Source organism: Mycena indigotica (assembly GCF_014461135.1).
Source record: "Mycena indigotica strain 171206Taipei chromosome Unknown Mind.scaff0008, whole genome shotgun sequence".
Lineage (NCBI taxonomy): Eukaryota > Fungi > Basidiomycota > Agaricomycetes > Agaricales > Mycenaceae > Mycena > Mycena indigotica.
In genome coordinates this window covers 1,523,234-1,591,428 of record NW_023503007.1, presented here as the reverse complement: position 1 = coordinate 1,591,428, position 68,195 = coordinate 1,523,234, and the positions used below count along the sequence as shown (strand labels likewise).

The window sequence follows — 68,195 nt, the reverse complement described above, 5'->3', positions numbered from 1 at the left end:
AGTGTCTCTAGTTACAACCCGCATAATCGATATTCCATGTTGCCAATCCAGAGATATGTGGGACCAGACGTAGAAACCAACCCCGAACAACAAACCCCGCAACCCCCTGTTTCCGCCCGCAAGAAAAACCCACATAAAACCATACGAGACACCCCGAGGCCCGCTTGGAAGAGTTGGCCCGCGGCCAGCGCCGAGAGGCTTGTCGCGCAGATTTGAGATCAGCCCGAGAAGGCTCGTTTGAAACTACAACAGTGGATACACCCGGCCCGACGGGCCGAGAACGGGCCCGAACTAGAAGAGTTCATACGAACGGGGTACGCCCCCGACGTAGCCGAAGCTTTGCGACAACTACAAGATGCTCCCCCCTTTCGGAAAAGTGAAGGCACCACGGCTACGCCGGTAGCCGTCACCCTTCAAGGGGTCAACGACCTCCGCAGGTACTCGGTTGACGCCCTCCTCGATAGTGGAGCCACCTCCGAGTTCATGCACAAGCGGTTCGCGGAGGACTCGCATTGCGCAACTGGAACTCGAAGCCCTACCGCACCCAGTCCCAGTGTACAACGCCGACGGGACGATCAACGCCGACGGGGCAATCACCCACGTTACCCGCTTACGGGTCACCATTCAGGATCACTCCGAACTTCTGACGTTTGCCATCACGGACACCGGGAACAGCGACGTGATCATCGGGCATCACTGGCTCAAGAAGCACAATCCCGTGATCGATTGGCGTGAAGGGGTGATCGCCTTCACCCGATGCCCGCCCGAGTGCAAGCGGGCCCGATTGCTGGAACAATGGGACGAAGAGGACAACGAACCCCTGGGCAAAGGGGATCGCCTCTTCATCACTCGGATATACGACGAAGGATCAAACGCGCCCGCCCACATCCGGGCCATGCAAAGCGTGGCCACCAAGCTGGCCGCCGCCGCCTACGCTGCCGAGAGGCCCCGAACCACCGAGGAGAGCGTGCCCGCGCACTACCTCGAGGAGTACAAGGAGGTCTTCGAAAAACAGGATTTCGACAAACTCCCGGAACGGAGGAGAAATGGGACCATGCCATCGAACTACACCCGGACGCCGAACCTGTCAAAGGACGCTGCATTCCCCTATCAGGAGAAGAACAGAAAGAGCTCGACGCATTCATCAAGAAACACTTGGCAACCGGGCGGATTCGGCCCTCGAAATCCCCATACGCATCCCCGTTCTTCTTCGTCAAGAAGAAGGACGGGAAATTACGGCCCGTACAGGACTACCGGAAGCTGAACGAGATCACCATCAAAAACCGATACCCGATACCACTCATATCGGACATCATGCACAAGTTACGTAACGCCCGGTGGTTCACCAAACTCGACGTACGCTGGGGGTACAACAACATACGCATAAAAGAAGGCGACGAAGAGAAGGCCGCGTTCGTTACCAACCGGGGCCTATTCGAACCACTCATGATGTTTTTCGGCCTCACCAATTCTCCGGCCACGTTTCAATCCATGATGAACGAATTGTTTTCCAACCTGATCTCCCAGGGTCGCGTGATCGTGTACCTGGACGACATCCTCATATACTCTAGCGACCTCTCCGAACATCGCGCAACGGTGAAAGAGGTCCTACAGATCCTGAAGGACAACCAGCTGTACCTGAAACCGGACAAGTGCGACTTCGAGCGGAACGAAGACGAATACCTCGGTGTGATCGTCGGGAACGGGCAACTCCGCATGGACCCGATCAAGGTCGCTGGCGTGCGCGAATGGCCCCGGCCTCGTAATTTGCGAGAGGTTCAAAGCTTCCTGGGTTTCCTCAACTTCTACCGACGATTCATCAAGGACTTCGGCGCATACGCCAAACCACTGACTTGGCTGACCCGAAAGGACAGCCCATGGAAATAGGGACCGGAAGAGGAGGAGGCCTTCCAGACGTTGATAGACCGGGTCACCGACGAACCAGTACTACACTTCCCTACGGATCACGGAGCATGGCGGGTCGAAGCGGACTCCTCCGACTTCGCCACCGGGGCCGTCCTTTCACAAGAGCAGGAGGGGAAATGGGTACCCATTGCGTTTCTCTCTCGGGCCATGAACGACACCGAGCGCAACTACAACATCCACGATAAAGAAATGCTCGCCATTATGCGGGCCCTTACTGAATGGCGACATTATCTCCAAAACGGGGGAGAAAAGCCGTTCGAGATCTGGACCGACCACAAGAACTTGGAGTACTTCATGACTGCTAAGAAGCTGAACCAGCGACAGGCACGATGGTCACTCGAACTAAGCGAGTATCACTTTTCGCTGTTACATAAACCGGGGAAAACGAACGGGCGGGCCGACGCGTTATCCCGAAGAAACGGGTACGACAACGGGAAGGAGGATAACCAGGACATTGTACTTCTACCGGTGGGGCTATTTAAGGAACACGCGATCCGCGCAATGCTCACGTTGGAGCATACCGAAGGCGACGGATTGATGGATGCGATCCGACGGGCCGAACCGGCCACGGAGGAGAAAGTCCTCAAACTCTGGGAAGAGGGGGAACCGGAAGGCTGGGAACAGCACGACGGCTTCAAGACTCGGAACGGACTCGTGTATGTGCCCCCAGCTATGAGACTGAGACACCGGGTGCTACGACAACACCACGATATCCCTATTCAGCTCATATGGCTGCATCTATGCAAAAGATGTGGGTAGCATCCTAGGGGGGGTAATGCAAAAGATGAGGGCAACTGCTTGGAAATTAAATTAAATAACACTGTTTTCTTGTTTGTGGCTGCTATATCAAGGTATCAGTGATGGGATCAATGGCAGCCAGGTATGTTGATCAATGTGGAACGATTTTTGATTGCCATCAGAGCTTTTGATGACTGCATCTTGCTACATCAACCTTACTTAATCGATTATTAATTTTTTGGTCCCTGGGCTTATAGGTCCCAAATATAATATTACGAATATTCGGCCCAAAGAAAAGGTGATTTATCTTCCTATATGTATTTTTATATTAGTCATATCTCTTGATTCCAGTGAGAAATTCATGAAATACATCTGTCATAACATCTTTTGCATTACCCCCTTGGGATGGTACCCACATCTTTTGCATAGATGCAGCTATATGTACTGCCCTATTGTGGGACACCCGGGATGGCACTGAACCCTCGAGCTCACGACCCGCAACTACTGGTGGCCGTCGATTCAGACCGATTGTCAGGCCTACGTACGGGCCTGCCCATTGTGCCAACGAACAAAGATATTCCCGAGACGCCCCGCAGGGACCCTGGTCCCGAATAGCGTGCCGACTCGGGTATGGCAGCGCATATCAATCGATCTGATCGTGCAGCTACCCGAGTCATCCGGATATAACACTATTCTCGTGATTGTCGACCGACTGGGTAAAGGGATCCGCGTACTCCCTTGCACGGGAAACATCTCCGGGGAAGGAGTCGCTCGGCTATATCGCGATCACGTCTGGAAGGACTACGGCTTCCCAGAGGAAGTAACTAGTGACCAGGGCCAGCAATTCATCGGGCATTTCATGAGCGACTTGAGCAAATTGCTGGGAATCAAGGTCCGATCCTCATCTGCTTACCACCCGCAGACAGACGGGCAAACGGAGCCTGCGAATATGGAGGTTGAGCAATACCTTCGAACATTCTGCAACTTCCAGCAGAGTGACTGGTCCGACTGGCTTTCCCTAGCGGAATTCGCGTTCAACGATAAAGTTAACTCCTCAACGGGGTTCTCGCCCTTCTTCCTCACGCTGGGATTCCACCCGAGAAAGGGGTCCGAAGCCCCGCAAGAGGTCCCGACTGAAGCCGCAACGGTGTTTGCCGAACGGATGAAGGAAGCGCGGGCCGATGTGGCCGAAGCTATGAAGGAAGCCCAAGAAACGATGAAGAAGTACTACGATCGGAAGCGCTCCCCGGACCCGAATTACGCCGAAGGGGACAAAGTTTACCTCCAGGGAACGAACCTGACCAGCGATCGGCCCTCAAAGAAGCTGGATGACAAAAGATTCGGGCCGTTCGAAGTCAAGCGCAAAGTCGGTAAAACATCCTACGAACTGATACTGCCCCCAACTTGGCGCGTGAGCCCCGTGTTCCACACGGCGCTATTACGCCCCTGGAACGCCCCAGTAGCGGACCATCAGCGGGCCGCGCCGCCACCCCCGGCCGAGATGTGGGACGGCGAGCCTCACTACGAAGTCGATGCCATTTCCCTCATACGGCAAACAAGGCCGCCACCGCCTGAAGTACTTGGTTCAATGGAAAGGCTACCCTCGGGAAGAGTGGATGTGGGAATTACGGGACAAACTCGAAGGCGCAGAAGAGGCACTCGAGGACTTCTATGCTCTTAACCCATTCGCGCCCCGTGAAGAACTCGTAAATAGACGATGGAAGATCCGAAAGGAAGATCCGAAAGGAAGATCAGGCAACGCGGACCCATAAGGCGTCGAGGCGCCGCCCACAACAGGGGGGGGGGTGATGTCACGGTTCGGGTCGGGCCGCCCGGGCCACGAGGCCGCCCGGGCCCGCATACCGCCGTACTCCTCGACGCTCCCCGTTCTTCCAACCCCTTCCCTTCACCCCTGCGACCCTACGCAGCGCCCATCAGATCTGCCCTGGGACCTGGCGCCCATTCGATCTATCCCTAATATCGTAGTGTATAAAAGCCGTACTTACAAGCTGTAGTCGCTAGGCTAATATCGTCTATTCTCCAGGTGAATACCCATCTCTCGTGCTCCTCAGACCCTCTCGAAGTCGGACCCCCGACGCCCCGATACGGCCCGAGCCCGACGTTGACAATCACTATATCTGATAAATGATTATTAGGTGGTATAGGTATACCAATAACATTCTATTGTCAGGGATATAGATCCTATCATTCACATATCCCTGGTAGTGCTTCAATCACCTATGTCAGTTGTCCTGTCAGTGAGATATCACTGCATCAGTCATAGATCACTTAATGATTGGCCAGTGCTAGCAGAACTATAGATCACTTAATGAAAGTTGTTTATATAGTCAAAATATACAACTTTTATGTTGTAATAATTTATAATTGTATTATTAGAGAACAAAAAAAAATCTGATTCTGATTTGAAAGAATAAGTGTAGTTGTTAAGTGCTGAATTTGCTTATACAACAAATAAATATATTGCTAATATCCCGGACGACTATCAAATCCAGGGACCATTAACTAACACAAATATTATTTACTTGCCTTGCTTGATATCAATTTTAGTTAAAATGTTTTGTGCCCTGATAGTAGAGGAATGCTCCTGCCCAAATAGCTGTGTGTACTGCTCCAAGACTACTTTTCCAAGTAGCTGAGCCTCAGCATACTTATGTTGACCAATATATACCAAGACCAAATCTGCTTGTGATCTAATGGTATCAAGATGCTCAATCCCAAGCATTTGTATGCGGTGCTTAAGCACTGTTTCTTGGAGAACTTGAGCCTCAGTATACTTGCGTTGACGAAGATATGTGGCAGCTAAGTTTGACTGTGCTGTTAGGGTATCAAGATGCTCAGGCCCAAGTAGCCTTATACGCTGCTCTACCACTGCTTTTCCAAGAGCCTGAGCCTTAGTGTATTTATGTTGGCTGCGATATGTTGCAGCCAAACTTGCTTGCGCTCTAATGGTATCAAGATGATCAGGCCCATATACATTTGTATACTGCTTCAATACTGCTTCCCGAATTATCTGAGCCTCAGCATACTTGCGTTGATGGTGATATGTAAATGCCAAGTTTGCTTGTGCCATAATTGTATCAGGATGCTCAGGGCCTAGTGTATGCATGTACTGCTCCAGAACTGCCTCATCAAGGACTTGAGCCTCAGCATACTTGCCCTGATCACAATATGTTGTAGCTAGGCTTTCTTGGGCAGTAATAGTATTTGCATGCTCCAGCCCTAGCAGATGTGTATATTGCTTTAGAACCACTTCTTTAAGTGCTTGAGCTGCAGTATAATTGCCTTGCTCTCCATATGTATCAGCTAAGCTTTTTTGTGCTTGAATGGTAAAGGGATGTTCAGGTCCTAGCAGATGTATATACTGGTCCAAAACCAATTTTTTGAGAACCTGAGCCTCGGGATACTTGCCTTGATTGTGATATATTGTGGCTAAATTTCGTTGTTTAAGTATAGTCTGAGGATGTGCAGGCCCCAGCAACTGTGTAGACTGCTCTAAAGCCATTTCTCCAAGTCTCTGAGCCTCAGTATACTTGCCTTGATTGCAATAGATAATAGCCAAGTTTCCTCGTGCAGTGATAGTAGCAGGATGCTCAGATCCTAGCAGACGTGTATACTGTTCTAAGGCCAGCTCTGCAAGCACCTGGGCCTCAGTGTGCTTGCCTTGATTGTCATATGTGCTGGCCAGTCTTGCTCGTATAGTAATAGTGTCTAGATGCTCAGGCCCTTTTACATGTGTATTCCACTTTAACACCATTTCTTCAAGTACCTGAGCTTCAGCATATTTGCCTTGATCACCATATGTTATAGCCAAGTTTGTCCGTGCAATCATGGCATCCGGGTGCTCAGATCCCAGCAGCTGTATAGAATGCTCCAATACCCCTTCATCAAGCACAAGTGCCTCAGTATACTGGCCAAGGTTGCCTAGTGTCCCAGCTAATTCTGATTGTGCAGTGATGGTAAAATAATGGCTTGGGCCTAATATTTGTGTGAGTACATCTAAGACTTCTTTCTGGAGTCCATAAGCTTTGGAGTATTTCCCTTGGTTAGAGTATGTCTCTGCTAGCTTAAGCTGCATGCCAATTGTTTCAATATGTTTTACCCCTCTATATCTCTGATATTTACTCAAAACTGTCTCCCTCATTTTTTCTGCATGATTAAACATTCCAGCCATCATATATATTGCTCCCAGCTCAATCTGAAAGCTCACTGGTATTGTTGCCACATTATCCAATCTTTTAGAGTGAATGGCTAACAATAATTGATGCTCTAGATCTGTACAGCTCCCAGCAGCCATTCCTAATATGTTGCCAACCAACTTATGTGTGGCTTCAACATTTTCCATTGTTTCTCTAGTCCACTCATGCACCAGAGGATGCATTGAGTACTTATCTCCTTGTGCTGATATCAAGGAATAGCTTTCAATGTCATGAAAAACCTCTTCAAACTTGTACTTATCCCAATCTCCATCCTCATCAATGAAGTGGGAAAGGAAATTCTTTGCAGATTGTAGCTGCTCTTCAGTAACCTGTTCTAGCTCATCCTTATTGTCTTCCAAAAATTCAAGCTGATACTTTGCTGCCTTTTCAAAGATGTCTGGACTGATTTGATCATGATGCATTAAGCACAATACTTGCATGACTTCTTGTGCATTGCTAGGAAGGGAATCAAAACTGATTCTCCAAGCTGTATATACAGTCTCCTTATAGTCCCAGTTGGCTTGCTTTGGTTTTGTATTCCACAGTTTTCTTTTCTTTTTCCTATACATTTCTAGATAGTCTTCTGGGTTTGATTTTAGCAGCCGGGACTGTTTGACATATGCTGCTGCTTGAACAATAGCTAAGGGAAAGTAGTGCAGTTCCTGTAAATTTTCAGTTCATTGAGTGAATATTATATGTTCTATAACTTACTTCAGAAATCTTCTTAGCCACATCTTCATTATTGGTATCACTTATATGTAAGAACAGATGCAGAGCCTCAGATGAATCTAGGTCAGCAATCTTGATTGACCGTTGACCTGTGTGATTGGCTATATCAGGATTGCGTGATGTGATAAGAATATTTCCATGACTACATTGAGGAAAATGGTCTCTAATGTTAATATTCACATCATCTGCATTGTCAAAGAGCAGCAGCCATTCATCTGTATTTCCAACTAGCTAAGTCTGTACAGCATTGACTGAGCTGTCAAGCTTCTTGATTCTAGCAATCTCCATATAGCCTGTCTGGATGGTAATCTGATCTGTTGCATCAATTTTAAATTGATCTGTGAACCTATACCTACATTAAGACTTAGTTATTATTAATGTTTCTTTAACTTACCTGTCCTTTGCCACATCAATAAACTTGAGAGCAATTTCTGTTTTTCCAGTTCCTCCTAGGCCATAGAGTAGAACACTCTTCCTGTTTTCCCTACTGTTATCTCCAAACAACTCTGCAAGCTTATCTAAAATGCTTTCCCTGCCAATGAAAAAGTCACAGGGGGGAGGGCATCCACGATAAAGTGAGTTGTTTGTATCTGCAGTCAAAATCAGCTATAAGCAACATACAACACCCTCTGAGCCCTACTATATGCAGCACCATAACTAGAGAAATAATAGTCTGAAAATTTGTTGATCTATGTTAGAGGTAGCATACCTCTCAATGTTGACTGAGTTTGCCCTTATTGACAGCATGGGGCCCTGTCCAGCACCACCATTTCCTCCTCTGCCCTCTGCAGGCCCTCCATGCCCTCCTGTCCCACCTACAAAATGTGTTATGACTTTTCCTTCCCTTGAAGTGTGATGGATAGACATACCACTGATTCTCATTTGCACAAGATGTGCATTTACATTGGCAATGTCAGGGGGCAAGCTCATCGATGTTGTGGGGGGAGGCAAGAGACGACACGTAGCTTTACCCACGTTGCACAGCCATTTGGCAGTGTGGTTCTCACGTGTATCCCGCAAGTCGGACGGGTGTCGCGGCCCGCCATAGGCGGCCCGCACGTGGCCCCCGCGAAGCTTCTTTCCTTCGCCGCCACATACAAGGCGTCCGCTGGTCCCAAAACAACTCGCTCGCCTCGAGTTTAACCACTGGCCATTCCTGTTATCACTGGGTTCGACATTCACGGTACTCCCCCTTTTTTGTTGTTCCGCCCGCTGACCCTGGCGACAGACGTGCGCTTCCCGACGTCGCTCGCGGGCGACGGCACGGACGCGATGAACACGGACTGCGACTACTCCTCGGCATATGTCACGCTCCTCACCGACTCCGCCCTGGTGGGCCATGGGATGACGTTCACCATCGGTCGCGGGAACGACATCGTGTGTGCTGCGATTGGCGCGGTCGCGCAGCCTGCCTGGTGGGCAAGGAGAGCGAGGAGTTATTCAAGGATATGGGGAACACATGGGAATACATAATGGCGGACCCGCAGCTGCGCTGGTGTGTCCCATTCTGTTTTTACTTCTGGGTAAGCTGACGACAACCCTCAGGATGGGCCCAGAGGAGGGTGTGATTCATATTGCGTCGGGCGCTCGCGCTGTGGGACGTGTATGCGCGGGCAGGAGATAAGCCATTGTGGGACTTCAAGATTGTGGTGGACTTCAAGTTCACCCGAGAAGAGCTCGTTAGCGCGGCTGCGTGTGGCGGACGCCATTACCAAGGAGGAGGCGCTCGCGAGGCTCGAAGCGGGTAAAAAAAGAGACTCAGGGAGGCAATTGTTAGGGAGCAAGGGTGAGTCTATTGTGATTTTACCTCGCATATGTGACCTCCGCCGGCTGGTTAGGTTCGCCTTCCCTCAGGCTCTTCCCCGCTCACGATACTGACGCTGTTCTCAGGATACACCGACGAGAAAGTTGTGCGACTGGTGAAAGAGGCCCTCTCAGGGCTTTAACCATTGCAAGATGAAGGTCGGGGCCGACCCAGCTGACGACCTTCGCCGCGGAAAACTCATCCGCTCGCTCATCGACAACCCCACGCCGCTGCCTCCAAACCACGCGCCGTCACCGCCAGAGAGCATCGCTGGGAAGAATGCTGGGCCGACCGGCGCGGTGCTCATAATCGACGCGAACCAGATCTGGGACCTGGACCGCAACGTGCTGAGTACACCACGAGCACTTTGCCAATCTTAACAACATTGATATCACACATACAACACAGATATGATAAGTATTATAAAGACTGGTGCTCAGGGAAGATGGTCCATGTAGTTCACCCTGTCTTGTGCTTTCCGTTTCCCAAATGATAATTTCTCTGTCGCCATCCCAGGGAAAGCACCCGTCAAAGCTTCTGTCATAAATGTCATAAAACCGTCGAAGACATGCGCGAAATGAGACCCCGGTGAGTCGTCGCAGACCGCAAACGGGTCTATATAGCCTAGAATACACTCGATCATGTGGATATTGACCGCCGTGTATTGCCCGTCGTGCACTGCGCAGATCTTGAGTTCTGGCGGCGAGCACCAGTCCGGTCTCGGGGTCCGAACATCAAACGCAAAAGACGCTGGCACAAGAACACGGAGTGTGAGGCGTTTAAGCTTTGGGGTAGGGAGTCCCCCGAGGGCACTGACAATATATTCTGGCAATGTGTACTGTTCGTCGGCAGTACTAGTAGTACCTCGAACAAAAGCCAAAGTCAGGCAGGTGAGTTCTGGGAGCATAGGGAGATCTAATGACTCTATCAATGCAACACAGTCAAGTGTGAGAGTCTGTAGTCGATGCAATAGGCCCGAAAAGCCTGTACCAGCAAGGCCGACACGGAATGCAGAAAGAGGTGTTGACAGACGAGTGAGGTGCGGCAGGTCGAAGAGGAATCGATAGGATCGGGAAATTGCGGTGCTAGTAAGTCCAGCTGGAATCATCAGTTCTTCCAACAGCGAGTGCTGCCATACTAGTAGGTCGTTGGTTTGCGCAAATGTGTCGTCAGGGGATAAAATTCCAGTAATGTGGATCAAGGACAAGAGCTTAACGCTATGGGCAATCTGCAGAACGATGTCGCGCGGGAGTGCGGCCACCCGGAGAATATGGCACCTTTGCACCGATGAAGAGGATGAAAAAACATTGCTGAATGCATTGACAATGACTGGGCTGAGTTTATCCCATTGTGATCCATGGAAATCCACTGCGAGCCGTTCGACGATGCAAGGCCCGGGCCCGCGGAAGATGCAGTCGAGTAGGTTGCCCATCGCCTGCTGTCCTTCCGCCGACGCTGGGATATCGATGCTGAGATCACGTATATACGTCCCAATGTGCGGAAACCGTTGCAACAGTGCCAGGCGACGCTCAAGGTTCGGCACAGGACGCCACGTAAGGAAGGCGAAAGTTAGCATTATTTTGCGATACAGCTGGCGTTGGCTAGGTACGACGAAAGCTCGGCAAACGAGAGCGCATGACGCCATATCGACCGCACTGTCCAGCTTGCAAACGATAGCCTCGAGTAGTTCAGGTGGAAGGTCGATCTGGGTCGCCATCGTGGTCAACTGTCAAGCAGGGTGATGACATAAGCGCCGGAAGGTGAAAGTAAAAACACCTGGATTCTTGACGTATATAAGTAATAGTCCTATACAAATTTCTCTACAAGTTTACATTTCAGTTGTCCTCCGCTAGTTAGTAGGACACGGTCTTCCGCCAGTGTCACAATGGTCGGGTACTCCCTGGCCCGCCGGACCCGCCCAAACACATCCTGGCTGGAGACAGTTGGTGGGGAAGATCTGCGAGGACGCGGTGATAGTGCAGCCCGCTCCACATGTCGCACTTGAGGTGGCGCTCGACCGCGACGACGAGCTCGACGGTGGAGAGGTAACCACGCTTGAGCTTGCGGAGGAGGATCGGCTAGCGCTGGTGCTACTACTTGCAGAGGAGGATTTTGTCGCGCTGGCGCTAGAGCTGCTCGAGCCTGTGCCTCCGCCGCCCGGGCCGACAGCAAAGTTACCAACGTATGCATTATAATCTGTACAGGGTTTTCGTGAGTGGCAGTTCTAAGAAACGGGAAACCACTCACTATACACCCCGGTACACGTATTCTTGACGTCCAATCCACCAGTTCCGCTGGCGACCTGGACTCCGTTGCGCGAGATCGAGAATTTCTGAGAGCCGATGCCCATGTTGACGCTGCTGGTCGTGACGCCGGCGGGGACATTGATTGTAACCGGTGCGAAAGAGCCGGAGGTAACAGTGAGGGTCGCAGGGGACTTGAGAAGGGTGGTGATGAAGATGCTATCGGAGAAGAAGTTGACGCCGTTGGGTACGCCGAGGGTGTCACCCGAACAAGGAGTGTTCTAGGTTGGGGGTTAGAAAGACAATAGAATGACGGGATGATATGAAAGCAACGCACCTTGGGGAAGCCACGATACCAGTACACAACTTGCTCGTCGGTGATAACGGCATCAGAGGCACCGGACTTGTATGCGGCAATGTATGCTTTCATGATTATTCGCCATCCAGCATGTGGGTAACCAGTTGCCCAGGCGGAAGAACCATCGTCTGAATGTGTAGGCTCAGAGTCGGAAATATAGTGACTCTCGCCAAAGTCATTCCATGTAATGATCTTCACAAATCGTCATTCAAAAAGAACATGAGATGCGAAATACGAACCTCAACAAGCGGAGGCTGGAGCGAAAGCACTTGGGGCCAGCGATCGGTAATCAGTGTGTCGCCGTCAAAGATCCAGTTTTTGCTGGGGAAATGGGTACTGAACCACGGCGAGACGGGCATCTTTCAAGATTGTATCAGAAGCGTTGTCAGCATATAAGTAGTCTTACGCACCATGTAGATCTGTCCCTTTCCCGCCTGAGCGAAGTTGTTGATGAATCTCAGATCGAATTTCGTGGTCATCGGTCCTGCAACGGGGGTATTTCCAACCTCCTCCGGCCAGCCATACCAACTGAACGCGCCGTCGAACGTGTTTGTGCTCAAGATCTGGCCCGGGTCTTGGATATTTGGGATGGCAAAGACATTCGCCGTCCCCCGTACAGAGTTCCAGTCGAATGTGTCGCCAACAAATGTGCTGACAATGGGTCGGCCATTGTATAATGCCTGCGAGGGCAGGCTCGAGTAGTTGCGCAGGACCTCGAGGATGGTGGAAAGGTCACCGCTAGACCAGTAGGCGAAGTCGAAGGACGGAAAGACGGTAAAACCGCCGGGAATTTGTTGAGCAGCATTGTAGGCGTTCGCGAGTTGTTTCGGAGTGTAGCTATCGACGCGGGGAGGAGCACAGTTAAGCGCGAAGCCATCGATGCCGATGGATTTGGCGGTCGTCATTTCGGTTATCCAGTCCGACAAGCTGAAGTTCTCGACGATGCCAACCTGGACCAGGATTAGCACGGAGAAAGAAAAGCGATGGAGACTGACCATGAAGTGGGCATAGACAGCCTTGGGACTGTTGGATTGCCTAGACACCGGGTTGCCAGAGGCAAGGTGTAGTGCGGAAAAGAGCAGCGCGAGCGTTGCAGAGCCCACCATCTTCACGAGTGTTTTTTGAAAGTGGGTGGGACTTGAGGAAAAGGGCGAAAGCGAAGTGCCCGTAATAAAAAGGCCACACCCAGCCTCCCATCGTCACTCGCTCTGGTCATTTCGCAACCGAAGAGCGTCTTTTGGATCGCAACAAAGCAGCTGGCCGGCTCACGCGGGCCAGCCATCGCAGATGAGCCATATCCAGGTATCACCGGGGCGCCCAAAGCGGCGAAACGCGTTCAGTTTTGGTTCGCCCGTTGCAGTCAGGTGCGTGAATCACGCGATCCAGGACAGAATCATGTAGAGAGGGATCTGATATCGAAGGGGCCGTCGCGTCAGAAAGCCTCGGAATGCATCGCAGCAACTGTGCATTGGAGCTTCGGGAGGCGGTGGTTGGCTCTAGCGCTCCCGGAACGACCGAGTTCGAATTAACATCTTAACTTTTGTGGCCATGGTGAGAGTTAAGAAGGAAGCTGAGTCAGTGATGGCGAATTAGTGATGCGGCACGTCATTGAGTCACATCATCTAAGTCACACGGCACGTCACGAAGTGACATTCCCTCTTTTGGACATGATATGATTGAAGGTAAGCCGACAAGCGGCGTACTATAGCACAAATACAAACTGACTCCTGAGAGGTTTTGGAGAAGAAGCTTAAGGCTCCAAGCCCACTTGTTTACTAATATTCCAAAAAAAATGAGGCTTGGACAGCCCATCAGTGTTACATGGGTCGTGACAATCATTCTCATCTCTTGACGGTACATTAGCACAAACCTAAATCAGTTTGTGAACATAAGTAAGCACCTTGGCCAACACCGTGACTGGCAAATAATGAATAATGGATAAATTAAATTCCGATGCACTTGTAACAGCATGGTAATAGTGTTTGTGGTCCCAAAAGAGTAACAAAAAATCAGCCAAAGAGGAGGGAACACTGGAAGAAAGAGAAACTCACTGTTTCTACCCACAAATTACACTAGCTGTTATGGAAAATTAAGTTCATAAGTAGCTTATGGCAGCTCAAGTTCTCACCTAGAGGAATATCAAATTTATCAAGAGGGAAGAGAGGGAGACAAGAAAAAAAACCCCTAGGGACACTAGAGCATTCATTGTACACACAATGCACACTATAGCAATTTAATTGATTCGGTGCCCAAGATAGGTCACACCGGGTTTCAGCCAAAAAAAAAGGGGTCCTTGAGCAGAAGTTATATATAAGAAATAGTGGACCAAAACAATAACATTTTTTGCTGCTTTGATAACATGCAATAAAAGTTGCAAAAATTGTATCTGATTTACAAGAAATCATGTTCTGTATTAAGGTATCAAATATAGCATATATTGTGACTATACCCCCTTCCTGACCATGTTTTGTAGACAATAATAAGTGCACCTCATTCAAGCCTAAATATTCATCAAAAAATAGTATCACATTATTATCATTACCCCAATTTATCATGTATAAGGGAATTTGTCATATACTTATAATGGCAATTTGTCACTTATTTCAAACATATCAGGTACACTTCGGTGCTGTCCCTGATTTTTGATATATATGGTCTTATATCTTGTGGCATATTTGGCGCATTTATTTACTACAAATTGTAGCCATAAAATTGTCAGCTTATATTGGCTTTGAGTTGAGTCCAATCTGATAACTTGATATATACCCATATTTCATACAAATCAAGTCTGGAAAGCTCCTGATTATATAAGTAATAATATATGTCATTTACTTGTTAACAGCAAATGGTTATGTACAAGGGATAATCTATTTTATCAGGGGGGGGATCTAAACATTAATAAAATCTCCTATTTAAGTCCAGTACACCTATATACCATGCTACTAACAAGATAATAATATGACACAAGGTGAGAATAGAAAATGTGAACCTCTTGTGTTCTGATTTGTGTTTTGTTTTGTTCTGGTTTCCTAATATATTCATCACAGATTTGTATGTTTCCATTCTGGCTCAGCAGATAGATATGCAAATTTGCCAGTCTGTGCTTATTGCGATCATTTTTGCATCAATCCCATAGTAAAACTACTTCCCAGTCATACAGATAAAAGGACATAAGAATAATCATCAAAGGTAAAAAAAAAAGCAGCCGAATCACGCCGTGACGAGCCGCACAACACCCTCCGGATCTCCCGGCGCGCGAGTCAGCCCGCGGAACACGGTCCTGCCCAGCAAAAAGTCGACTTTCTTGACGCCTCGGCTCCGGATGCTCATCTCGACATCCCTCAGCGCGTGTATGGGCGCCCCGCTGCGCGCCGCCTCGGTGTGGCAGCGCGCAGCATATGCGCGTGTGACGGCCTGCTCCGCGGTACTGTCGAGGGTGGCCCAGTCGGCATGCGAAATGCGACCATGGAGTGCGCGGTGAAGTGCGATGAGGATGTCTGCAAGGGTGATGCTCGTCGGCATGGGCGGGGCGTACGGGCCGGGGTTGGCCGGGGGTGGGGGGCAGAGTCACGTCGACTGGCCAGAAGGGCAGTTGTGCGTGAATGATGCGCAGGGCGGCACGGGGCGGGTGAAACGCGGGAAGAGCTAGTTCGGCGGAGGGTACGGGCATGCTCTGCGCGGGGTTCGCGGCACGTCGGAGGGGCACGAACGCGCCGAGTGCAAGGTCGAAGTGGAAGTCAGGTGACGGCGCATCGCCATTTAGGAATGGGTGGATCTGTTGTGGGATGGCCGGGGCGTATTGTGCCCATGGCGGGATGCTGGCGGCCCCATGTGAATTAGCGCGGCGGTGGCCATGACCAGCATACGAGTTGGCAGTGAGGAAGGCAGGTGGCTGGGCGGGTGCGAGGAAGGGAGAGCCATGTGGCTGGGCTGGTGCGGTCCACGACTGCGTTCTCTGTCTAACATATCCTGCTGGTGCTGGCTGGTATACGCCTGTTGACTGGTCTGGCCAGAGCACAGAACTAGGGTTGAATGCCCCGCTTGGTGTTCCCGGCGCAGGCTCCGCGGGGGGCGGCGCAAACGGCGAGGGAGGGTAAAGCAGCGGTGAAGGAGGAAGGAATGGCGTCTGCGGGCCTTGCGGTGTGGTTGGCGGGGGATATGGATATGGCGGGTAAGGGTGGTATGGGTAAGCAAAGGCGGGGTAGGCCGGCGACGATGAGGACGTGCCAGCCTCGGGGACATACACGAACGGCGCCGACATCGTGGTGGTCAAGAGCAAGAGACAGAAATTTGTGAGTCTTTGCATGAATCATCAGCCAATAAAGGGGGCAAGCTCATCGATGTTGTGGGGGGAGGCAAGAGACGACACGTAGCTTTACCCACGTTGCACAGCCATTTGGCAGTGTGGTTCTCACGTGTATCCCGCAAGTCGGACGGGTGTCGCGGCCCGCCATAGGCGGCCCGCACGTGGCCCCCGCGAAGCTTCTTTCCTTCGCCGCCACATACAAGGCGTCCGCTGGTCCCAAAACAACTCGCTCGCCTCGAGTTTAACCACTGGCCATTCCTGTTATCACTGGGTTCGACATTCACGGTACTCCCCCTTTTTTTGTTGTTCCGCCCGCTGACCCTGGCGACAGACGTGCGCTTCCCGACGTCGCTCGCGGGCGACGGCACGGACGCGATGAACACGGACTGCGACTACTCCTCGGCATATGTCACGCTCCTCACCGACTCCGCCCTGGTGGGCCATGGGATGACGTTCACCATCGGTCGCGGGAACGACATCGTGTGTGCTGCATTGGCGCGGTCGCGCAGCCTGCCTGGTGGGCAAGGAGAGCGAGGAGTTATTCAAGGATATGGGGAACACATGGGAATACATAATGGCGGACCCGCAGCTGCGCTGGTGTGTCCCATTCTGTTTTTACTTCTGGGTAAGCTGACGACAACCCTCAGGATGGGCCCAGAGGAGGGTGTGATTCATATTGCGTCGGGCGCTCGCGCTGTGGGACGTGTATGCGCGGGCAGGAGATAAGCCATTGTGGGACTTCAAGATTGTGGTGGACTTCAAGTTCACCCGAGAAGAGCTCGTTAGCGCGGCTGCGTGTGGCGGACGCCATTACCAAGGAGGAGGCGCTCGCGAGGCTCGAAGCGGGTAAAAAAAGAGACTCAGGGAGGCAATTGTTAGGGAGCAAGGGTGAGTCTATTGTGATTTTACCTCGCATATGTGACCTCCGCCGGCTGGTTAGGTTCGCCTTCCCTCAGGCTCTTCCCCGCTCACGATACTGACGCTGTTCTCAGGATACACCGACGAGAAAGTTGTGCGACTGGTGAAAGAGGCCCTCTCAGGGCTTTAACCATTGCAAGATGAAGGTCGGGGCCGACCCAGCTGACGACCTTCGCCGCGGAAAACTCATCCGCTCGCTCATCGACAACCCCACGCCGCTGCCTCCAAACCACGCGCCGTCACCGCCAGAGAGCATCGCTGGGAAGAATGCTGGGCCGACCGGCGCGGTGCTCATAATCGACGCGAACCAGATCTGGGACCTGGACCGCAACGTGCTGAGTACACCACGAGCACTTTGCCAATCTTAACAACATTGATATCACACATACAACACAGATATGATAAGTATTATAAAGACTGGTGCTCAGGGAAGATGGTCCATGTAGTTCACCCTGTCTTGTGCTTTCCGTTTCCCAAATGATAATTTCTCTGTCGCCATCCCAGGGAAAGCACCCGTCAAAGCTTCTGTCATAAATGTCATAAAACCGTCGAAGACATGCGCGAAATGAGACCCCGGTGAGTCGTCGCAGACCGCAAACGGGTCTATATAGCCTAGAATACACTCGATCATGTGGATATTGACCGCCGTGTATTGCCCGTCGTGCACTGCGCAGATCTTGAGTTCTGGCGGCGAGCACCAGTCCGGTCTCGGGGTCCGAACATCAAACGCAAAAGACGCTGGCACAAGAACACGGAGTGTGAGGCGTTTAAGCTTTGGGGTAGGGAGTCCCCCGAGGGCACTGACAATATATTCTGGCAATGTGTACTGTTCGTCGGCAGTACTAGTAGTACCTCGAACAAAAGCCAAAGTCAGGCAGGTGAGTTCTGGGAGCATAGGGAGATCTAATGACTCTATCAATGCAACACAGTCAAGTGTGAGAGTCTGTAGTCGATGCAATAGGCCCGAAAAGCCTGTACCAGCAAGGCCGACACGGAATGCAGAAAGAGGTGTTGACAGACGAGTGAGGTGCGGCAGGTCGAAGAGGAATCGATAGGATCGGGAAATTGCGGTGCTAGTAAGTCCAGCTGGAATCATCAGTTCTTCCAACAGCGAGTGCTGCCATACTAGTAGGTCGTTGGTTTGCGCAAATGTGTCGTCAGGGGATAAAATTCCAGTAATGTGGATCAAGGACAAGAGCTTAACGCTATGGGCAATCTGCAGAACGATGTCGCGCGGGAGTGCGGCCACCCGGAGAATATGGCACCTTTGCACCGATGAAGAGGATGAAAAAACATTGCTGAATGCATTGACAATGACTGGGCTGAGTTTATCCCATTGTGATCCATGGAAATCCACTGCGAGCCGTTCGACGATGCAAGGCCCGGGCCCGCGGAAGATGCAGTCGAGTAGGTTGCCCATCGCCTGCTGTCCTTCCGCCGACGCTGGGATATCGATGCTGAGATCACGTATATACGTCCCAATGTGCGGAAACCGTTGCAACAGTGCCAGGCGACGCTCAAGGTTCGGCACAGGACGCCACGTAAGGAAGGCGAAAGTTAGCATTATTTTGCGATACAGCTGGCGTTGGCTAGGTACGACGAAAGCTCGGCAAACGAGAGCGCATGACGCCATATCGACCGCACTGTCCAGCTTGCAAACGATAGCCTCGAGTAGTTCAGGTGGAAGGTCGATCTGGGTCGCCATCGTGGTCAACTGTCAAGCAGGGTGATGACATAAGCGCCGGAAGGTGAAAGTAAAAACACCTGGATTCTTGACGTATATAAGTAATAGTCCTATACAAATTTCTCTACAAGTTTACATTTCAGTTGTCCTCCGCTAGTTAGTAGGACACGGTCTTCCGCCAGTGTCACAATGGTCGGGTACTCCCTGGCCCGCCGGACCCGCCCAAACACATCCTGGCTGGAGACAGTTGGTGGGGAAGATCTGCGAGGACGCGGTGATAGTGCAGCCCGCTCCACATGTCGCACTTGAGGTGGCGCTCGACCGCGACGACGAGCTCGACGGTGGAGAGGTAACCACGCTTGAGCTTGCGGAGGAGGATCGGCTAGCGCTGGTGCTACTACTTGCAGAGGAGGATTTTGTCGCGCTGGCGCTAGAGCTGCTCGAGCCTGTGCCTCCGCCGCCCGGGCCGACAGCAAAGTTACCAACGTATGCATTATAATCTGTACAGGGTTTTCGTGAGTGGCAGTTCTAAGAAACGGGAAACCACTCACTATACACCCCGGTACACGTATTCTTGACGTCCAATCCACCAGTTCCGCTGGCGACCTGGACTCCGTTGCGCGAGATCGAGAATTTCTGAGAGCCGATGCCCATGTTGACGCTGCTGGTCGTGACGCCGGCGGGGACATTGATTGTAACCGGTGCGAAAGAGCCGGAGGTAACAGTGAGGGTCGCAGGGGACTTGAGAAGGGTGGTGATGAAGATGCTATCGGAGAAGAAGTTGACGCCGTTGGGTACGCCGAGGGTGTCACCCGAACAAGGAGTGTTCTAGGTTGGGGGGTTAGAAAGACAATAGAATGACGGGATGATATGAAAGCAACGCACCTTGGGGAAGCCACGATACCAGTACACAACTTGCTCGTCGGTGATAACGGCATCAGAGGCACCGGACTTGTATGCGGCAATGTATGCTTTCATGATTATTCGCCATCCAGCATGTGGGTAACCAGTTGCCCAGGCGGAAGAACCATCGTCTGAATGTGTAGGCTCAGAGTCGGAAATATAGTGACTCTCGCCAAAGTCATTCCATGTAATGATCTTCACAAATCGTCATTCAAAAAGAACATGAGATGCGAAATACGAACCTCAACAAGCGGAGGCTGGAGCGAAAGCACTTGGGGCCAGCGATCGGTAATCAGTGTGTCGCCGTCAAAGATCCAGTTTTTGCTGGGGAAATGGGTACTGAACCACGGCGAGACGGGCATCTTTCAAGATTGTATCAGAAGCGTTGTCAGCATATAAGTAGTCTTACGCACCATGTAGATCTGTCCCTTTCCCGCCTGAGCGAAGTTGTTGATGAATCTCAGATCGAATTTCGTGGTCATCGGTCCTGCAACGGGGGTATTTCCAACCTCCTCCGGCCAGCCATACCAACTGAACGCGCCGTCGAACGTGTTTGTGCTCAAGATCTGGCCCGGGTCTTGGATATTTGGGATGGCAAAGACATTCGCCGTCCCCCGTACAGAGTTCCAGTCGAATGTGTCGCCAACAAATGTGCTGACAATGGGTCGGCCATTGTATAATGCCTGCGAGGGCAGGCTCGAGTAGTTGCGCAGGACCTCGAGGATGGTGGAAAGGTCACCGCTAGACCAGTAGGCGAAGTCGAAGGACGGAAAGACGGTAAAACCGCCGGGAATTTGTTGAGCAGCATTGTAGGCGTTCGCGAGTTGTTTCGGAGTGTAGCTATCGACGCGGGGAGGAGCACAGTTAAGCGCGAAGCCATCGATGCCGATGGATTTGGCGGTCGTCATTTCGGTTATCCAGTCCGACAAGCTGAAGTTCTCGACGATGCCAACCTGGACCAGGATTAGCACGGAGAAAGAAAAGCGATGGAGACTGACCATGAAGTGGGCATAGACAGCCTTGGGACTGTTGGATTGCCTAGACACCGGGTTGCCAGAGGCAAGGTGTAGTGCGGAAAAGAGCAGCGCGAGCGTTGCAGAGCCCACCATCTTCACGAGTGTTTTTTGAAAGTGGGTGGGACTTGAGGAAAAGGGCGAAAGCGAAGTGCCCGTAATAAAAAGGCCACACCCAGCCTCCCATCGTCACTCGCTCTGGTCATTTCGCAACCGAAGAGCGTCTTTTGGATCGCAACAAAGCAGCTGGCCGGCTCACGCGGGCCAGCCATCGCAGATGAGCCATATCCAGGTATCACCGGGGCGCCCAAAGCGGCGAAACGCGTTCAGTTTTGGTTCGCCCGTTGCAGTCAGGTGCGTGAATCACGCGATCCAGGACAGAATCATGTAGAGAGGGATCTGATATCGAAGGGGCCGTCGCGTCAGAAAGCCTCGGAATGCATCGCAGCAACTGTGCATTGGAGCTTCGGGAGGCGGTGGTTGGCTCTAGCGCTCCCGGAACGACCGAGTTCGAATTAACATCTTAACTTTTGTGGCCATGGTGAGAGTTAAGAAGGAAGCTGAGTCAGTGATGGCGAATTAGTGATGCGGCACGTCATTGAGTCACATCATCTAAGTCACACGGCACGTCACGAAGTGACATTCCCTCTTTTGGACATGATATGATTGAAGGTAAGCCGACAAGCGGCGTACTATAGCACAAATACAAACTGACTCCTGAGAGGTTTTGGAGAAGAAGCTTAAGGCTCCAAGCCCACTTGTTTACTAATATTCCAAAAAAAATGAGGCTTGGACAGCCCATCAGTGTTACATGGGTCGTGACAATCATTCTCATCTCTTGACGGTACATTAGCACAAACCTAAATCAGTTTGTGAACATAAGTAAGCACCTTGGCCAACACCGTGACTGGCAAATAATGAATAATGGATAAATTAAATTCCGATGCACTTGTAACAGCATGGTAATAGTGTTTGTGGTCCCAAAAGAGTAACAAAAAATCAGCCAAAGAGGAGGGAACACTGGAAGAAAGAGAAACTCACTGTTTCTACCCACAAATTACACTAGCTGTTATGGAAAATTAAGTTCATAAGTAGCTTATGGCAGCTCAAGTTCTCACCTAGAGGAATATCAAATTTATCAAGAGGGAAGAGAGGGAGACAAGAAAAAAAACCTAGGGACACTAGAGCATTCATTGTACACACAATGCACACTATAGCAATTTAATTGATTCGGTGCCCAAGATAGGTCACACCGGGTTTCAGCCAAAAAAAAATGGTCCTTGAGCAGAAGTTATATATAAGAAATAGTGGACCAAAACAATAACATTTTTTGCTGCTTTGATAACATGCAATAAAAGTTGCAAAAATTGTATCTGATTTACAAGAAATCATGTTCTGTATTAAGGTATCAAATATAGCATATATTGTGACTATACCCCCTTCCTGACCATGTTTTGTAGACAATAATAAGTGCACCTCATTCAAGCCTAAATATTCATCAAAAAATAGTATCACATTATTATCATTACCCCAATTTATCATGTATAAGGGAATTTGTCATATACTTATAATGGCAATTTGTCACTTATTTCAAACATATCAGGTACACTTCGGTGCTGTCCCTGATTTTTGATATATATGGTCTTATATCTTGTGGCATATTTGGCGCATTTATTTACTACAAATTGTAGCCATAAAATTGTCAGCTTATATTGGCTTTGAGTTGAGTCCAATCTGATAACTTGATATATACCCATATTTCATACAAATCAAGTCTGGAAAGCTCCTGATTATATAAGTAATAATATATGTCATTTACTTGTTAACAGCAAATGGTTATGTACAAGGGATAATCTATTTTATCAGGGGGGGGATCTAAACATTAATAAAATCTCCTATTTAAGTCCAGTACACCTATATACCATGCTACTAACAAGATAATAATATGACACAAGGTGAGAATAGAAAATGTGAACCTCTTGTGTTCTGATTTGTGTTTTGTTTTGTTCTGGTTTCCTAATATATTCATCACAGATTTGTATGTTTCCATTCTGGCTCAGCAGATAGATATGCAAATTTGCCAGTCTGTGCTTATTGCGATCATTTTTGCATCAATCCCATAGTAAAACTACTTCCCAGTCATACAGATAAAAGGACATAAGAATAATCATCAAAGGTAAAAAAAAAAGCAGCCGAATCACGCCGTGACGAGCCGCACAACACCCTCCGGATCTCCCGGCGCGCGAGTCAGCCCGCGGAACACGGTCCTGCCCAGCAAAAAGTCGACTTTCTTGACGCCTCGGCTCCGGATGCTCATCTCGACATCCCTCAGCGCGTGTATGGGCGCCCCGCTGCGCGCCGCCTCGGTGGCAGCGCGCAGCATATGCGCGTGTGACGGCCTGCTCCGCGGTACTGTCGAGGGTGGCCCAGTCGGCATGCGAAATGCGACCATGGAGTGCGCGGTGAAGTGCGATGAGGATGTCTGCAAGGGTGATGCTCGTCGGCATGGGCGGGGCGTACGGGCCGGGGTTGGCCGGGGGTGGGGGCAGAGTCACGTCGACTGGCCAGAAGGGCAGTTGTGCGTGAATGATGCGCAGGGCGGCACGGGGCGGGTGAAACGCGGGAAGAGCTAGTTCGGCGGAGGGTACGGGCATGCTCTGCGCGGGGTTCGCGGCACGTCGGAGGGGCACGAACGCGCCGAGTGCAAGGTCGAAGTGGAAGTCAGGTGACGGCGCATCGCCATTTAGGAATGGGTGGATCTGTTGTGGGATGGCCGGGGCGTATTGTGCCCATGGCGGGATGCTGGCGGCCCCATGTGAATTAGCGCGGCGGTGGCCATGACCAGCATACGAGTTGGCAGTGAGGAAGGCAGGTGGCTGGGCGGGTGCGAGGAAGGGAGAGCCATGTGGCTGGGCTGGTGCGGTCCACGACTGCGTTCTCTGTCTAACATATCCTGCTGGTGCTGGCTGGTATACGCCTGTTGACTGGTCTGGCCAGAGCACAGAACTAGGGTTGAATGCCCCGCTTGGTGTTCCCGGCGCAGGCTCCGCGGGGGGCGGCGCAAACGGCGAGGGAGGGTAAAGCAGCGGTGAAGGAGGAAGGAATGGCGTCTGCGGGCCTTGCGGTGTGGTTGGCGGGGGATATGGATATGGCGGGTAAGGGTGGTATGGGTAAGCAAAGGCGGGGTAGGCCGGCGACGATGAGGACGTGCCAGCCTCGGGGACATACACGAACGGCGCCGACATCGTGGTGGTCAAGAGCAAGAGACAGAAATTTGTGAGTCTTTGCATGAATCATCAGCCAATAAAGCCATTTTCGGCGCCCTGCCACGCACCACTGCCCGCCAGCGCCTCACTCTTCCCCCGCTCCCAGGCTGCTATCTGCTCGAGCCTATCGTCCGTTGGCTTGACGCTGGCAGTTCGTTTCCCTCCTCGCCATGCGTCTGGCCCCCAGGCCCCCGGGCCCCTCGAAACGACTGTATTCTCGTCCAGATAGGCGCCCGCGGGACGCGTGTCACGAAAATCTTTGCACTGTAAGCGCCGACTTCATCGGTCATCGTTGGGCGGCGATGAAAGGCATCGGGTACACGCTGCGTGTGTGCCCAGTCAAGGCGCTTCAACAGAGCGGGCAAACGAAGATGAGCGAAAGAGAGAGAAGCAACCAAGAAGGGCTGCTTCTCTAGCCAAGAGACTGCCGTCGACTGACACAGCCGCCCGACAGCCTGCGAAGCTGATACTGTCACATCGGAATTTTGTCCGGATTCGGAGGATCGGAGACGCTCGATGACCATCGAACTAGCGCCGTCGCGTGCCCATTCGATGTGTTCCCAGCGTTCAAATCTGTGCCCTCACCAGTCTAGCGCACATCCACTGGCACTGGCAAACCATCTTCGAGCCATCCTCACCGTACGCCGGATACTAGTAAAATAAACCCACACAGCAGTCTAAGCACTCTGTCTAAGCAAGCTTGGCGGTCAGGCTATAAAACACCACGTATCAAAATCAGTAGGCACGGGTGTGCTGCGATCTGCATTCCGGGTGGCTTTTGGCGCTGAATGTAATGATTGCTGGCGGAGCTCAGGCGGGCCTGCAACCAGAGTTCATTCCTGAGTGCTATGCGCAACTGCGACCTAAGTATCATTATATCATATCTCATATCAAGTTTGAAAGAAGACGCAAAGATCGGACCCGCGGGAAGGTTTGAAGCCATGCGGCAGACCCACTGGCCCTGACATGGGAACCAGCGGTGCATTGCTCCTTTACCTCCCACTATGGGGCCAACTTAGGTGGGAATACCACCATTCATAGGAGGGTTTTCCTCTTTTCACCTATTTTAGGCTGGTTTTAGGTGGTTTGTATAGAGCTCATTTCTGTGAAGATTACATGATAATTTTCTTCAACCTAAAATTTAGGTGGTTATTTATTTCCAAAAAAGTCAATCAACCTAAATAGGCTGATTTGCCACCTATTTAGGTTGAAGAAAATATATATCTAATAAACCCTATTTGTTATAGTCATATATCATATTGTTGACCTACTAGTTTGTCTTCCTGAGTACTGCCAGTAAAGTGCCCTCAAAGAGCTCCATTTAAAACCTACCTAAGTAGGTGTGATTTCCACCTATACTTGACAGTATGTTGACATAGTTAATAGTACCAGTAGTAGCTTATATACTTGTAATTCTATGGCTTACTCTAACACATAGAATACAAATTATAACTTGTAGTAAGATACAATGTCAATGTAATGCTATAGCTTGAATAATATATATAGTATCATAGCTTAGTGGTTTAGCACAGTTTTGGAAATTAATGTACTAAGTCTGTCTGTTCAAGTCCCCTACCTGCCATATTTCAATTATTATAAAGACTGATAGAGTACATATATAATGACAACAATACTATATAAGTAGCCTTACAACAATCAGTAAAATACACTAGTAGTTACTGGTATACTTTATTTTCAGTACTGATACTTGAAAACAACCTAAGAATCTACCTATTCCTCTGGGTGTAAAGCTTAGGTAGAAAGTGGCCTATTTAGGTGGGTTTTCCACTACCCCCATAGGTTGATTTACCACCCTAGAAAACAACCTATATAGGTGGTATGCCAACCTGATATAGGTAGGATCTCAACCTGATATAGGTGGTTCCATAGGTTAGAAACCCACCTGCTGGGCCTCCATAGAGTCCCCCACCAAACACCACATAGCACAGGAGCCATGTTTAACTCCTCCAGCAACTTCATCATCACTGGTGGAACCTTTATCTCAGCACCCCAACTCCCCGGGCCCATGGCATGTCAGTCCTGCCCGATATAGTGCTGAGTGAGATATCTTATCTGGGCTGCACAGCCAGTTTCAGGACTATTCCTGTGGGAGATATCAACCTCCTGCAGTGTGTTGGCACGGTAGAAGACTCCAAGAATCATACAGCACAGTACAAAAAGTCTAAGAAAAAGGCACAAGTTGTGCCAAAAAAGGTCCTTGCACAAAAGGTTTATCATGCCAGCATTTTTGGCAGCTCCCAAGTGTTCACATTGCTGGCATATGATTCAGATGCTCCTTTTGATGTATGTGAATTGTCAATTTCTGCATTAATATTTAATATTATTATATTCTTAGTGGAGTCAAAAGATTGCTGCCGATCAGACCGTCAGGTAAGCAAAAGATGAATCATCGCTTGAGATGCTCAGCAACTATGTAGAGATGTTCATATAGCCCAGCTATTTGGTTTCAGTGATCATCCCCTATTGCAGGGTCCAATTTATCATAATGGTATAATTTATCCATCATATATACAATATTGGCAACTGATTGTTGAAAGCCGGCCGCCCTGATTCCTATAGAGATTGCATGGCAGTTATCACTCAATTCGAATGCCAAAAGTGGTGTGACATTCAATACGAAAATATCAATTCGAATTATTTCCTAATTAGGAAACTCTTGGCGCCGGAGGCGCCCGGAAATGTCATAAATTGCCTTTTTGGGAGAGGATTTTGAGCAAAATGGTGTGACATACGAAAAAATTTCGAATTTTATAGCTACTGTGACACGTGACATACGAACTGAATAAAATGCTACAGTACAACTGGTCAGAAATTAATTTCAAGTATGATGCAAGACTTGGATATAAGATGGTATAGACCTTCAAATGAACCTGTCCAGCACTTGAATCAGCCTCATAGCTATTCTGGATCTCTCACAGTACCATTATCAGTGTTATCTATCCCAATAATGATGAGTTCATCATAGCATGACCTTTGCAAGTCTGGGAAATCTGAGTCTATTCACTAGTAGGAGTATGGTCCACCCTCTAGAAACTGGTGCCTGTACCCCTCTAGCATATCTCTATCCTGGGTTATATAGCACCTAAGGTCTCTATTAATTGACTGGCCCCAGCATTTGCCCCATGGTGGAAAATGAATAAGGGTGTGCTAGGCTATCCTATGATATCATATCAACTTAGATCATGAGATTCCATGCATGTAGTCCTAGGATATCACCAAAATACTGCTCAATTTAGTATTCAGGCATGCTTGGCAGTAAATAGATCAGGGCAATAGTGACAAAAAATATAACTGATGTGGCTCAAGGATAGTAGGATAGTATACCTTTCAAATGAACTCTATTTCAACTGTATCCACCAAGGCTAGCTGGAGATCTGTGCCCATCTTTCAGAGGTGATGGAGATCAAATTCTACTGATGAGTGAATGTATTGTATTATCAGTGCCATAGTCACTGGGAGTGAGGAGGGTATACACCAGGGGGTTTTGTTAGAGTAGCTAAACTTACAAGTCCGTCACCTTACATTGTTAAAGTACTAGATATTCTCTTTTTTATTACCGAATGATCAATATAGTAATCATATCATATGATGATGATCAAAATACTTTATAATCAATACTTGCCTTTGATACCCTTCCTGCTAGCACTTGATTCATGTATTTAGGTCGAGCAGCTATTGAGATAGGAGCCCATCAGTTAAATACGAGCTTGTGATGGGTCAGTGCTAACACATTTATTAAGCCACCACTATAGGTTACTTAATGAAAGGTGTTTATATAGTTACAATACGCAACTTTGATTTTGTGACAAAGTGTGACACTCTCTTATGATTCCACTGTTAGACTGTGAAAATTTCCTTTTTGGGAACTGTGTCATCCTTGTAACTTAACAGTATATATGGAGCTGATCTGGGCTGCACAGGTGTCTGAATTTCACTTACTATTAGGACCTGGTATACAATTTCCTTTTTGAGTAGTCCATGATTACACAGAACTGACTTCTATACTTGGGTATATAATCACTATTGAACATTATTCATACTATGAGTGAGGTGATAATAGCCAGTCATGTGGACTTGGTGCGAAAAATGGTGAAAACCTAAGAACTGCTCAGATTTATTCAGTTCCCTTTCCAAGGTTTATTCAGTTCTATGGCAATGCTGAGAGCAGCATGGCTTATCTGCGACACCCCACTGGGGTGGACTAGATAGTACACAGTGGGTATTGGGCTACACAGGTGTAATCTATGGTCAAACTGTATCATTCCTATAGAAAGTATTGGTCCATTTAAACTTTTTGTAAGGGCAACCCTGGAGACTCTAACGAAAGCCTAGCAGGGGAGGATCCAAAGAGAAGAAACTCTAAGTGTCTGCCTGCTAGGGTGCCAACTATACAGTAGCTAACTGGGCAGCGAAACACCCCAAGGCAGCGAAACACACCAAATTTCTCGTGCTAGATTCAATGCCACATATTATTACTTTGTGAGTCAATTCTGCAGGAAAAAAAACCTAGGTACCCCAAGTTACATGTTCATCCAACAGCCACAGCAAGTGCTAGACATGAATCTTTTTGTCACAATGTTATGTCACACATCAGCTGGGTTATCGAGGATAGGCCCAGAATGAGCAGAGCAACAGGCAGAAATGTATACTGGGGTTTTTGAGGTCGCAGATATGATATATGAGCACTTCAGGCCGCCATTTGCTATGATTTTTTCAGGAACGTGCATGCAATGTTGTTTCGCTGCCTCGGGAAAACCCATTTTGGGTGTGATGGAGTGATGTCGCTCGTTCTCGGCGTGAGCCTGTCCAAATAATTTGAGATCTGGTACATAGGTAGCTGAGATGCTTGGCTATCGATGTGCCAAGTTTCAGAAAAAATGAAGAGACAGTGGCCACACAATTCACCAATTACGTTCTTTGTTTCGCTGCCCAGTTAGCTACTGTATACTAGTTGTCTGTAGCTGCCAACATAAAGCGCAGAAGGCCTGAGTGGCGTGACGACGTCGCAGGCTCTGTCTGATCAAGGTGATCGTTAGAAGGGTCTTGACAGATTGGTGATTGTGCGGGCGAAGGAGGCCGAGGACGAGGGTCAGGATGGGTCGTAGCATCTGATAGAGGGGGCGCCGGTCGGATGCACCTCAGATGTGCTCAGGCAGTCCAAAGGAGGCCAAAGCAGGGGTTCTCCTGACACTTTTTCTGTGCTTAAAAAGACTGAAAATCAGTTCCTAAGTTTTTTTTTGTATCTACATCTATATACTGCAACAAGTATACTAACCACAAAGGCATATGACTTTGTGTTGTTATGCAATTTCAAGCTGTTTTCATATAGAAGACTAGACAGGGCTGGGGCTATGCCCCAGCTTTGAATCTTACTTGAATAAGTGACTTTTTTTTAAAAAAAAAATTCCACTAATTACAGAATAGCACACATTTGCACAATAACCCTCTGAATTATCTGGTCTACTATTACCTACATAGATTGCAACCCAATTTACTTATTAATTTGGGAGAAAATTAAGAGTACTTGGTACACACTTAGGTGTCAGCATGGTCAATAGCCCTAGATATAATGTTTTTGTGGTACTGGATGCAAGATATCATGTACAGCTTTGTATCCCAATTAGGATTGATGCCATTTTTACAGCTTTTGTTACCAATTTAGGGATTTAGCAGCATTAACCCCAAAAATAGAAATGTGGAGCAAATGAATTGCTGAGGCCAGTGCCAAGCATGTGCATATATTCACATAGCATATCCTTAATATAAGATAAGAGTAATACTGGACTATTTGATTTGATTCTGCTAGTCATGGTCATATCAATGTTTTGGCTGGAATATTTTAGCAGGTCACTGCAGGTTTATCAGGCCTTGGACTATCCTAATTTATATAGATGTCAAAAAAAAATTGTGGTGTGCTAAACTCCCTAATTAGGCAACTTGTCACATAAAATTTAGCCACCACTAGCTAAATTTTAGCCAAATTTCACGAGGCCACTTTGAGAATTTCCCCCATGGGAAAGTTAAAGAATAAATTACAAATTTATCTGGGGATTTTTTTGTATGATAAACCTAATGTATAAATAGTGGTTTCTGACATAAGGAAAATCCAGCATAAAGACCCAGGGTAAAACTTATAGATAAATGTCATATTTATCTGCTAATGTAACTGGGCATTTGTTTCTATTACCTTTTTGGGAGGAAAATTCCTAAATCAGCCTAGTCAAATGGTCACAGGTCACAGCGCTAAATTGAAGAAAATGATCTAGTATGTTTGTTATGGTTATAATAAATGTTTTACTAAGCTATTCCTGTGTGTCACAGGTCAAAAGAAGGTTGGCCTAATTGTTTTTTAAATTTTAATTAGAATTGGTATAAAAGTTGCATAGGCCTGACAGGAAGTTACCCTGACAGTCTAGTATGTATCTTATGGTTTTAATCTTTTCTGCAGCAAATATATCCAGGGAGGTATAACTATACTTCAAGTTGATCAAATATATTAATAACATATTCATATTTTGCAATTGAATATGATTAGACTATACTACCAATATATTATCATGTTGGAGCTCTGAATATGATATGATTATTGCCGAACCTAAGGTTTGGCTCTATAGAATCATGTTGAAACCAGCCCCCCCATATCGGGAATGGCTGTGCATTTCTATGACCCTTTTGGGACGAGCCACGTCATATCATGTGGTGCGGGCCATGGTCTTCCTTGGCTTATTATGTAAGGTTCGGCACCTGCCGCTTGCGGCCTTATCCCTCCTCATAATATATTATGTCCTCAGAATAATACAATCATACTTATTTGCCCAGCACTAACTTAGTCTGTTATTGAGAGTAGCGGGTTTGGGTTTCTCTGAGTTATGACTTCTTGCCAATAGTATAAAACACCCTGAAAGTTCATCATAGTCGTAGCTGTCAAAATGCTGTTGAACATTGACTATTTGCCAGCCAGGAAGTATCTGTGAGATGTCACACTCACGCAGGTCACAGCCACGTTTTTCCCTTCTCCAAACCGGAGTCCCAAAAAAAACCGTCTTCCCTTACCTCCTCATCCTCCAACATGACAGAACGACGAAGGTGCAAAGTTCGTGCAGCCACGACACCCCTTGCCACGCACAGCCCGACAGTTGGTGACTGTGTGCTCCTCAATGTCATGCCTTATTCCTGCCACCAAGTCATTCCACAGCCTCAAATCACGACACGACGCTTCCGAAATACAAATGAATGACTAGCGCCGAGATAACAGGGAGCTTAAAAGAGCGCCTGTATCTGTGCGATCTTTACTCCCTTCCCTCACTTATGCACCGCCGTTTCTCCTCTCTCGTGAAGCCGGCTCGCGCTTCAAGCTCCTCCGCAACGGTAGACTTCGCTGACGATGACGCGGAGTCCAAAATCTCGACGATTGTCAGGGACGACCCTTTGCCTCCGGCGTCGAGCAAGGTCAAACGTGTGGACTACTACTATTCGCGTTGGGGAAAGCAATGGAAGTACAAGGTCTGTTCTCGTCTCCTCAGCGCTAAATGGCGGCTGATGTATTGGGAAAGAATATGAACTCCAAGGTCACTGTGGAGACATTGCCTATTCTTGGTGGAGGGAACAACGATCCATGGAAGGAATACAGCTTCGTGTGAGTCTCTCATTTCTTTATAGAACCTGTTCATCATTGGGTCACTACAGCCTTGTCCGCACCATTCATCAACAAGAGAACCGGCAGCCCACCTTCAAAGTCGTGATCAAGAGCGAATACATCCTCAAGGCCTGCCAAGATGTAATCCAAACTTGGCCCGGTATTTCCTGGAATGCGGACCCTCTCGAGGTACATATATCATATCTTTCACGTCCTGTAAAGCTAATGTTCGAGTTAGATGGAGCCAGAGACTTTCCTTACATGGTACCAGAGCTTCATCGAATATCGTGACGCGCTCGCAGCTCGCAAGGCCCGCACGGAGCAGGAAACAAACATTATGTCCTCTGTGACAACCCTCCTTTCCTTCCTCGCCACCGACTTCCGCTCCACCCTCGCCCAAATTTCTCGGCTCACGGCCCACAACGAAATCACATTTGACCTCCTCTACGCCATCCTTGTCCCCCGCACTCTCATCGTTGCCCGTTGCGCTGTCACCGGCCTCGAACGGCTTTTCCGACTCGAATCATTCACCAGAACTGCGGTCGAAGGCTGCCCCGTTTATGCTCTTTCGCTCGAGGCGGTCGACCTTGTCGATCGGCCTTTGACGCAGAGTGTCGGTGTCGGACGAGTCCAGGCAAGCATATTCATACCCTTTTTCAAGGGTGCCGCCCGCATCGATACCCTGGATGCCTACCCGTTGCGGTTCCATCCTAATCAAAACCAATTGGTCGAAACGGTCAAACAACGCGGCCAAAAATGGGTTGGCCTGCTTGGTATCCACCACCAAGAGTACGACGGCATCGCCGCAGTCAAGATGCTAAACCGTGTGGTGCGACACCAGGTCAAGGGCAGGATTATGGTGGACCGCGGGACATTCCAGAAGAACAACCCAAACTACGCATTTCCCACTCCCGTACCTCCGAAGGCGGATGATTCGATGGTCAACGGCATGCATCCTAACGCCCCCGTCATGCAGTTCGACGTATATGGCCAACCAATCATGCAAACCCCAGGAACGGGGCAAGGATTTGGTGATGGTACGATGTCATTCAGACGTGAACTGTCTAAAACACTGACATGATGTAGGTGCTCTAATTCATTCTCAAGCTGAGGCAGCAACCGAGACCAAGGAGCTCACCGATGAAGAGCTACTCCTGACACCCACAATTGTCTATGGATTCTCCCTCTCCGACAAAACCTGGTGTATGTTCTTTTTTCTCTTAATTCAAATAACAACCTCATCTTGACGGCAGTGGAATTCGATGTTACAAAAGTCCAGCCCGTCAAGTGGAATAAGGATGCTTTCGCCAACCTCGTCCTCCCCACGGACCGCAAAGTTTTACTCCAATCTCTCGTTGAAGCCCACCACCAAGAGACGGGCTTTGACGACTTCGTCAAGGGTAAAGGTGCTGGCCTCGTTGTCAATCTCTTCGGCCCGCCCGGTGTTGGTATGTTGTTATAAGTTCTTTGCTGAGTCTTCAATAACATATTCCTATAGGTAAAACGTTCTCAGCTGAAGCAACCAGCGAGCATGTGCAACGCCCGCTCTATGTCATTGGTGGAGGCGATCTGGGTACTCGAGCAGCAGATCTCGATGTCGCTTTGGAGCGCGTTTTCAATGTCGCTACTGCATGGAAAGCCATCGTGCTCATTGATGAGGTACTTGGATTCGCCCCTTGCCACTTCAAAAAACTGATTCAATTCTCAAGGCGGATGTATTCCTCGAACGTCGTTCGCTTCACGATCTGGAACGAAACGCTATGGTTGCTGTCTTGTATGTTCCTGCTGTTGTTGCCCCACGTTATCACTGAGCATTGTTTCAGCCTTCGTCATGTCGAATACTACCGCGGCATCCTCTTTCTCACCACCAACCGTGTCCAAGCCTTCGACGAAGCCTTCCTCTCGCGCATCCACGTCGCGCTCCACTTCTCGGACCTCACCGAATCTTCCCGGGCCCAAGTCTGGCGCGCCTTCATCGCTCGTGCCGGTGTCCCCGTCATCGAAGAGGAGATTGGGCAATTGGCGAAACGCGAGGTCAACGGGCGGCAGATCAAGAATGCCGTACGGACAGCGCACTCGTTGGCGTTGGCACGGAAGGAGAGTGTCGGGTTTGGGCACTTCTTGGAGACGCTGGATGCCATGGACGAGTTTACAGCTCAGTTCGAGGGAATGAAGGCATCGCAGACTTAATGACAAAGTGATATTGGTAGAAGAAGTAAAAAACAAAATGTGTACTATCTCGTTCATTTGTACCTATGCCTTGTGATTGGCTTCATTTGCCCTGGTTGTTCGTCAGCGACAATGTTGTCATAAATTGAAAGACGAAAAATTTTGATGTTGCTTGTTATTCGTCCAAATCGTCAAACGTTCTTTTAATGCCGATGGGACTTATGGGAGCTCATCTATCCATCCGCGAATTGGCGCGAGCACCTGTCCGCATATGCCTGAATATCGTCGGAGTGGTGACTGCTCGTCCATGGCCAAAGGTCGAATGACCTGGTAATGGGAATGAGGGAGCAGGAGCAGATACGTAGGAGGTGATGATGGCTGGGGCGGCAGGTCCGAGTCTGCCCACACTACTAGTAACTAGCCCAAGTTTGAACCTGGAATCAGAACCCATTTCGCCCATTTCCAGTGTCTCATTGTCATCGAACAAAAAGTTCTTGGAGCTACTACATAAGTACAGTACCATGACACACTTCCAATAAAAGTTACTTATATGATTATATCATCCACCCCTGGACCATTCTAGCAAAAAGTCGGCGCCACCTTACAGTTGTGCTTCCTCAACGTCGCCCTGCTCGAGAAGAATTTCGAGCATATCGAGCACCTCCACTCACACAACCGTGTCACCTCGTGCCGCATTCTATCATGTTTTCGTGAACACTGAAAAACGCGTGTCGCAACCCATGGAGCACACAAAGAGCTTCCCTTCTAGACGCTGGTGGACTTTCGAATGCTGCATGAGCGTATAGAGGTTAGATAAGAGCCGGGTACAGCTCCGTTCTGGACAGCGAAGCGCCATGCCGGTGGTCCGTTTCCCCCGTTTCCGGAGTGTCTTCGACTTATGTCACTATGTGGGAGAACTGGCGAACTTGAAGCCAATGCAGCCCTTTCAGACAAGGAGGTGTCGCTTTCGGTGGCGGCTTTACCCGAAGCCGAGTCGAAGAACGCGTCTACCATTTTGAATTAGGCAAAATTTTGCGGGCAAAAGCAGGTGCCCGCAATACCTGGCATGTTCAACGTTGCTGAACAAGTTAAGTATTCCGTCATTGGAAGGACCACCGCGAGCGGGACTGCCAGACACTTGACACTGGTGAGCTCATGGATTTCAGCTAACAGTGAATAAATACATACAGAGATCGATCCCGTTATTCGCCTCAAATAGCTCCCAATGCCGAGGATTATTAGCCACATTCAACACTAGGAGCAATCTTCAGCAAACCAAATACCGTGGGATATAGCTAGCAAACCGGTACCGTCAGAAGTATCATTGCCAGTGCTCAACCAGTCCCAGACGCCGGCGGCTGAAGACACAGGAAACCTATCCTCCAAGGTGAAGAGCTTGAGGGACGAGTCCGGCCAGGAGACATCGGAGGAGTTCCATGACAGCAAGTCCGTGTCCACGACAAACGGTGTTGTTTCGAATGGACAGTGTATGTTTGTCTCTTCACATTGTCTTGCGCCGTTCTCCAATTTTGATTCTTCTCGCAGGCCCGATGCAGACAGTAAAAGCGATACTCCGTCCATAGCGGCGACCGTCTGCAAGCTGAGCTCGATCCCGCTTTGGCTCAGTGGCGACCCAGACCTCGGAGTCAAATTTGCGTCTGTTCCTTGAAGAGACCTGAGGTCGAGGGTAACCTTTCCGCTAGGCAATGCCACGCGAAACGAAATATTTAGTTTCGACAGCATCTCGATCGGCAATGTGAGCGCCATATTCGAAGAAAGAAAGTGGGGGGCTGAAGTAGTAGGTCTCCGAAGAAGGTGTTGCTCAAGGGAGAGATGCGAGATAAAACCAAGATTTCTCGGGGAGCTGGGCTCAGACACTGGACATTTCAACTTCTCGGAAACAACAGAGGAGTGTGGCCGCCTCAGAGGGATCGAATCGGAGCCGAATTCTTGGGAAGTGAATTGTCCTGAGCGGGAATTACTGGTAGTGGCGTGGAAACAGGGCGAAGTTGGTTACAAAACATGGAATTTGAAGTTTTCAGACACAACTGCCAGTGTCGGCCACGTTTCGCGGCAGCATTTACGGATGCAAAGCCGAATGAATCAAGATGACATCAAGAACCAGAGCCGCATTCATGCACGCCGGATATCATCCAATTCACCTATCCGTCTCCCAACTCTTCTCAGCAATGCAAAAACGGTATGGCGTTTACTTACACGTCGATAGAAGCATTCCGGACTCGGAGCTCGGATGGAGGCGCTTTGGGAATTAAAGCAGATGGGCTCGTATCGTATGGACCTGTTCGTAGAATGTCAAGAGCGGGACCAGTGACTTTATAGCACGAGTTTCTGCGGCTGAGATTGATGGGCCGAGCAATATTTGTACTTGCTGTCCTTGAACAATCGTATCGGTTTGTTTCTTCGGATACAAGAGGAATGCCTACGAAATTAGAGTTTGCGGGAGAGGAGAATCTTGGAGCCTGATATGCCATTGCTAAAATTCCGAGTCAAGTTTGGACTTTCGGTTCAAGTAATCCACCTCCGAGTACCCTCGCGTTCACGCTTCATATCAGCTGAAGCACACTAAGTTTGAAATTATGTAGCTTGAAGGAGAAAGTTTGTCGACTTCGGTTGCTGAGACTGGGGTCTAAGAACGACAGGATGTTGACCGGCTTGAGCGACGGCAAGTATGCGTCACGGTGGCCGACGAAATTCGTCGTTGGGCCGGAATCGCTGAGAAAGCCCCAGTTGGCTAGCGCAAAATGGATCTGTCGGGGATGGTCGAAAAAAGCGCCTGGGTTTCGATTGTGAATCTGCGATCGTCAAATTCATTGTCGTATGTACTCGTCGCTCCAATTCATTGTCGTATCCTGGGTTAATTCCTGGGTTAATTAGTCCTCCCGGTCCGTTCGTGAATTTTCCAGGCCTCCTGGTTGGATACTTAGCAAGCTCGGGTTCTAATGGGGATGGTTACTAGAGTATACCTTCTTCCGAAGGAGTCCTCCTCGACACTGGCACCAACTTGAAGCACACCAATGAAAGGGAGTTGTGATACCACATCGTGAGCGCTCCATGGTCCTTGACTTAATCTAGGAGGCCCTCTCCAAGTTCACTGCCAGTTGTTCAAGTTGTTCAAATTTTGATTTGCTGAGCGGAAAAGATACATACGCACCGTTCTCACAGTAGTCACAATACACACCAAATCAGCCTGAGGTCGGGCTTCGCTCTTCAAGTATGTGGCCACAAGCTTGACTGAGTACTAGTACGAGACTACTACGAGTAGAACTTGAAGTGAAGAAGCTGCTGTTCTATCAGCTGCTGTTGGCGTCACGGTAGCTGGAAACACAATAAGCGAACTCTGTCCGAGGCTAGATGACGCATCGGCACCGCAACATTGAGAAGCCCATATCCAATCTGCAGACAACCACAACTTTCTCGTCGTGGTGGTGGTTACGTTTGGGCTGTGAGGTAATCGGTGACACGCGCCGTGACGCACTTGAAGAAAACCACCAAGAGTCAACCAAGAGTCAGCTTCGTCCTCGCGCTGCATCCCATTGGGCCCGCTTATTCAAGTTCAAGTTCGGCTGCCCCTCTGTCCGCTCTCGCCGCCCTTGGCTTGCAAGCCTGCGGAAACGATTTTTTACTTGGCTTTTCGCAAACGAAGAAATTGATGTGCCACGGCGGTGGGCACCCCGAAGCACCCGAATCCCGATCACCGTTCGCATCTTATCTCAGGGACGGTAACCAACACGACGTATACAGACGTATACAGCCTTGAGCCACTGGTGATCAGAGCCACTGGGCCGGGCCATGGGCTGGAGAGTCCGGCAATCGCAGGCAAACTTCAAACCCCGCCCTCCGCACAGCCCTCATGAAGCGCCTTGCACGCCAAAAAGCCGAGTAACGGCGCCCACACACGATGATGCGAATGGCTCAAAAGTTGGAACGATGCCGATCTATCAAGCACAATCTCAGCGCCGTCCTAGTGATTGTCGATCTACTTGCTTCCGTGCCCCTCTCGGCCTTGAACTCTCTCCTCGAGATTACTTATCGGCGGCTACCTTCTCTATAATCCAGCTCTCCCAAATCGCACGCTTTTACTCGTGATAGACGAGGCTATGCGACGCCGAGGCCTCCAACGCCATTGGCAGTCGCCATTACAGGGCGCATGGCACCTGAAAACCGGCGCCGTGGTTTAGCTACATAAATAGCTCGCCGTCGTCCCGACAACTTCCGTGGCAACGTCTTCCGTCGCGCGTCGACATACCCGGCTCGTCACATGGACTCCACCACGACTCCAAAGCGACCCGCTGCTCAGCTCGCACTTCTGGCAGCAACCACCGCCAACTCGAGAAGGAGAGATTATTCGTGGCTGTCCGTCGCCTCGAAACACAATCCATCCAGAACGATTGGCATGGCTCCTCTTCTTCTATTGTTTTGGCGGCAGGCTGTGCGACCCCCCGAAATCTCAATGCAATCTCAATGAATTGAATCTGGCTTCATCAGCTCGCTTGCAATCTTGACGTAACCCGTCGCTGCGAGCGTATATATACCTCTACTCCCTCACGCTCCCGTATTCCCTTTCCGCCCGGCCGGTCCACCCCACCTTTTTTCTTCTCTTTCTTCTTTATTTCTCTTTTCTTCGCTGCCACGGCTCTTCGTTTCACACATCTTCTTCGCCGACTTCATTCATCGTAACGACCAGCATGCGTTTCTCGACTTCCCTGTTCTTCGCGCTCCTGCTCTCAATCCCCTCGTTCGCGGCCCCGGTGCCCGTACCCGGAGAGGAGGATTCCGTCTCGCTGGAAGCCCGCGCGGCGAAGGCCAAGGTGCGTCTTGTTCAAATTTTAGCTCTCCTGTGCTGATTGGTGCTGAGGTCAAGGCAAAGCCGAAACCTGTCGTCAAGCCGAAACCTGTGGCAAAGCCCAAACCCGCCGCAAAGCCCAAACCAGCTGCGAAGCCCAAACCTGCAGCGAAGCCCAAAACTGCAGCAAAGCCTAAACCCGCAACGAAAGCTCCTGCGAAGAAGGCACCCGCTAAGGCTCCGGCGAAGAAGGCACCCGCTAAAGCTCCAGCGAAAGCGCCAGCAAAAGCACCCGCGAAGGCGCCAGCGAAGAAGACACCCGCAAAGGCACCAGCCAAGGCCCCCGCTAAAAAGGCACCAGCGAAAGCACCAGCGAAAGCACCAGCGAAAGCACCAGCGAAAGCACCAGCGAAAGCACCAGCGAAAGCACCAGCAAAGACCGCTAAAGCTCCAGCGAAGGCCCCGGCTAAAGCTCCGGCAGCGAAGAAGACAGTACGTTTTGCTTCCAGGCGGCCGCGTCCTTTGGTGTAGCTGACAAACGCATCGCACAGCCCGCAAAGAAGGCAACACCTGCGAAGAAGCCGGCCACCAAATCGGTTTGTGCTCATCTAACTGCTTGTATGCTATGCTGACGGAGATCCGTTCAGGCTGCTGCCAAGAAGCCTGCCGCCTCAGCAAAGAAAGCTGCGCCCAAGACCCCAGCCCCCAAGAAGCCCGCTACTGGCGCAGTGCGTCTACTACCATCCGACGTCTCTTCGATGGGCTGACATAATATCAGGCTTCAGCTAAGAAACCAGCAGCATCCAAGGCAACGGTGCGGCCTTTCACTCATTCGTTATCGATGAATCTAATCTTTGATAATCCAGGCTCCCAAAGCGACGACCCCCACGACCAAGACACCCGCCGCTTGCGCACTCCCGGGCAAGACCGCCGCCGCGCCCAAGAAGACCGCCGTCCGCCGCTTCCTCGAATACGTTGGTGTCCTCTCGATCCGCGCTGACGTCGACCCATCGTGCACCCCACCCCCACCAACGACCAAAGCTGACAAAGCCGCGGCTAAGGCATCCAAGGCAGCAGAGAAATCCGCGAAGGTCAGATCACGTGCACTTTGTTATCTTATCTTATCTCACCTCTTGTCGTTCCACTTTCGCAGGCCGCATCCAAATCCGCTGCCGCTGCTGCTGCTGCTGCCAGTGCCGAGGCTCTCAAGAGACCTGTCGGTGCTGTCGCCAATGCTCCCTCCCGCTCCGTCCAGTGCACGAACAAGGATGGTGGCTTGACTGAGATCCCTGTTGGCAGCCTGAACACAGCTATCCGTCTCGCCCAAGCAGGCCCCCTCATCACTACAAAAAACGCAGCCAAATTTCCACATGTGTTCGCAAACCGCGAAGGTGTTAAGGTGTTCGGAGGCTGCGCTGGAAAGACCCTAGAGGAGCACGCTGTTGGGGTCAGCATGGCCGGATTCAAGAATGTGCCTTCAGTAAGTACAATTTTTTCGCTTCATTTAGGTGACATTAATGGCTGTTATCAGGTTATTTCGACAGAAGCCTTCAACCAGTTCCGCGTTCTCATCACCACACCAGACGCGACTGGCGCGACAACGTTCTGTGGTGTCATGACCCATGGGACTAGTACGACGGGAACATTCGATAAGGATTTGTGTGCAGAGGTGTAAGTAGAGGATGATGTTTGTATATTGTGTACTTGTAACGAACGAGCCTTGTGTGAAATGAGAAAAGGAATATATAATATATAAGGAATGGTACAATCAAGCCCAAATACATCGATGAAAATATATTTATACCGAGATCTAGCTGTGTGGTAGATACAGATAAGTACAGAAGGATTACATCCTAAATGAGAAAAAGCAATCAAGTCCAAATACATCGATGAAAGTAGATTGGCTGACTTTCCATAAGGCCAGACTTCAGATTTGAGCTTTCTAAACGATAAGCCGAGCAGATGCCGGACAGCTGTCGGGACCCCATCAGCTTGTTACCTCACTTATAATCTGGTTTCTGTTGCACCAGGGTCACGGTCACATCGGATTTTTTGGCCGAAATATTTCGGCGGGTCACAGGTCACAGCTAAATCCTTTGGTCCCAAACTGTCCCAATCGGGAAGATTTTCAAATTTTCGGCGCCTGCGGCGCGCCGAACTTCCTAATCGGGTAATAGGTCACGCGAAATTCGGCCTGCGGCCGAATTGGACATTTCGGCCAAACGGTCACGGGTCACAGGCCCGCTGAATTGATCGAAATGGGTCAGTATCTGCCCTACCCCCCCTCCAGACTTTCTGAGCTTGTTCAAAGCTGCATAGTCCGCCACATTCCCTTGGCGGCCCCTCGTTTGGGGCCGGCCATCTGTCGGTCCGGTTCGCGAAAGTTCGGATCATTTCTGTATATCCAGTGGCTTGACATTTTTTGGCTATGTCGTGCTATGGTGGACAAGGGTCGACGCGCCGGAAACTGGGCAGAGGCATCACTGTCAGGGGAACCTCCCTTTCGGCCCCTCGGAGACGACTCCGATTCCGGTCCGATTCCGGTTCCGACTCCGGCGATCGCATCACCGCCTCCGTCAGGCGCATCGCCGCCCCCCGCCTGGCGATCCCCCTGGGACCTGGCCTGCGACATGGCGCAGGCATACTGCACGGAGCAACGATCAACCTTGGCGCGTCAAGAGCGCAGTATATAGTTCCGCTACCTAGCAGGCGGACCCTTAGAGTTTCTTCTCTTTGGATCCTCCCCTGCTAGGTCAGCCTCACTTGTATTTGCTTACTTCTATTCACTCTTTGGATCCTCCCCTGCTAGGACCTTGATCTCAGGCCTCCGGGGTTGCCCTTACAATCACATTGTGTTCTTGTACTCTGAAGGTTGCATTTATCTGAGCTCCAGTGGCTTCTGGGAAGTCACAAAAGGATTAAAGATTTAACCAAATTTGTGCCGTCATCTGCCACTGGCACCGCTCGTCTGGCCGAAAGTACCATCTGAGCTTATGGAAAGTCAACCATTATACAGAGCTCTAGCTATGTGGTCGATACAGATACAGAATTATTACATGAGTAGCACTACAATTCTAAATGCAGGTCAAGCTAATGAGATTTGAAAACAAAACAATGCTGGATAATAATACAGCGCTCCACGGGATCGGTATATTGGATCCCCCGCTTGCGCTCCCTGCCGGCCCGAAGATGTCCGTTTGGGCACCTAAAGCAGACCACCATTCGTCAGTTGGGTAGTCGCAGCGAAAGGTGTATCCTCACCCTCCTTGAAGCCCAGCACCGAGTTATAAGCGGGACTTCGTGGCTGGCCACGCAGATCGAAGCCCTGCACATCGATATTGTTTCCGTCCAGCTGGTTCCAGAAGATCATTTGTCGAGGACCCGTGGTACACCTATTAGGCTTGTCCTCGCACCAGGTCGGTGGGATGGCGGGCGTTGTGACGGCGGCAGAGCCAGTCTTGCCCGTGACTTTACAGCGGAAGCCTAAGCTCAGGTCAATATACACGCCCAAGGATTCGACTGACGAGACGAGACGGACCGGTCATATACATATTAGGCTCGCCACATCCATTAGGTACCCATCCCCACTGTAGAGGGTCAACAATGAGGCAGCAGAGGGAAAGTGTTGACGCACAGCACAGATGCAGCCACCTGGCGGACATGCGGGGAGATTTGGCACTTGGTAGGTGGCTACGCGTTTCCAGGGGGTGCTAGTGCGGAAATTCAGCAAAAAGCGCCGGGTTGTAGAATGTGCCCACTGAAAGAGGGTCGTGAAAACGACAAGATTCTCCGGCGTTACGGCGGATAGTTCTGACTGCGAGTGATAAATGGTGTCAGACCGACAGGGCGAATGACAGGGAACGCGACGGACTTGGTAAGAAATGGCGAAGGCGGTACCCGCAGCCATGGATTCGTTCTGTGTGTGGACTAGGAGGGTGTCAGCATCGTGGAGGGGTGCCAAAAGAGGCGGCGCACTTTGTATCCTAGTAATGCAGTCAACGCCCCCACCAATGTCGTTCCGCCCATCGCCAAACTGCGCAACGCGAGAGCCGCCGTACGACAAGCTTGTGAATGCGCGATTCACAGCCAGCTCGACGGTAAATTTGCCATTGGCGGGCCTAGATCGGGTTGGCACCAGCCAAGCAAGGAGTACAGTGGCACGCACAATTCAAGGAAAACGCCCTTGTCAGGAGGAAATTGGTCGCACTACAATCCACAGATGAGGGTCAAAGATGGAGGAGAGAAGCCGCTTCACGCACGCCGTTGTAGTGGTGAAACCACCAGTCCGTTTTTGTTAACTAAAAGGCGTGAAGGAGAGCAGGGACCATGGGCGGAGAGCACCGACGTTGAACAAGGGGAACACGATTTCGCTCGTGTCGCTGTCGTCTTTGCCTGGCGTCGTCCCCTTCAAACAGTACATCCCTGCAATGGATGGTCAGCCAATGTCGGTGTTGCCACGTTGCTCAAACGGCAGCCTACCAGGATGCCAGGCGGCCATATGTGCAGAGACGAGCCGCAAGCCGCACAGGGCAAGGACGAGACGCATTCGTCGACAGCGGGACAACATGGGGGGAGGAAACAAGGACGCGTTTCTGCGGCCTGCCGCAAGACCAAATTTGGTGGTCGTCATGTCATTGTTCTGACGTTTCCATTCGCAGTAATCGATTCCCATGTCACACCCATTGACAGCTCGCGCAAGTGTCTTGTTCGATTCGAAAGGCATTGTACTTGCCTTGGACATTGTGCCAATTGAACAGCAAGCTGGTGGAAGAGTATACAACAATACTGCTTCGACTGATGTTTCCGTGGCAGTGTCAATAACCCCCCCTTCCCGGGCCCGTGGGTGCTTAGAAAAGGGACGACAGCCAGGAGATAAAAGGAGTAAGTATCTACGACCACGATAATTGCAGCAAGAAATACAAAATATGCTGGTACCAAGTAAAAGCAAAGTGCCACTAAGACCTTCTAAGTACTTCAGAAGGTGTGATGATGTCACTGTGACTGATGGCGCAACGACTTGATCTTGACCACATCAGTGACGAATTCTTTTTTTGCGAAGTTCGTCAAACTGAATGCACTCAGGTCCTCACAGGAGCTAGGCTATTATACATCCAACTCGAAAGGAAAGGCCCTAGGTGCTTTCAGCCTAGACTGTTTTCTTCACGCGTATGACGACGCCAAACAACGTTAACACAGCTTGCAACAAAAAACTTACGCCTTGCAGTCTGTCCGAGTCAAGACCATCTGGATGATGCCGCCGTCATCTTACACCTGTCCTTTGTCAAGGTCAAAAGCACTCGACGAACGACGATGTCTACTTCAAGTTGGACGATTCTTCGCTTGGAGAGACTTCAAGTTGATCCCAACCACGGCAAATGCAATGAAGAGATGCCACAATTTCTTGTGGCTCGTCCGCGCCCTGGAAGTTCATCCTCTCAATCGGATGTGCACGACACCCAGGCCCATCTCCGTTTGTGTCCGACTATAAGCCCTGTAGGCCAAGCGTATGACGCTTGGATGAATTAATGATACAGTACATTCATGGCCATTACAACGAAAAAAAATATGCTAAAATATGCTCGAACAGAAAACTTCCAGTTCTTCATGGTCCAGACCATCTGGACGATCCCGCTGTCGCCTTACACTTGTGCTTCGTCAAGGTCGACTCGCTCGAGAAGAAGCCCAAGCAAACTGGGCATCCCCACTCGCAGACCCGCCCGTGTTGTGTAACCTCATGCCGCAGCCTATCATGCTTCCGCGAAAAGCGCATATCGCAGCCCATCGAACAGGGGAAGTACTTTTTCTCCTTGCGTTCGTGCGCTTTGACGTGCTTCATAAGTGTGTATTGGCTTGTAAAGGAACGAGTGCAGTCGTCTTCGGAACAGTGTAACGTCGTCGGCCGTTTCCTCCGCGATCCTGCGGGCAGCGGGCTAGCGACAGAAGACGGCGCCGAGTTGGACGACAGAGTAGATGTCGATGCTGCTGGAGACAGCGACGTCATCGGACTCCTTCCGTCGACTCGGAAACAGGCTTCTGCTGAGGGGTCTAACAGCCCTGGCAGGTGTCAGCGAGCTCTCGGTGAAGACTATGAGAGCTTACCTCGCATCGTTGAAACTGAGGAGGGCTTCGGGGAACAAGTGGAGGAGTTTCTTTCTGGACTCGAGACATGAGGACCTCAGGCTGTGAGTTCTGATTGCCACTTACGATACGGGTTTTCAGAAATGAATTCCTGCGGGCAACCGATGCTACGATTGAACGCTAACTTGGATTTTAGTTCGCAGTGCTTGACGCATTCGGAAGCCCACCTACAATCAAAAAGATCTTGGTCTGACAAACCCAGTGCTGCTGAATACGAATCATCGGCGCATGGATAATTTGAAGGAATGTCGCCGATAGATATTGGGGATAGAGGATAAGGAAAGCCGGTCATGCCTAGACCAGCGGTGGATGAACAGGGCGAGTTATTGCTCGCTTCGATATCGTGATCTGATTCAAGTTCCAAGCCAGACGCCGATAGTAACAGTGATACTCCATCTTCATCGACAATCGTCTGGATTCGCAACTTCATTCCGCTGTGCCTTAAGGCCGAGTCGCCTATGTCTCCTCCCAACGGACAATAGTCCGCCATGTTGAACGAAAATCTTCCATCCGGTAATGCGACGCGGAATGAAATCTGCATGGTGGAAAGCATTTCGATGGGCAGCGTGAATACCATGCTTGCTTCACGCTGAATAACAGTGGCGGGGGTGGGGGGAAACACCGTGTTTCGACGTCAGGTCTTTTCAACCGTCCAATGCTCGGGAGAAGCTAGACCAAAAACCACGGTCAACGGCATACCGGGACCCAAGGGAATCTGATGCATTGCCGAACGCAGTAACTGTCGTCTGGCAACTAACCCCAATCGGCAGCGTACCTTTTTGGTTCCGGTGCCCGATGATAGGCGGAGATTACTCTCCTTCTGCAAGAAACGCCTATTTCTCGTGTCATGGACTCATGGCATCCAACATCCGGCGACTTCTAAGTTCTGGCGGCTATGACGCGTTTGGCGGACCGCGACCGATCTTGTCGGCGCCGCCGCCAAGACATTTTTCCTCGTGCGGCTTACCTTTTCTAGGTATTCACCGGGCGACGCCGGGAGAATTTCATTTCTTCACCGACAAACAAGTTGTGCATTTTACCTCACTTTCCGCCACCGAGACGTCCTAATCCTCCTTTCTAACGGGGTCTTCCGCTAAAACAAGCGCCTGCCATCATCCTTGTAGATAGCGCACCAACACCGGAATTCCCCTTTAAAGTCGGCGTCTCTTTCTCCCTGACACGACATGGAATCGTGACCGATGGTTTGTGGGTGCCATTGTGTATTTGACCAGTGGGCTCCATGCCATCCAGCTGCAGTCCATCACGCACAAACTGGTCAAGTGCCTTCGTTCATCATTTCCGATGATAGATGCCGATCTAAATTCAAGGATGCCACTCACGCGTGTGTCCGCAAGGTTTGATTGCACTACCAGGCCATCCAACTATGGCAAATTCCAACTTTCTCTCTGCGGCGTCGATCGGAGGCTGTGAGTATTGTGTGTGTGCGCATTGGAGTGACTGATGCTGCCATTCAGGGGGGCGAGAATGATTAGTTCCACTAGTAGGCACACGGCCGAGACACACAAAACAAAATCCCCACTAAAGTTGCGCGACCTCGTGTCACTGGAAGGTCATATCTGGTGCTTGCATCTCTAAAACCTTGGAACACGATTCCTGGCAGCTAAACATACATAGGTCATGGTAGTACTGGGCCGCTTCTGCATCGAATAGCATTCAAACCGGGTATAGCTCCAACAAAGTTTTAATGCACATACTGGCGAGGGATCGTCGGGCATTTGCTTCGGGGAGTGTCGGGAGCAGATTATCTGACAAAACTACAAATATTGCACACGTCCAATCTCGGCTCAAGACTTGACTTTACGGACAACTTGAACGCCACGACCATCCCAATCAACTTCCGATATTCTCGATGGTTCGCCCACTCGTGGCACCCACGCCACCTACCTGGTTTGAACACATCAGGAAGGACATTGAATATCATTGGTGGCCTTTCGTTCAACTTGAAGTTGTGGGACCAAGATCACGGAATGTCTTCTGCCAGAGAGTTACTGTAACGCTCACCCGGGACGACCCATTAGCCGTCTCCTGGTGCCTTTCTGGTGAAAGTGCGCAGATGGGAGATAGCTCCGTGTTGCCGTCACGACGCGGGCAACTTCTTTTCTGTTACGGATTTCGATAAGTTTAGCACACGGCGTGGCCGCGGTGTTCTGTAGGCCTGCTGTAGGTAGACACCGAAATAGACCGTCACGGTGACGCAAGCCGTTCACTACTAATACGGTCCGATGACAGTGGAAGCGGGCTCACTTGGTCAACTTGGCTGTGCCGAGACCTCCGTATGAGGTCCGCGCGGGAGATACGGAGCACTGTTCATCTGAGAGATGTGTGCCGGACCTGTTTACTACGCGTAGTAATGATTATTGCATGCCAAACCGATGGGGCCCGGGCCGGGCTTGAGCATGCATTGCATGAAACAGTCTGAGCAACGTCTGAGTCCAAGTTTGATTGCCGCCAATCCAATGACGGTTTGCGGCAAGCAGATAGGTCGGGATTCAATATTCAATTCCCAGTCCGCGTTCATTGGCAAAGATTCTTAAATTTCTTTGAATAGATTTTCGGCTGATCGGATTTCCTCGATCCTGATCTTGCATCATCGATCGATCACATCAAACACGTGTCACACTTTTTTTCACTCCTCTCCTCCACTCCTACAAGTTTTAACGAGGAAAATTTCCTGGATTACTTTACGGATCGAATGACTAAGATATTATACAGGATTATGGGCAGACTATTAACAGCTCATTCCGCTAAACTCCCAGTGGCTCCAAATCTCTCTTTCTCGGGAGCAAGACCGTTTTCCTCGTGTCCTGCACCTCGCGTCCCTTCTTGCCAAAGTATCTCTCGCTCTACGCGCTTTGTGTTAAGAAGCATCTTGAGCTTCTGTCTGTAGACTCACCTCGAAACTCCAGGAATCGTTCGCGCGCACCCAGTTCCCTAATCCATCGACGTAAAGACGAAAATCATGCTCCAAATCAGGCGAGGTATCGAATCTCGGCAGGTCGTGCCATGTATGGAGGAATTCATCGACGATCTGGTCATGAAGGTCGCCAATCCAGCTCATGGCTTGTTGCACGTCGAGCCCGTACTGGTGCATCACAATGGTGACGAGATTGTGGCCGTCGTCTCCGCGCGCTTGTCTGAATAAATTGAGATTAGCCACTTGATCGGACAAATCGAGTGGAGACTCGTACTCCACATTGTAGGAACACAGGTCGTTCCCGATGATAAGTGCATCGATAGAAAGATCGGTGAGTTTCACAACTATTGGGTCTGCCATGACTTCATCAGGGATATTCAGGTGGATTTCGTTCACGGCGAAAGAAGGTTTCGCCCCGATGGTTTCTCTTCGTACTTTGAAATAACTGTCGACATCTCGAATTCTGCTCGAATTTCGGTCATCCGCCTGCTGGACTACTCCATCCATATACTGCTGAAAAGCCTCGACAAAGCGCCGTTGTGCCGTTGGTGTAGCCGTCCGAGTAGCGTTGGACCAGAAGCTGTGGTGGATTATTATTACAGGCGTCAAGAGGCAAATGGATGCTTCGCACCATCTGGCAATCTCGCCCCCAATCCATTCTCCAACAGGACGAGGTCGGTTTGGATGACGAATGGCGTCCATGATCATGTCAGCTTGCTGCCTGACCACAGCTGTCGCTGCGACGTCGGTGTGCTCATCAATCACAAAGAAAAGGTTCATGAGGTCGCAGCCAATTCGGCAGCCCTCTGCTGGATTGATGAGACAGACATCCTCCTCTCTGAAGTATCGTACCGCGATTTAACAAAGGAAAAGCTAGCGATGCTAACAAGTCTACTTCGGTGAGCAGGTTGAATACCGGTTGAAGCGAGAGACGCACTGAAATCACACCGATTGAAGCTATCCTGCGCCTTTGGACCAAATGCCTTGAACGCTTCACACCATGCTGCCGACTCCTTCTTGCACACATCGTACGAGGGGTTTATGTCGCGCGGCCATGGCCAGGAGCGAAGAGTGTCGGGAATGACGATGATGTCTCCGGCAGACATGATTGAGCTATGGAGGTACGAAAGCTTGTTTGACTTTCTGCTTTGTCTTATATATCACAGCTTCTGGCAGAGTACTACCACTCTTTGTTCCGCAACCCATTCCGCAAGCAACCGGCCCCCGCTAAAATCTACGGCGGGTGTGAGGCTGTGAAATCCTCACAAGTTTCGACCTCCGAAGCGGCCGCAAACGGAGAAGGACTTTTGATATGTGTCTAACCGTGACCGCCATACCTCTTAGTTCTGTTTCCGGCTGGTGCATCCCACTACATCACGGTGTTCACCGGTAAATATGACATGTCCCGACAGGGAAACGATGCCCGCCCCATCAATGCTTCATTCCATCTCCTTAAGTGACTTCCGAGTCGGACTCTATGTGCCAGCAAGCGCGCACCGATTTGGTCCATCTGCAATGTAGTTTCGCAGCGACCACAATATTGACCAGTAAGTGCATCCATGCACGAGTTTTTTGGCTGACAGCTGCGCCACGTTGATCCCGATTGTAACGGTTTGTATCCGTGTGCGAATGTCTGCGGCTGACTCGGGCCGTTTCTGCCCCTGTTGGCTTTGCCAACCAGTTGCTGACCAGCAATGGCCCGGTCAAGCCTTGGCCCCATTGTCAGGAAAAGCCTGTTGATGCCTGCTTGAAACGCAACCATTGGTGCGAAATCAGTGCTTGCGAGAGGTCCTCTCTATCGTGAGTTCCCTCCCCTATAGTATGGTGCTAATCCCTGGTCGTGTATATGGCAGGATCTGCCGTGGCCGGCTAGATCCCAAACTTATCACAGCATCCCTGTTGTAAGCGACGCCTTTCAAGTTCGATAAGTACGTGTCGGGTCTGGACTACTTTCTCTATCTCTCGTCTAACCTACTTGTTAGACCACATCAGACTGGGCAGACAACTTGCTGATGCAAGATTTCTTCGATAGGTCGATCCTCCCGTTTTTCAATGTGCCAAAGAAACGGACATTTCAGGTGATACAGGGTAGTTTGGTCCCGCGATAAGCACCAATGACGGGGTTAGCGCAATTAGGATCCCGCATGTTCCGGGCTGCTCACCCACACGCCCACATCTCAAGTTCGGCGCATCGTCGGCCCTCTACGGACCCTTGTGGTATTTAAAGACTAGCGCTGGCGCTGACACAGCCCCGCAGATGGTAACCAGAATAAACAGATTTAAATGCAAACTGGTGCTGCCGAGCCCGTGTTGACAACTGCCCACAGCCCGCCGAATATGCCCAAGCGGAAGGTTTCCTTATTGACGCTGCCATTGCTCAGTTCAACTGGTGCGGTTAAACGAAGGTGCCGTGTTCCGAGCAGCGCACCAACACGCAAATCGCAACTGATTCATTTTTGATATGCCATTGTTAGTTTGCGACTTGGAAGCAAGATTCGTCAACCATGAGCTTGTATATTCAAGTTTCGCGTGATGATTTCTGCCGCTGAGTTTCGAATTTCATCGTTGCCTCGTCAAAGCCCGCGCCATGCCTGGTGCGGCTAGCTCAGGGAGCCACCTACAGAGACTAACTAATCGTCCAGAAGCCAGACACTGGCACAAGTTTGCGCTGCATGACTGAGTGTAGGTGCATTCTCATGTTATGTTCATCAGAGATCCGAAGCCAGTCAGACTGGAATCACACTGCCAACTGTTCAGGCGATGGCGCGCTGATATATCAAAGCGCGCGTCAGGCGATGTTCGGGACGGCGCATGACCCGACGCTGCCGAGGGAACTTTTGCGCCAATTAGGCGTAGACGCTCGCAGCGGCGTTAACTTGATTTAGAAACGTGAAAGCACGCACACAGCGAGTTCCTGGCAGCCAGCATCTATCAGTTTCGACTCGCAGCGTCTCTCCAGTCTGCTCAATAAGCATATATCATGTGGCAGATGCCACGTCCTGACTAATGTGGATTGCCGAATCGGTAGCATCTTATCTATGGTCCGGAATGCTGCCATATCTGACTTGTTTCAGACCAAATCAATGACATGACGTATGCGCGTGGTCACGCGGGCATATTTTTTTGACCTCGACCATCATGCACCAGTCGCTCGAGATTCCGGAGATTGTGCGCCTAATCATTGCACAGTTCGCCGCTGGGGCAAAGCACGCGTCCAATCTGCGTTCTCTCGGCCTCGCATGCAGAGCCTTTCTCGAGCCGGTTTTGGATGAAATGTGGCACACCCAAATCAACCTCACGGGATTCCTCCGCACCTTCCCCGCCGACGCGATGCGGGTGGAGTATAGCCAGACAGCGAGTGAATGGGACGTGGTACGACAGCAACTTCTCTTTCAGAATCTTTTGGATATTCATTGTAATAGCAAATTCTGCGCCCGCTGGTGCCAACTGACTGGGAACGGCCGCTGTTCTATGCCCACCGCGTTCGCTCGTACCGCGCGTTCGAGGACCACAGACGAAACTTTGCAGAAGTGCTGGGAATACTCAGCACCTCCCTCCCCGACGCGCATTCTGGCCTCCTTTTCCCCCGTCTCGATTCGCTGGTATGGAGCCATTCGAATGCTTCAACGTGCTTCTACATCACCCTCTTCCTCGCGCCCACGCTACGGATGCTGAACATGGCGTCCCCGCTGTTGGTGTCCCTGCTACCACGACTGCCTGGACGGCTCCCGCATATCGAAATTGTGACCATTAACTTGGGTCTCGTCAAAGAGGCCACATACGGGCCCCCGATGTCCCTCTTCATTCAAAATCTGACATCTATTGTCGTCTTGAATATTCCTGTCGCCGCCTGGCAAGATCTTATACATCTCTCTGGTCTGCGGCGTCTCATGGCGCTGGCCATCGGGCAGCTCGTGGGTCCTACTCCCCAGGAAATCGAGGCCCGTGCCCCTTGGCGATCTGATGCGTTCTCGACGCTACGGTCACTAACGTTCACCTCAGCGCCGATTAAAGCTGTGTCGGCGTTCTTTGAAGCCATCTCTTCCGTGGAGCTGGAGAAACTTGACATTGGGCTCAACTGTCTGGCGTCCACGGCCGCAATTGGATCACTGTACCTATTAATCGCTAGCCGCTGCTCGCCCGCCACCCTGACGACATTCTGTCAGCGGACAAAACTCCTAGATGGGAGGGAAATAGACGACGCCGAGATCCCGCAAAAACGGATCAACGTTGCTGCTCTGCGGGAGCTCAGGGTCCTCCGCGGGTTGAAAAAGCTCGCAATAAGCTCTCCCGCTGGCTTTGACCTCAACGACGCGGGGATGACCGACATTGCGCATGCATTTCCCCAGCTCGAAGAGCTTGTCCTCGCGGACCCCATCCCCGACAGCGACGAGCTCGACGACGACGGCCAGCGGCCAACACCGCTCACCGTTACGCACGTCACCCTTGCGGGCCTCCGCACGCTGGGTGAGCACTGCCCAAAACTGTTCCGGCTCGGGCTCTCGTTCGATGCGAGCATCATCCCAACGCCGCGACAGCCTACCCGGGGCAAGCTACGCGGGCCCTTCAGTGCGCTGGCCGAGCTCCACGTCCGAAACTCGGTCCTCGATGACTCCATCGGTGTCGCGCGATTCCTGTCCGGTGTCTTTCCCGGGGCACAGATCATGTCAGACGAGTACGGTGCACTGCCGCTGAGCGATCACTGGGAGTCAGTGCTGGAACTCTGGGAGCCGTTTGTCGCGGCGCGGCAGGAGGAGAGAGAGTGGGCACGACATGAGCTTGAGCTTGAATTACAGTCCGACGACGCAATGGTAGAGTAATCAAACATAATCCAAATGTGACCTTGAGCAGGCTGGAACATTTTAATATATACTTACTAGTACTTACCACTGTCGCTATTTACAGAAAGGTTTGCCTGGTCCATAACTTTGCCAGCTTGAGCCCCTGTCCTGTTCTTTTGTTTGAAGTGGTCAATGCTCTCTGCATTGGCTTTGCTGCCTCTGCCAGTGCAGAGCCTTGGAGACATAAACATATAATTAATGTCCTTTTCTTTACACCATCGCCTTCACGGACAAGACAATTGCAATTGGCATGCTCAATTCCTAGAATCCTAACACCGAACAGTGCATTAATATTGAACTACTAGTAGGCTCAACTTAGCCAACTTCTAACTTGAACTTGAAATTAGCATCGAAATAGTCCAGAGTAACAGTACTTAGTGGATTGAGGGCATGCATTTTTCATTAATAGCGAGTCTATTTACCTGCTCCTGAGTGGAAAAAGTTTTTTGCACTCATTTGCTACTATGTGTTGCTTTTGCCCAACAACGTTAACGTGAAGATTATTACGAAGGAGAGTAAGAGTAACTATGGATAATATACAGCAGGGGTCCATCCGATGGCTGAATGCGTGAAGAATGTACAAATGCAAGGGGTCCAAAAAGTCTCATCAAGTATACAGTAAGCGTGTCCGTGGTAGTGCGATTCGTAAAAGGTGGGGTGCGAGCAGGGGTCCGAACGAAATGGTGAGATTTACCAAGCAACGCCAGAACCCTTGATGGTGAAGTTGGGGCTGAAGTTACCGGAGTCGCCGAACACTACAGTAAACAATGAGCACATATATATATCAAGGGGAGTCGAGGGGAAGACGCACAAACAAGCTTGTAATCGCTGCCGTCGACAACCCAGGGTACGCGCACCTCAATGCGGCCCTTGCGGATGTCGAAGTTGTTCTGGAGGATGACTGGCTAGCTTGTGAGCGGCGGGGGCTACGGACTGAGAAGATTACGCACCGGGGGTGGTAAGGTCGCCTTTGCGGAGCATGATGATGCCCTTGCCGTTGGTGATGTTGACCGGGGCCTTGGAGGTGTCCCTGAGTGAGACAGTGGTGAGACCATGACAATTCCAGTTGGCTAGCTCTTGGCTAGCTCGCTCACCAAGTAACGTTGTGTGTCTGGCCAATGTACCACACGGTCCCAGCGTGGGGGTAGGTGATGGGCGGAACGAAGACGTCGCGGGCTGCAACGGGTGTCGCAGTCGCCATTGGGAGGGTGCTGGCGAGGAGCGCGGCGGCGGAAGCGAGGAAAGCGGCAGAGAACTTCATGAGTCGTGAAACGTTAGCTCGTTAGGCGTGAGAGGGCTCTTGGTGGCGCGAAGAGTACTGCTGCAAGCTATGAGCTGGTACAAGAGCTTATATAGCAGCGAGACGGTGGGAGGAAGAAGGATGTAGCCGGCGGAAGTGGGGCGGCGAGAAGGAGGCGAGACAGGATCGATGGATGTCTCAGGCCGGCACCGGTAGACCGTCTTCCCTGACCCAGCTGACGCTCCGAGCCAACTCCGAGCTATGGAATCGCAGCACCGGACCACAGGCTCGCCACAGGCCACGGCCTTCTACCAGCTTCTAGCACTCCATTCGCCAAATGGGGAGTTTTTCCAGGGTCATGACGTGTGGAGCCAATATCGATATCGTCCTGAGAGACCTGCAACGAGGCACAGAAGAATACGTGGTTTTCCTCTGTCCGGTCAGTCTACACCGCTGGCGCCGACCTTAAGACCATTCCGTGTTTCGCACTGCATCGGGGTCGGCGATTGGCTCATTTCCTCGGTCATCTCCGTCATTTCGCTAGTACGGAGCGTTTCGGTCTCTAGTAATGGAAGTCGGTGGAAGAGGCGGAAATTTCGGAAAGGGTGTAATCGTGATGCGTCAGCAGACGGGTCAGCGGACCGTGAATTGCAGCGAAAAGTATCCTTCACTTTCTCGAGCTATGTACATGTCCTTAGAGGTCTGTTGTGAACAGGCAAACAAGCCTGTCTTGCTTCTGTTTTCTCGCAGACTCGCTTCCAAGCAATTATATGTGTATCAAGTTCTGCGCCAAACGTAGCGTCCCATGCGATCTCCCTGGATGAGCACCAAGTTGCACAGTTCTATCCGAAGTAAGCACATCCAAGGGTACATCCAGCTTGTGCCTACATACTCGCGGAATCACTTTCGACACTCGCGTTAGCTGGTCGAAGCAGTCAATGTCCCTTCACCAGCCCCCGCTTTCGTTTTGCCCCTCTGCTTCTTTTTCGGCCCCTCGCGCTTCCCACCTTCATCGCCAAAGTCCGGCGGAGGGATATAGACAGCGCCGTTCCCGCTCAAATCCGCATATGGCCGACTGGGGTCGATTCTTGCCCCCGCCACGAACGCCACGGTCGGTGGTGGCGCAGTCACCCGCGGCGGGTCGAGCTCGGGCGACACGGGCCGAGAAGACGGCGCGGAGGAGCCGGGGGTAGAGGCAGTACTTCCAACGGGGACCTTGGTAAATGCAGACACAGTGACGCGCTTGGTTTTGGGGTTGAGCGAGAGGACGGTGCGGGTTTGGGGCGGAGGCTGCGAGGGTATTGGTGCTGGCGGTGCGCCGGAAAGAGTAGGGAAGGCGCCAACAGCGCGTCTGGCCTCTTCTGCTGCTTGCAGCCGTGTTCTCTCCTCTTTGGCCAGCGTGTCGGCCAACTCGGCCTCAAGGCGCGTTATAAGTGTCGTTCGTTGGGTTTCGGTGAGAAGAGATGATCCACATGACGGGCAGGCGTGTTGGGGGGCGTTTACAGTGCACAATACGAGCCCGCATGTCCGACACAGCGCGGTATGAGGAGATAGTCCATGGGCACGAGCTGCAATCACCCATAAGTCGACATAATTACCGAGGAAAACAACCACGCACCTTGACAGAAGCATCCGCCCTTCGGGTCCGGCTTTGGCTGGGTCTTACTCGCTGCCTTCAGCTCACCGATGAGCGCCTCCAGTTGCCGCACTGGTCGGCTTTTGGGCGGTTCTGCCGGCGGAGTAGCTGTGCCTTTCCCCTTCCCCTTCTTCCCCCCTGCGGATGGCTGTTGTGTCGCATTGGGCTTTATCCGGTCGGAGGGAAAGGACGATGCTGGTGTTGTGCGCGTCCAAGCCGTCCGATTCATGGTTTGTGGAATGAGTCAGCAAGATGATTGATCAAGATTACGATAAGTAACCGGTTTTCACATCTTTGCCACATCTATCATCCAGGAGCCCAGAGGCTGCCTTGCTGGAGCCATGGACTTTCTTCTAGACACATTGGGTCGGCAAGTACGCTGCACCACCATTTCGCACCCCTGTTGGCCCTACAACTTATGGCTCTACGTAGTACTTACGGTTTCGCCTGTTCAATGCCGTTGGCTCATCCACCCTCTGAGGGTCTCCCTCTCTCCTGGTACAGCCACGCTGAAGTGTCCCACTTTTTACCTCGTCAGATGAACCCTTTCATCCAAATTATATTTAGCTCTCAAAACTGGTTTCCAACTTCCGCCACGATTGGCACCCCGGATCCGAGCGCAGCTGATTGCCATGCATCTCCGCGATCGCGATTCGCCAGGCTTCTTCATCGGCGTTGCCAAGCCCCGCCATGCGACGCGACAGAGCCCGCAACGTTGCCCCCATCCTCCTCCTGCTGCTCGCGGGCGCTGCCGATGCGAAACAGCCCCACCTCCCTCCTCCCAACGGGAATGGCGGCTGCCAGGAGTACTCGAGCTATTCGATGCGTGCCCAAGGCACACCCTCGACCGGTTGGTTCTGACTCGACGGAAGATTGCGCGCTCAAAGGCGGTACAGGCCCGCTTGGTCTGCCCTATATGCGCCCGCCCCCCGGATGCCGGACTTTCAATAGCAGCGCGGTGGAAAAAGTCCTGACCAACTTGACGAGCCGCATGACGGACCCAGACCTTGCTCGGTGCGTGCTACCTCGCGCTACATTGCTCAAAGCTGACCGAAAATGACTGCAGCCTCTTCGAAAACACGTACCCAAACACGCTAGACACGACCATCCGGTGGGCGGGGCCCAACCTCACCTTCGTTGTGACAGGCGACATACCCGCCGAGTGGCTGCGCGACTCGAGCAACCAGATGAAGGTCTACCTCCCGCTCCTGGCTCACGACGAGCCGCTGCGCCAGCTGACGAAGGGCGTGATAAACCTGCAGGCGCGGTATATCGCGCAATACCCATACTGCAACGCGTTCCAACCTCCACCCGAAAGCGTGCGTCTTTCATTGAGAACTAGCACATGAAAATGATGGGAGAAGGGACTGCCCCCGCAAGGCGGGAGCGGCGACACGGGCGCGTCTGTATCGCCGCCGGATAACTTGACCATCGTTTGGACGTGTGGGGTATGTTTTCGTTTCGGAGAAAGGCCCAGGCTGACAGTTATTCTCTCTCATAGTATGAGCTCGACTCCGTCCTCAGTTTCCTCCAGCTGAGCCGGCTATACTACGAATACTCCAATGACACTTCAATCTTCACGTTTAACAACGGCAGTTGTGCGTTTTCTCTTCATTAATCTGCCCTTTTGACTCCTCGGGCCACAGGGTTCACAACTGTTGAAGGCATCCTCCAGCTCATTGAAGACCAGGCGGTTCCCACTTATGACGACGAAGGCAACGTCGTCTCTTTCTACAACATCGTAGTGCCATTCACAAACTGGGCGCTTCGTCTATTGACATTCCTTTCAGAGTGGGCCCAACCAGCAATATATGAAGAACAACGGCCGAGGGCCGCCGAAGGCGCTCACCGGCATGGTATAAAAGTCTTCGTAAGCTTTATAGTGCTAGCTCATCATACGCAGATTGGGACGACGTATCGGCCGTCGGGTATGCAGGCTGCTGCCTAAACCAACCTTGTTCATGCTATTGCAGACGATGTCGTGGACTTTCCTTACAACATACCCCACCAAGCCATGGCGGTTGTCGAGCTTCGCGGGCTAGCGAGTATATACTCCCAGCTCAAGGTCACCTTGTGCTCACTCTTACTTTTGTTTCAAACGAAGCTGACGAATTTTGAGGCCGTTGCCCGTGCTGATCCTGAGCTACACACAATCATGTCGGCTTTATCTGCGCCACATATTGATACCCTGGCTCTGAAGCGCGCGAACAAAGTAGAGAAAGGAATATACGAGTATGGGACGGTCACGACCAAGCACTGGGGCGAAGTATTTGCGTATGAGGTCGACGGGTTTGGCGGAGTCGCGATTCAGGACGGTATGTCCGTCTGTGCTCGCTAACGAAACCTAATACGTCTGTTGGGTAGACCCTAATGTTCCGTCCTTGGTCTCAATTCCGTACCTCGGCTTCGTAAACGCCACGAACAAGATATACCGGAACACACGCAAGATGGTGCTGTCGAGAACGGGCAACCCGTACTACGGTTTGACATGAATATTAGTATTAGTAGCAACAGTCATCATCCGCGCAGGCTTTGGACCTGCCATACGTGGTGTAACATCGCCACATGTGGACGAGAAGCACGTCTGGCCGATGGGGCTTGTGAGCGAGGTTGTAAGCGCAACGAAAGACGAGGTACACCTTCATTATTAGAAGCCGGACTTGATACTTAATCTTTGCAGGATGTTCTTACCGCCTTTGCGTGGCTGAAGAACTCCACGACCGGTCTCGGGCTCATCCATGAAAGCGTCAACACACACGACGGGACGGATTATACCCGCTCATGGTTGTACGTCCAGCCCTTCCGTTGTTTCTTCCGCTTGATATCGTTAACACGATATAGTGCGTGGGCCAATGTTTGTCCTTTTCGGCGTTTCCAGGAAAACACTCGCTGATTTCGCTGTTACAGTCATATTTCGCAGAGGCCGTGCTGCAGATCGCGGAGACGAAGCCGCATCTGCTCTTCAAGGATGGGAAGGGGTGGAATTTGACGGCAGTGTTGGATGCTTGACTTGGACACTGCTATCTTGCGTTGACCGTCGATACTTGTGGAGAATATCATGGATTCATCGCCCTTCGTCTTGGAATTGAGGATAGCATGCAGCTCACGCAAGCCGAGGATAACAACATACGACATTTTTCCATTGTGTACCTGTTGACAGCACTCAAGCCGAGGTCTATTCCATCCTCTTCCTTCACTCTACAGTCACGCTCGGTCAAGTTTTGCAGGAAATCAACGTCACAGCCATTCTTCACCGCCATATATAACTTGAGAGTCCGTTGGCAGCACAAGAAGTTCAAGAGACGCCGAGGAAGTTGGGACTATGGGAATGTTGGTGACAAGTTTTCAAGGTAATATTTACTATGCACCATGTAACGTCGACAAGGTCGATCTTCTGGATTTTCTGCCAGTGGCTAGGAGAACGAAGATACTTAAGGTTGACTCGCTTGGGTTTCTTATCGGTCTTGACGCGAATGAGAAGTGGTGAGCTACGCCGAGCAGCGACAGTTTCGTTGGGGTATTGTGTGTTGATTTGAAGACGATTCAGAAGGCGAATGATCCCTCGAGTTCTTTGAGAACGGTTTTTATGAGTTCAGTGAATCTGGAGCGTTTGTCCGGTTGCGAGTCCTAGACTCCTAGATGTACTTGGCAGGCTTAGCCACTGCTTCGGTGTCTGTTCAATGTTTCGGTCTCGAAATGAAGTTGGGTTGAGCGAACGAAGTGACCAGATTGTCACACACCTTCATCCAAATCGAGAACAAGTACCATCTTTTTGCTTATTGTGCCTTGTTCTCAGTCGAGCCGCTGACTCCCAGCGCGGGGTATTTAGTCGCTCGTCGCCATGGACTCTCTACTGCTCGCGCTTCCCTTACGACCTGACCCTTCTCCCCTGTGCTTAGTACCCTCTCTCTTTACCACGACATGTCCACCACCACCACCTTGACGATCCCCCTCCCGCCCTCACAACGCCTCCGTTTTATCCGCTCGATGAAGAAGCTCGGCGACCTGCTTACCGAGACACAGAGCACACTTGCCCTCCCCGACCCGTTACACAATGGCCCGCGCCACGGCCGCTCAGCGTCGGTGTCCCTCTCCCCGGGCTCTTCATCATCGCGGACTTTCTTCTCACTCCGCACACCGACATTGCGCTCCCCAGGGCCGCTCTCCGCGACCTTCCCGCCCAACGCATATTCACCTGCCAGTGCAACGCCGATTACGCCGACGACAATCGACCCTGAAGCGTTGAAGGAGCATAATCTTGCCAAGGCATCGTCGATGTTGGGCGAGAATGTCCCGCCCGAGCTCGTCATGCACAAAGGGAGCAAAGGGAAGGGGAGGAAACGGTCCAGCACCGTCAGTGTCCCAGAGTTCTCTACTCCCAGCCAAACCCAAACTCTCCCGCGCAAACCGCGCCACAGCCCCCGTCCCTCACTCAAACACGCTGTCTCCTCGTCATCCCTCGCACCCTCTTCTTCCTCCGACGAGCCATTTTCCTACGATACGCTCGTTGCCGCCGCCGACCTCGACATTCCGCCCGTCCCGGTCCTCTTCGCGCCAACCCAGTCTTCTGGGTCCATGACTGCGGGGAAGCGTGACCGGAGCATGTACCGCAAGGAGGCATGCTGGAGCGGGGAGTGGTCTGGCTCCGTCAACGGGCACATTCGCACGATGGAGGATGTCGTCCGTGGCCTGCGCGAGCTGCGTGCCTGAAAAATATGTGGACTTTTCCTATTGTCAGTATAGTTGTAGCCCTCAGCCTTGTAATACTTAATCGCCCCCCCGAGTTGGGGTGGATTTGAAATTGTAGCCTTAGTTAGCCTTCTGCATTCATGATTATCCCTCTCTCTTTCTGATGATCTGATGAGTGCAAGATGAGCTTCTCAATCGTGAATTCAATTCTGTCGGCGACCCGATCACAGAGATGCCCAAACCACGCACTGCCTAAACTCCATGCCAATTCCATAACAATCTTTTTGCAAGGTGGAATGTCACTCGGATTGCTGTCCTTCTTATATCATGACGAACACGCATAATATCATGGTGCTCACACTGGCATGCTGTCGAGGAAGTGCATCTACTAGAGTTGTGGTGGATCCTAAGTCCGATGATAACTGTGATCATGACTGTTTAGTTTGTATCAATCTTCAAGTTCTTACGCGTAGCCTGAGCAAATACAGCTTCAAATAATAATGATAGATCATGGATATTGTTAGTAGTCATATAATACTTAGACAGTTTGCAACTCCTACTGGGAGATAGATCCCATGCAGAAATCCAACTTGATGATCAAATATCAGGGCCAGATTTCAATAGTGCAACTATACTATATGTCACTTATATTTGGCCACTGGCCTGGGACCTGATGAAAGCTTCATGGTTCCCAAATGCTGAATAGCAGGCTAAAATTAAACGAATCTCATTGATATGATATTGCAGATTACAGACACCTGATGATGGCTTCTGGTGAGACTCAAAATCGCCAACTGCCTGATATAAAGCTTTTGGATGGTTTGAGAGTAATGCTCATCCCTTGAAGAACATTCATCTCCACAAACCCGTGTCATTGCAATGACTTCTCCCTCTAACTCCTGCTGGGAATGGCTCTCTTTTCTTATTGCTCAGAAAATGGTGAGCCAACTTAGTTAAGCTCTAAAATGAAAAATCTCACATGTCTTGAGGGTGAGGTAGCCTTTTATGGTAGGCAACCTGATGGCCAAGTAAGATACTGATTAACTTGAATGTGTTCAGCATTATCAACAGCTTCTCTGGTATTTGCACTATTCACCTTACATCATCGCAAGGCTTCTGGCAATCAAATCTTTATCATCTACTCATATTTTATGATAATATTGGGGACAATACAACTATGCCTGGACTTGATGGATTTCCAGCTATCTCTTCAATCATTACAACAAACTCTGGAGACAATCCCTCTACTTTCCTGTACTACTACTGGTCAAGCAGAGTACTTGTTATCTTCAGTGAAGGACAGCTATGTGAATATCACTCTGGCGCTTCTTTTCACAATCAATGTGTATGTGAAAACTTGTATAAATCTTCTGGCTGCTGAAAATACTTATAGCACAACTGCAGATGGAATATTTGTAAGCACAAACACAGGTAGACATATACATGGTGTTCAGACATTTGCAGATTTATAGATGCTATCATCTATTTGGCCAACAGATAAAGTTTATTATTGTTCCAATATCATTACTCTTGGCAACAACAGGTAGTTTTGAGCCTCTCAGCATTGCTTCTGATAGGAACCTCAATAAGTTACTGGAATTATTGCTTCACTCAACAGTTCAGCAATAGGCAATTTGGTTGTCTCTTTAGATAACCGGGTGCCATTTGCTTTTGGCTTAGGAACAAATATTGTGCTCACTGCACTCTGTGGTATATCTTGAAATAACTACTCATAATATTGCTAAATCTTCAATTTTAGGTAGTCATGTATTTATCATGAGACAAAGGGCTCATATTCTAGGTATTCAGACTCTACAGAGCTATTATCAGAGTGTCCTCATAGTTATGTAAGTTCTTGGATTAATGTAATAAGTGGTAACTAATATTTATATCCTATCAATTCCAAGTCTAGAGTCAGGGGCCTTCTACATCATTATTGCAATATTTCTTATCACCTCTGGCTCAATCAATAAGGGTAACAATATGGTTTTCTTTGTTTTCCAGGGGATTGCATCACATGGTGTGGTCTGTTGTCTCATCAGATGCTATGGACATTCACTTATCGTACAATTATAGTCTATTGTACCAACTATTGCTATCATCCGTATTGGGCTAGGCTATAGCAATTCTAATATAGTAGAGGAAACTTCCTCTGTTGGCAGAAGTTCTGTAGTCTAAATATACTGGTCATCTATTATTATATTATGGAGCCTGAGACTATTAGGTTTTGTGGTAGACTTTGAGACCTTTGGTAACTGGGAGACAAATTCTTTTAATATAGCATATAGAATTCATGCAAAATCCAAGAGAAAAAAATCTAGAGAAGCTGAAAGAGCCACTAGTTTAGCCCCAAACCCATTTTAAATTATCAGTAGCAATAGCCAGTGTTTTCAGCCTGGCCGATGAATAATAGATTGAAAGAGGAGTGAATAGTTCCAAAGTCCAAGGCAATTTTTTATCAAGTCCAGTATGTAGGGGGTGAATAAAGGTGAAATACAATACATGTGCAAGGGCAACCCCAGAGGCTGTTGAACAGGGAGGAAATAGGAAGGGAAAAGAGGACAGTTTGACATTGAACAGGTAGCTACTTAAGTACATATAAACTATAACAGTATCTAAACTATCTATTGAAGGGCATGTACAGATCAAGTACAAAGTGAAATAAACAGATGGGGAATGTCAAAATGGGAATAAATGCCATGTCTGAGAATGGCCTGGGTGGCTTGCATGGCACTGGATTAAAAGTCCAACAGAGGCTCCAACAAGAGTCCTAGCAGGGGAGGATCCAAAGAGTGAATAAAGCTACAGGAAATACATGGAGGGACTGACCTAGCAGGGGAGCATCCCAAAACAAGAAACTCTAAGGATCTGCCTGCTAGGGTGCCATATAACACCCTGTTGATTCCTACCACATACCTATTCTTTTTGATCTGATCATCACCCTGATGACATTTCCTGCTTGTTACTGTTCCTGTCAAATATCTATGTCTTGTTGCATAGCCTTACTCTAACAATAGTGTGACAAGTATCATACTGAAACAGCTACTTACACTCTAGTTTAGCCTGGCACCTGTTGTACTAGTACATGATGTCACAGGTGCAGACAGTATATAGGTAGCCTGCTAGATCTCCTGTACCTAGTCCTTTTGTTCTCATTGATTACACCAAACATACCTACCTGTTGAGAAGTCTGTCACACTAGTAATAAACTCCTACCATCCTATAAATTCTCCCTTTACTTTGTTCTACGGAGCTATCACTTTATCACTCATTCAGTTGACCCATCACTTGATCAAGCTCTGTTTGTGACATGCCAACTATATACTGGTCGTTCATAACTGCTGACGTAGAGTGCAGAAGGTCTGAGCAGTGTTGCAGGCTCTGTCCCAAGGTGATTGCTGGGAGGGGTTTGACAGATTGGTGATTGTGCAGGCAAAAGGGGCCATGGGCAATGGTCGGAATCGGTCGGAGCGTCTGAGGGGGCGGCAGTCAGACGCGCTGCAGATGCGCTCAGATGGTCTGAGAAAGGCCTGTCATGAATAAGACCCAGCCTGTCCGCTCTGGTGCTGGTGTTGGGCCATTGTGAGCCTGCAACACATAGCATGTGACAACGGGGAACAGGCACCCCAGTAGGAGGAACGCACACGTGGGAAGCATGTGACCGAGAATGACATGTCGAGCTGTTGCCAAGCTCAACTCGACACTAGGGGATTAGGGAGGAGTGCTAGGAGGTTAGCAGTAGCGTCTGGCCCGTAAGGGATGTAAGATTATCCCCTCTGCAGCCAGGAATGGGGGCAAGGAGGAGCAGGAGAGGCTAGGGTGTCTGATCACCCCTTTGCGGGCCCATATATATATAGTGTGATAGTGTATCATGTACTCTATCACCTAGATCGTAAAAGTACCGCTTCTCTCTGTGCAAGGAGGTATTGCCAACTCATCGGACCCAAAACAACCCGATTTGAACCTTTGACCACCAACAACAATCCAGGACCAAGTTAACAGGCCCTTTTGGTTCAAATCTACCCCGCTTGCTCCGCTTGTGGGCCTGATGATTCATCTGTTTTGTTCTGGGCGCACATTCTTAGGAGAAGCCTTGCACAGCCCGACTCAAATTCAGCGCTGTATCATATGATTATATAGTATTATATAGAGTATATTCCAAAAAAAAAAAAATCAGTGTTTGACAGTACAATTGTGAGAGAGAATAGCACAGATTGTCACAAAATCAAAGTTGTATATCTCGACCACTTACCAATTCCACTTATCCTTTCATATTACAATAAACTGCCCCGTAAGCTGTACATTCTAATATGAAGGGATGACTTCAAATGCCCTATGCTGTAATAGATACTCCAATAATTTTGCAACATCTCTAAGTTCTTAAGTCCCTAGTGCTAAATCCCTTCTATGCTGCTAATACTATCATAATTCACTGCTGCCTAAGCTCTTAGGCCTAAGTAAGCCGTGGATTAAATCTCACATTTCCTTGTTACGCTACTCTGTGATGGCTGGCATAAGCTCCCCCAGGTTTTATGAGTACAGGCCTTTACCAGTAGCCACAGTTTTACTAATAAAACTGGGTACACATCCTGTCACTTGGTGTAATGGCAGCCTGCGGATGGCAGTATGATTGACAGTCTATGTGGCAGTCCTTATGGCAGACCCAACGGGAGTTGCAATGGCAGCCAGGTTTTCTTTGTTGAGTTCTTTGTCTGAAATGCCATGTCAAAGAATAAGATTCAATCAAGATGATTACAGGAGTGATATAAGTGGCAATCTATATCATGATGGACATGCAGAGCTCGACACAATACAACTAGATTTGCCCAATGTCCAAGAATCCACAGGCCTGGACTGCTGTAAGGGCAACCCTGGAGACTCCGACGAAAGCCTAGTAGGGGAGGAAAAAGCTACGGAAATACACGGAGGGACCGACCTAGCAGGGGAGGATCCAAAGAGAAGAAACTCTAAGGGTCCGCCTGCTAGGGCGCTAACTATATACTGGTCGTCCGTAACTGCCGACGTAGAGCGCAGAAGGCCTGAGCGGCGTCGCAGGCTCTGTCCCAAGGTGATCATTGGGAGGGTCTTGACGGATCGGTGATTGTGCGGGCGAAGGAGGCCGTGGGACGATGGTCGGGGTGGGTCGGAGCGTCTGAGGGGGCACCGGTCGGATGTGCCTCGGATGCGTTTGGAGGGTCCGAAGGAGGCCGAAGCGGGGGTTCCCTTGACATCACCCCCCCCTTTGAATGCAGCATCCCAACGCATAGTTCGAAAGGGCAAGGAGTCGAAGGTTGCTGAGGCGATGTGCCGTGGTTTACCCGGGTACCTCCGATAGAAGTCCACAATCTTGTCTGGTGCAAAGACATGGTCGAACCGAACCCACGAGTTGCGTGAAGCATCGTAGCCTTTCCACCATAGTATATAGTTCAGTTACTAGTAGGCAGACCCCTAGAGTTTCTTCTTGTTAGACTGTGGGTCGGGCCGTGCAAGGACCTCTCCTAATAGCGCGCGCCTGGAACAGAACAGACGGATAGTCGGGCCCGCGAGTATGGTGAGCAGGGTAGATCAAAACCGAAAGGGCCCATTAACTCAGTCCCTTGTCGCTATTGGTGGTCAAAGGTTTGAATCGGGTCGTGTCGTGTCGGGCCCGATGAGTCGTTGACACCTCCTTGCATGGAGAAAGGTAGTACTTCAGACGATCTAAGCGATAGAGTACATGGTACGCTATCGCGCATTATATATGCAGGTGCGCAAAGGGGGTGATCGTACACCCTGGCCTCTCCTGCTCCTCCTCGCTCCCGTTTCTGGCCGCAGAGGGGACGATCATACATCCCTTGCAGGCCAGGCGCTACTCCTAACCTCCTAGCACTCCTCCCCAGTCCCCTAGTGTCGAGTTGGGCTCGGCAACGGCTCGACACATCATTCTCGGTCACGTGCTTCCTACATGTGCATTCCTCCTACTGGGGCACATGTTCCCCGTCATCACGTGCTGCGTGTTACGGGCCCGCAGTGGCCCGACACCAGCGCCGGAGAGGCACCCGTAGCTGTAAACATTTGTCAACTGTCCCTGCCCCAGCAGGAGAACCAAATTGCAAAATCACCTGCACCAGCAGGCTCCTGCAGCTGCAGGAACATTTGACAAATGTACACCCCTGCCAAATTATGAGGGTCATCGATAAGGCAGAAAATAGAGATCCTATCAAATAGTGATTATGCTGGAATAAATGATTATATAATGAAAATAATACTAAAGATAATATTCAAATCACCATTTCTTCAGGCTGAAGACCCGTAATATAATTAATGAGGGCTGTATACTAGGTTTTAGGAGAATACATCCTAATTGGGACAAAAATGATGTAACTCAATATAAACATCAAAAGTACTGATGACAATCAAAAATGTTTCCACATTGATCACATTTAATAAATGATATCAGTCCCATCAATCAAATCACCTGAATAAGCTTAATAATAGCAAAAAGATTTAATAACGCTATATAGCATGTTATCTAAATTATAAAAAAGCTATTTGTCAAATGCTCCTGCAAAGCCATTTGTCAAATGGCCCTGCAAAGGCCACTTTCCTGCCTTGCAGGAAAATTTGACAAATGTTCCCTGCAAATTTGAAAAATGTACCCCCTGCTGGGGCAGGGAACATTTGTCAAATTTTCACCACTATAGCTCAGAGAGGACGGGCTGGGTCTTATCCATGACACTTCTCTTTGCATCCTCTCCTGTTAGGTTAGCTTCCTTTATATTTGCCTATCATTATTCACCCTTTGGATCCTCCTATTGAGAGTAGATGAACTGGAGAGAACAGAGAATGAGATAATTATTGGAGCTTCAGAGCCTAGTATTTATACTACAAGCATTGTATCTAGAAAGCTCTGTAGTTGTCTACAAGTATTGGTAACTGCTGACTGAGCCGCGTCGGGGGCGAGTCAGTCCATGGTCAGGTGACCGTGGATGGTCCGGCCAGCCGGTCAGGCATATCCTTAACACCTCCCCTGCTAAGACCCTGATTTCAGGCCTCTGGCATTGCCCTTATATAGGACAGCTCCCTTTGAGAGCTGCATGCTGACATATGCTTCAGCCTAGTCCAGTGTCAGCGTCGGGCTCGGGCCGTATCGGGGTGTCGGGGGGTCCGACGTCGAAGGGGTCTGAGGAGCACGAGAGATGGGTATTCGCCCGGAGAATAGACGATATTAGCCTAGCGACTACATCTTGTAAGTACGACTTTTATACGCTACGGTATTAGGGATGGATCGGATGGGGGCCAGGTCCCAGGGCGGATCGGATGGGCGCTGCATAGGGTCGTAGGGGTGAACGGAAGGGGTTGGAAGAATGAGGGGGGCGTCCAGGAGGACGACGGTATCACCCCCTCCGTTGTGGGCGGCGCCTCGACGCCCTATGGGTCCGCGTCCCCTGGTCTTGCTTTCGGATTTTCCATCGGCCGTTTACGAGTTCTTCGCGGGGCGCGAACGGGTTGAGAGTATAGAAGTCCTCGAGTGCCTCTTCTGCGCCCTCCAGTTTGTCCCGCAATTCCCACGTCCATTCTTCCCGAGGGTAGCCTTTCCACTGAATTAGGTACCTTAGGCGGTGTCGTCCTTGCTTGCGTACGAGCGAAATGGCCTCGACTTCGTAGTGAGGCTCGCCGTCCCGCATTTCTGCCGGGGGTGGTGGGGCGGCCCGTTGATGATCCGCTACGGGGGGGTTCCAGGGTCGTAATAGCGCCGTGTGGAATACGGGGCTTACACGCCAAGTTGGGGGTAGCACCAGTTCATAGGATGTTTTACCCACTTTGCGCTTAACTTCGAACGGCCCGAACCTCTTGTCGTCTAGTTTTTTTGAGGGTCGATCGCTGGTCAGATTCGTCCCCTGGAGGTAAACTTTGTCCCCTTCGGCGTAATTCGGGGTCCGGAGAGTGCTTTCGGTCGTAGTATTTCTTCATCGTTTCCTGGGCTTCTTTCATAGCTTCG

The 68,195-nt window shown here is 50.2% G+C and overlaps 16 protein-coding genes across 16 annotated transcripts; 7 read left to right on the top strand and 9 right to left on the bottom strand.

The window, feature by feature from the left end:
- Positions 1 to 8,542: 8,542 nt before the first annotated feature.
- Positions 8,543 to 9,794, top strand: MIND_00925700 (MR-MLE domain-containing protein; the record flags this gene model as incomplete). Its single annotated transcript, XM_037365886.1, has 6 exons — positions 8,543 to 8,571; positions 8,632 to 9,105; positions 9,156 to 9,213; positions 9,285 to 9,354; positions 9,501 to 9,520; positions 9,567 to 9,794. The coding sequence occupies 6 exons, from the start codon at positions 8,543 to 8,545 to the stop codon at positions 9,792 to 9,794; spliced, it is 879 nt and encodes a 292-aa protein (XP_037217298.1).
- Positions 9,795 to 11,263: 1,469 nt separating this feature from the next.
- Positions 11,264 to 13,121, bottom strand: MIND_00925600 (uncharacterized protein; the record flags this gene model as incomplete). Its single annotated transcript, XM_037365885.1, has 6 exons — positions 11,264 to 11,610; positions 11,662 to 11,938; positions 11,995 to 12,207; positions 12,255 to 12,374; positions 12,426 to 12,965; positions 13,011 to 13,121. 6 exons carry the CDS (start codon positions 13,119 to 13,121, stop codon positions 11,264 to 11,266), a joined length of 1,608 nt encoding a protein of 535 aa, XP_037217297.1.
- A 3,575-nt stretch (positions 13,122 to 16,696) lies between these two features.
- Positions 16,697 to 17,607, top strand: MIND_00925500 (MR-MLE domain-containing protein; the record flags this gene model as incomplete). The annotated part of the gene is made up of 4 exons (XM_037365884.1): positions 16,697 to 16,918; positions 16,969 to 17,209; positions 17,314 to 17,333; positions 17,380 to 17,607. 4 exons carry the CDS (start codon positions 16,697 to 16,699, stop codon positions 17,605 to 17,607), a joined length of 711 nt encoding a protein of 236 aa, XP_037217296.1.
- Positions 17,608 to 17,663: 56 nt separating this feature from the next.
- MIND_00925400 (Membrane transporter) lies at positions 17,664 to 18,944 on the bottom strand (the record flags this gene model as incomplete). The annotated part of the gene is made up of 1 exon (XM_037365883.1): positions 17,664 to 18,944. One exon carries the CDS (start codon positions 18,942 to 18,944, stop codon positions 17,664 to 17,666), a length of 1,281 nt encoding a protein of 426 aa, XP_037217295.1.
- Positions 18,945 to 19,076: 132 nt separating this feature from the next.
- MIND_00925300 (uncharacterized protein) lies at positions 19,077 to 20,935 on the bottom strand (the record flags this gene model as incomplete). The annotated part of the gene is made up of 6 exons (XM_037365882.1): positions 19,077 to 19,423; positions 19,475 to 19,751; positions 19,809 to 20,021; positions 20,069 to 20,188; positions 20,240 to 20,779; positions 20,825 to 20,935. 6 exons carry the CDS (start codon positions 20,933 to 20,935, stop codon positions 19,077 to 19,079), a joined length of 1,608 nt encoding a protein of 535 aa, XP_037217294.1.
- A 10,424-nt stretch (positions 20,936 to 31,359) lies between these two features.
- MIND_00925200 (AAA domain-containing protein) lies at positions 31,360 to 33,952 on the top strand (the record flags this gene model as incomplete). Its single annotated transcript, XM_037365881.1, has 9 exons — positions 31,360 to 31,629; positions 31,680 to 31,762; positions 31,813 to 31,951; positions 32,001 to 32,799; positions 32,849 to 32,965; positions 33,016 to 33,210; positions 33,261 to 33,421; positions 33,472 to 33,536; positions 33,586 to 33,952. The coding sequence occupies 9 exons, from the start codon at positions 31,360 to 31,362 to the stop codon at positions 33,950 to 33,952; spliced, it is 2,196 nt and encodes a 731-aa protein (XP_037217293.1).
- A 958-nt stretch (positions 33,953 to 34,910) lies between these two features.
- MIND_00925100 (uncharacterized protein) lies at positions 34,911 to 35,698 on the bottom strand (the record flags this gene model as incomplete). The annotated part of the gene is made up of 4 exons (XM_037365880.1): positions 34,911 to 34,938; positions 34,993 to 35,068; positions 35,120 to 35,185; positions 35,236 to 35,698. The coding sequence occupies 4 exons, from the start codon at positions 35,696 to 35,698 to the stop codon at positions 34,911 to 34,913; spliced, it is 633 nt and encodes a 210-aa protein (XP_037217292.1).
- A 2,819-nt stretch (positions 35,699 to 38,517) lies between these two features.
- Positions 38,518 to 40,410, top strand: MIND_00925000 (uncharacterized protein; the record flags this gene model as incomplete). Its single annotated transcript, XM_037365879.1, has 8 exons — positions 38,518 to 38,760; positions 38,808 to 39,227; positions 39,287 to 39,331; positions 39,383 to 39,463; positions 39,514 to 39,549; positions 39,602 to 39,826; positions 39,889 to 40,215; positions 40,267 to 40,410. Exons 1-8 carry the CDS (start codon positions 38,638 to 38,640, stop codon positions 40,408 to 40,410), a joined length of 1,401 nt encoding a protein of 466 aa, XP_037217291.1. The 5' UTR covers positions 38,518 to 38,637.
- Positions 40,411 to 41,809: 1,399 nt separating this feature from the next.
- Positions 41,810 to 43,302, bottom strand: MIND_00924900 (uncharacterized protein; the record flags this gene model as incomplete). Its single annotated transcript, XM_037365878.1, has 11 exons — positions 41,810 to 41,940; positions 41,997 to 42,218; positions 42,274 to 42,322; positions 42,370 to 42,445; positions 42,494 to 42,549; positions 42,607 to 42,662; positions 42,711 to 42,853; positions 42,901 to 42,941; positions 42,995 to 43,033; positions 43,081 to 43,157; positions 43,215 to 43,302. The coding sequence occupies 11 exons, from the start codon at positions 43,300 to 43,302 to the stop codon at positions 41,810 to 41,812; spliced, it is 978 nt and encodes a 325-aa protein (XP_037217290.1).
- Positions 43,303 to 44,337: 1,035 nt separating this feature from the next.
- Positions 44,338 to 44,841, bottom strand: MIND_00924800 (Transcriptional regulator prz1; the record flags this gene model as incomplete). The annotated part of the gene is made up of 2 exons (XM_037365877.1): positions 44,338 to 44,789; positions 44,835 to 44,841. The coding sequence occupies 2 exons, from the start codon at positions 44,839 to 44,841 to the stop codon at positions 44,338 to 44,340; spliced, it is 459 nt and encodes a 152-aa protein (XP_037217289.1).
- Positions 44,842 to 47,638: 2,797 nt separating this feature from the next.
- Positions 47,639 to 48,914, bottom strand: MIND_00924700 (Terpene cyclase; the record flags this gene model as incomplete). The annotated part of the gene is made up of 6 exons (XM_037365876.1): positions 47,639 to 47,737; positions 47,788 to 48,028; positions 48,083 to 48,388; positions 48,440 to 48,614; positions 48,661 to 48,690; positions 48,746 to 48,914. 6 exons carry the CDS (start codon positions 48,912 to 48,914, stop codon positions 47,639 to 47,641), a joined length of 1,020 nt encoding a protein of 339 aa, XP_037217288.1.
- A 2,026-nt stretch (positions 48,915 to 50,940) lies between these two features.
- Positions 50,941 to 52,628, top strand: MIND_00924600 (uncharacterized protein; the record flags this gene model as incomplete). Its single annotated transcript, XM_037365875.1, has 2 exons — positions 50,941 to 51,180; positions 51,231 to 52,628. Exons 1-2 carry the CDS (start codon positions 50,947 to 50,949, stop codon positions 52,626 to 52,628), a joined length of 1,632 nt encoding a protein of 543 aa, XP_037217287.1. The 5' UTR covers positions 50,941 to 50,946.
- Positions 52,629 to 53,339: 711 nt separating this feature from the next.
- Positions 53,340 to 53,910, bottom strand: MIND_00924500 (uncharacterized protein; the record flags this gene model as incomplete). The annotated part of the gene is made up of 4 exons (XM_037365874.1): positions 53,340 to 53,404; positions 53,461 to 53,550; positions 53,600 to 53,679; positions 53,744 to 53,910. 4 exons carry the CDS (start codon positions 53,908 to 53,910, stop codon positions 53,340 to 53,342), a joined length of 402 nt encoding a protein of 133 aa, XP_037217286.1.
- Positions 53,911 to 54,666: 756 nt separating this feature from the next.
- Positions 54,667 to 55,754, bottom strand: MIND_00924400 (zf-C2HC5 domain-containing protein; the record flags this gene model as incomplete). The annotated part of the gene is made up of 4 exons (XM_037365873.1): positions 54,667 to 54,731; positions 54,782 to 54,811; positions 54,897 to 55,457; positions 55,508 to 55,754. 4 exons carry the CDS (start codon positions 55,752 to 55,754, stop codon positions 54,667 to 54,669), a joined length of 903 nt encoding a protein of 300 aa, XP_037217285.1.
- Positions 55,755 to 56,215: 461 nt separating this feature from the next.
- Positions 56,216 to 58,534, top strand: MIND_00924300 (uncharacterized protein; the record flags this gene model as incomplete). The annotated part of the gene is made up of 15 exons (XM_037365872.1): positions 56,216 to 56,375; positions 56,422 to 56,539; positions 56,592 to 56,844; positions 56,890 to 56,973; positions 57,027 to 57,123; positions 57,172 to 57,266; positions 57,316 to 57,381; positions 57,429 to 57,453; positions 57,499 to 57,590; positions 57,645 to 57,840; positions 57,890 to 58,006; positions 58,055 to 58,158; positions 58,206 to 58,312; positions 58,367 to 58,379; positions 58,433 to 58,534. The coding sequence occupies 15 exons, from the start codon at positions 56,216 to 56,218 to the stop codon at positions 58,532 to 58,534; spliced, it is 1,629 nt and encodes a 542-aa protein (XP_037217284.1).
- Positions 58,535 to 59,446: 912 nt separating this feature from the next.
- MIND_00924200 (uncharacterized protein) lies at positions 59,447 to 60,235 on the top strand (the record flags this gene model as incomplete). The annotated part of the gene is made up of 1 exon (XM_037365871.1): positions 59,447 to 60,235. One exon carries the CDS (start codon positions 59,447 to 59,449, stop codon positions 60,233 to 60,235), a length of 789 nt encoding a protein of 262 aa, XP_037217283.1.
- Positions 60,236 to 68,195: the final 7,960 nt, after the last annotated feature.